This window comes from Gigantopelta aegis, chromosome 3, assembly GCF_016097555.1.
Source record: "Gigantopelta aegis isolate Gae_Host chromosome 3, Gae_host_genome, whole genome shotgun sequence".
NCBI lineage: Eukaryota > Metazoa > Mollusca > Gastropoda > Neomphalida > Peltospiridae > Gigantopelta > Gigantopelta aegis.
In genome coordinates this window covers 82,448,998-82,521,086 of record NC_054701.1, presented here as the reverse complement: position 1 = coordinate 82,521,086, position 72,089 = coordinate 82,448,998, and the positions used below count along the sequence as shown (strand labels likewise).

The window sequence follows — 72,089 nt, the reverse complement described above, 5'->3', positions numbered from 1 at the left end:
CGTGCTCACCCTGCACGAATCGTCAATGCTCACCTCCAGCAGCACAACCTCTATCGAATGCCATGGCCAGCAATGAGCCCAGACCTTTCCCCCATTGAACGCGTGAAAGACCGTCGACCACGTTAGTGGAACTTTGTCAGGCGCTGCAAGAGGAGTGGAACAGACTCCCTCAGATGGCCATTGGGAGACTTATACGCAGTATGCCTCGCCGACTGAATGAATGTCTGACACTTCGTGGCGGTATCACCCACTACTGATAAAAGAAAACCCGTAAACTTTCAGATTTTACTTCTGACCTCAATCGTCCTTCAAGATATTTTGTGGTCATAAAACCTACTGTAATACTGAACTACCGGTTGTAATGTTTGCCCAATTAATTCACTATTATTCCCCACAGCTAATATACCGTACAATTTTGGCAATAGATGTCTTTCACATTCCACTACGCATGTGCCGGTTGCGGGGTAACTCGAGGACGCAAACCGCGAATTCACGCGAGATCTCGCAAGAATAGACCTGTGGACAAGTTGGGGGGCATAGACAAAGGGAGGTCACGCAATAGGAATGTGAATATGTCCATGATTAATTATTCTATCGTAAGGTTCCCGAAAATTCTGTCGACATCCAACAAGACTTATTGGAGACATTTGTGAATTATTGCTTATCACGAAATAAAAAATATTTGGTTGTTAACGCCCGACAAACCATCGGTTCGGATTCGTACGCAATAAATATTAGATATGGGCTGAAATAATATTAATGTGTGCTCGCGTGTATATATGCAGATATTTATTGTATTTAACATGATTTAAATATTTATAAAGCATTATACAGATAAATACATTCAGGATTCTTGTCGGGATTTCTTTTCACCAAGTTATTAAAAGTTTTGTTCGGTATTTGGAATAAAATTAAATGATACATATAAAAGTTGAGCTATGGTATATAAAACATTAGAATCAAGCCCGTAGGAAGAATATCTGAAGTTGGGGGAGTCTAGATGGTGGTGGGGGGGGGGGGGGGGGGAGAGAGAGGGTAAAAGCCATATTTTAAACCGGGTTTATAAAAGTGGGGCTTTAGTCCCTCCCCCTCCGACTTCTTGGTTGCTACCGACCTCAGAATGGTCAGAAATGTAACTGTATTGCATATACAGCTATTTAAATTCGAAGCAAGATTATTTAACCTAAGAAAGATGTAAGTTTTATTTATAACAGATTAGACTAGCCGACAGCTTGATAATATAGCTACAAACTCAGGATGGTCTCTTTATTATAAACTCATGAGGGTTTATTATGCGCAGTCATAAGGTACTTCGTTTGAATGTTTGAAGCAAACATATTAAGTGCCATGTCAGGCCCGTAGCCGGGGGGGGGGGGGGGGGGGGGGGGGGGGGGGTCCCCCCACGCAGGATTGAGAGTTCCGCTTTAATGAAAAAATAAATCGGATTTTATATATAAAAGTCCTTGTCCCCAAATGACGTAGCAGTTATTTGTTTTAGTATAAAACTTATAAAACTTAAAATGTATTGTCTGCTAATAATAATAGATCATGATGTAATTAGATGAAGAAATATTTAACTTATTCTGGCTCCTGGAACTTGAATACAAACAGCTCCGACAAGCATGCCAGAGCAAGCTATTTTATAAACAGTTCTTCTTACAGCCCAGCATGTGACAAATTATGTGAAATCTCAAGTCAAGAATAATGTTATCTTGCAGTGAGTCCACGTGACGTACAGTAAACGTTCAATTTCGAAGCAGCTCTGAAACACCTAATTGGGTCTGTGTTGTTAATACTTTGAAAATGTATTGGAGGAAGGAAGTAATTGTAAACAATAACAAATTATCTCTGGATGGCAGACACTGGCAAGGGTCATGGGTGTTTCCAGCTGTGTGCACAATAACCTTATCCTACACTGAGATTATAAATCAGGCTCCCAGGCATTGTAGCAGGTTGCTAGAAGCACTTAACAACATTAGAAAAACAATTTGTCAAAGAAAGCAAAGCCTTAAAACCAATTATAACAGATATATTTGTTACACTAATTATTACATGAAATGTAAGCTATCATATCAGTTATAACAGATATATTTATTACACTAATTAAACACAAAATGTAAGCTATCAGAGTAAACTGCACCATATCTGTTAAGATACTGACTGAATTAATATTGTTAATTCAACAGTTAAGATAAGTTAATACGTTTAATGATTTTTAATACACAGTAATTTAACGAAACAAAATGAATACAGGGCCAGTAACTATATTCGGCATTTTTTCCTTTAAAGTTTTCATCCGTTGTAATGTGTCTACGTTTTGACATGTTCTAAAACAAATGTCCTTCAACGTAATGATTTAAACAGCAATTTAGAGAAAATAAAATAACAAATATATTTACAATTAACGTGTAATGATTCCTAGCAGAATGCGAATTTTCGTAGGTTTTACAAAAATGCACAAAAATCCATTTATTCTTAGTAATACACTGCAGGCGAAACGCAAATGGTCAACAGTCAAATTCACAAAATTAGATTTCATTGTTGATAATGTAAACATTTTGTAATAAAACATTTATCTGATAAAAACAATGTATCGATTTACTCAGGCAACACATATAACGTGTGGTACCTTGCATTTTATTTTACCAGCAAAAAGTAGGGTGTCACGTGGCATTTGCGACAAAATAAATGTGTTAATTAGAAACCCCCAATTTTGTAGAAAGTAAAGTTTGTATTTTTAAATTTTGTCAAACAAATGTCAACCTCAGGTGAACTGTAGATGCATTGCAATTGTACATTAAATGGAATTAATTTACTGAGATAGTTTTAACATGGTATGTGCACAAATATTTCACAAATTGCGTGCTAATTATTAGAGTGATTATAAAAGTGTTTTGGTCATGTTGGATTCTGGTTTTATGTTCTACCTGTAGTATTATTAGCACCAGTGTACAGTACACACAGGAGAAGGGCTGGTAGGTGTTTTACTATGGCTAATGAATTGTTAAAATTACCTATTCCATGTTCAGTGCATTGTTGTTGTTTTTTTAAATCCTCAAACTCTAGGCGTTTGGTGCTTGTGGATAGTTGTGCATCAAGTTTTAACTGTTATTTTTGTTCCCCTAAGAATTCAATATGGCGGAAGTGGGAAGGCGGATCTACAAAACAAAGCTGGCTATGACACAGCACAATTTGAAACGAATCCGGCAGGTGATATCTTGAAATCTGAGCTGGATTATTATCACATCTTAAGCCAGTGTCTTTCTGCAACGTTAATTTTCAATCCAGACCCCGGCAACCTGATCTGGAAGTTGTTTAAACCATAGTTATCACAATCTTTAATGTACCAGTCCTGGGCACTGGTTGAAGTAAGATAAAAGGCGATGGGTCCACTAAGGGCAATCAATCATATATCCCATCGCATCTACCTGTAACTGAACTATGCTGACATGGGTGATATACTGCATGCGTGTACAGGAATGAACTACTCTACTAGTCTTATCATATATAAATTGCAAATACATTGCGGTAAATGTAGATTAAAAATAAGACATTTTCAGGTATAGTTTCATGTTTTGATTGTCAATGTTTTGACAACATTTTAATTTGCTAATTGAATAAAGATTGTTGATTAAAATATTTAATAAATTGATGTTATAATAATGATAACAGTGAATGTCATTAAGTACAATAAGACCAGGTGTAAAAAATATCTAAATACAGTTTAATGCATTCGTCATCAGCATTGAGCTGGTGCGTGATTAAGTATAATGTTTGTCTACTGCGCTCGTAGAATGAGATACAATTACACACACACATTTTATTTAAATAGCAGTAACCACTTTGTTATAATGACCAGAGATCCCTCATCATTGGAACATCTGACATGTTACAATTATTCCAGTTAATGTAGTAATATCTAGATATGTTAGCCCAGAAAATATGAATGTGCATACATTTCAACTACTACAATGAACAATATTTATTATTAGTATGCATATTTATTTTATGTCATTTATATAAAGGGGTCGCTTCTTCTAACCAATTAGTTATAATATGAACTACCATGAACGGACTCCGATTTAAAGAAAAAATACTTGACCTTTATCTACTAATTCATGTTCAACTATATGTCAAATATTATATAATGTCTATAAAATATACAATGGCTAGAAAAGTGATGATGCCTTTGAAATAATATAAACTAATTTCCCTCTATGCTAAGTAAATTAAAATATTTTATTGCGTATTGTCATAAAACATTTTCATCTTTGGGCCGGCATCCTTTTTACAATAAACAATTCCCAGGCATTTTCATTTTAAATTGCAACTTAAATTTATTTTTTATATAATATTCAAATTGTCTACAAAATACAGACATAGCTAGACCATAATTTTTAACTAAGGTTGTTGCATATGGGAGCCATGTTTAAAAAAAAAAAGAAAGAAAGAAAGAAAGAAAGGAATTTTATATTTAATGACACACTCAACACAGCTACAGGTATGTGGTGTCAGACATGTAGATAATGACCACAAATATATTTTAGAGAGGAAACTATGGGAAACTATTTTTTTATTAGCACCAAGGGATCTTTAATATATGCATCATCCCACAGACAGGATAGTACATATCATGGTCTGTAACACCAGTTGTGAAGCACTCGCTGGAACGAGAAATAGTCCAATAATTCCACTAACAGGAATCGATCCTAGACTGACCGTACACCAGGCCAACACTTTATTACTGGGCTACGTCCTGCCCCCGGCAAATTAATTTAATTATATTATTTTTTCTCTAATACACATAGTAATTATTCAGACTAAAATAAGGGAAAACAACTTTCCTGTTCAACTAGTTTCTCTATGTCTCTGTTCAGTTAATATTTTCTCAACTGCGTGTTTCTTCTGTAGAACTAAATGAACTCTGCAATCACTTCTGATTAAACTATTTATATAACTGGCATTTATTCAGCAACTAGTTAACAACACCCACACATTCCAGATGTCTATCCACGACACACTTCCAGCCCCCCCCCCCCCCCCCCCCCGCCCCCATTGTCGGCAGTCCATCTCAGATTACCACCAACGGACCGGTCATTGTGATGCGTAAACAATTACTTCTAGCTACTTCTAGAACTCTATTTACTCATCACCAGATGCATTTTATCAAATTGAAAATGAACTTTTAACTATGTTAGCCGAATACGAAATAATTTGTTTAACTGGTGATTTTAATAGCCGTATTTCAATTGATGATTGTATATTCAATGATAAAGATGGTAAAGATACTGAACCACTTTCCGACGCATAAAAATTAGAAATACTTAACATTCCTCTTAAGAGAAAAAGTATGGACACAAAAAAGAATAATTATGGAAATTTACTTATAGATTTGTGTAAATTTAATAATCTGTACATTCTTAATGGTCGTGTCGGTGAAGATAAACATTTTGGTAAATTTACTTGTAAAAACTCTAGTGTTGTAGATTACTGTATTGGTACTAGTAGTTTATTAGGTCTGATTGACGACTTTTGTATACTAGAATTTTCAAAATTATTTTCTGATGTTCATTGCCCACTATCCATTAAGCTAAAGTCTCATCAGACTTTACAAACTGATAATGATACTGATAATGATGAGATACATATGTCTGATAAACCACAGAAGTGGGATAACAGCAAAATAGACGATTTTTGTGGCAATATTAAAATTGATACAGTGCATGAACTTTATGATCAGTTATGTAATACTGAGTTTAATACTATTACTGTTACATTTATCGATGGATTATTTGATAAACTCAGTAAATTATTGTTAACGGCTGCAAAAAATACATTTGGTGCTACAAAATCCAAACAGAAAAAATCAGGTAAACATACTAAATGTAAACCATGGTTCACAAAAGATTGTAAATCTGCTAGACAGAATTATCAGAAAGCTAAACGATTATATAAGAAATATGGTTCTGTTATTTTTAAAAATGAAGTAACAAAAACAGAATGTAAATATAAGAAAGTACTAGACAAAAGCTTACGGTCTTACAGAATTAGCATGAAGAATAAATTAAAAAGTTTAAGATCATCTAATCCAAAAGATTACTGGAAAATATTAAATTCTAATAAAAATACCAATGAGAACAAGAACAATATTGATATCAATACATTGTATGATTATTTTAAGAAACTGAATTCTAATGACGGTGTCAACGAAGAATGTAGACTTGATAATATTATGCCAAATATGGATTATACAAATAATGAACTTAACAGGCCTATCACAGGTGAAGAAATAAAATGTTGCATAATGAAAATGAAAAACAACAAATCATCTGGGAATGACCTGATCATCAATGAATACATCATTTCAACATGTGATATTTTGTTACCATTTTATGTTACATTGTTTAACATCATATTTGATACTGGAATAATTCCTACTGCTTGGCTGGAAGGAAATATAATCGCTATATATAAGCAAAAAGGTGATCAGCTTGATCCGAGAAATTATCGACCTATTACATTGCTAAGTTGTTTCGGAAAATTATTTACATCTGTAATTAATAATAGACTTACGGTATTCTCTGATCAGGTTGAATTACTACAAAAAAGTCAGTTTGGTTTCCGACAAGGTTACTCTACAAGTGATACTATTTTTGTATTATATACATTATTAGAATTACTAAAAGGAACAAAGAAAAATATGTACTGTGCTTTTATTGACTTTGAAAAAGCATTTGACTCTGTATGGCGTATTGGTTTATGGCAAAAATTATTAAGTTGTAATATTAATGGAAAATGTTTCAGAATAATATTTATTATGTATGACGGTATCAAATCTAGAATTGTACACAATGGCTGTAAATCTGAATATTTTCCATGTAATATTGGTGTACGACAAGGAGAAAATTTGTCACCTTTTTTATTTTCATTATATTTAAATGATTTAGAAACATTTTTAGCTACAAAAAATAGCAAAGGTATCGAATTAGTAACAAACCCACTTGAGAAAGATCTTAATGTATATATTAAGTTATTTGTGTTACTATATGCTGATGACACTGTACTACTAGCTGAAACAGCAGATGACCTACAACATCAACTAGATTGTTTTCAAGTATACTGTGAAACATGGAAACTTAAAGTTAATGCAGCCAAGACTAAAATTTTGATTTTTTCAAGAAGTAACTCAAAAACAAAAAAGAATAAATTTACATATAATAATAAAAACTTAGAAATCTTAACTGAAGTTAAATACCTTGGGCTTGTGTTGAGTAAATCTGGGTCATTCACAAATGCTAAGAAAAATCTAATCAATCGAGCCTCAAAGTCTATGTTTGCTGTATTACAAAAATGCAGACAGTTCAATTTGTCAATCGATTGTCAATTAGACCTGTTCGACAGGATTGTAAAACCTATATTATTATATGGATGTGAAATATGGGGCTTCAGTAATTTAGATATCATTGAACGATTACACCTCAAGTTCTGCAAATATATATTATGTGTTAATAAGTGGACACCAAGCTTTATGATTTATGGTGAATTAGGTAGATACCCACTGTCTATTAGTGTTAAAGTTAGAATGATTACATACTGGGCAAATGTTGTTAATAGTAGAAAATCTAAATTGTCTGGTATATTATACATGTTGGCATCATATAACCATAACGTTAATGCTATACCATGTACTTGGTTTTCCTTTATAAAACGTATATTAGATGAATGTGGTTTATGTAATATATATTCATGTACACAGGTGGATGTTTTGTGGTTAAAACATGCAGTTAAACGAATACTATGTGACCAGTACTTACAAAAATGGAATAGTGATAAATTTGACTCATCGAAAGGTATTAACTACAGAATGTTCAAGCATGAATTTAAATTAGAACATTATTTGTTAAAACTCTCAACAAAAAATGCTAGAATTCTTTGTAAATTTAGAACTGGAAATGTCAGACTTCCTATTGAAACCGGTAGATGGTTTAATATTGAGAGAGAAAACAGAATATGTCACTTGTGCAACACTGATGTTGGTGATGAGTTTTCACTATATTTTTAAATGTACGTCTTTATCTACTGATCGAAATGTGTATATACCTAGTTACTATACCAATAGAGCAAGTGCAATTACCTTTTACCAGTTATTTTCTACAACTAAAAAATCACTTTTGTGTAAACTATGTAAATATTTGCAAATTGTCATTGAGAGGGTCAGTCTTCCGGGTTAATATTACTTAAATAGTATGTCCATTACCACTACAGAAAACACTTTGTAACTTATTTTGTTTATATTTTCTCCATACTGCACTCGGTGCAGTTTATGAGAATAAAATTCTTGTCTTGTCTTGTCTTGTCTTGCCAGCGTTGTTATTTCTTTTTAAGCCAAAACACCCAGCCAGAGATAGTTTACATAAAACACCATTGCTGGATGTAAACACTTAGAGCGTGTCATTAGCGTGTTATGCACCTAGGATTCAATCTTCTCAGACAGTTTACAGCCCACAACAATCCAGTGTTGTGAGCTAACGTGTTATGTCTGTCAGCTATGGGTAATACTACAAAAGTCTAGAGAGACAGAATAAGGTAGTGCTGAAAACATGGTTTTGCCCTTTTGTAAAAATGGACATAAAAGATAATTGGTTTGGGTTCTGATGTATAAAAGCATAACTAAATGACTGATTTGAATGAGACATTGTGAAATGATAGTACACAGTCCCATGATGCTGACAAGGTGATTAACTCATTTTTGTATAATTCACCATATAATGGGTGCTGGCACTAACCCCTCGATATATATATATATATATATATATATATATATATATATATATATATATATATATATATATATATATACACACACACACATGTATATATATATATATGTGTGTGTGTGTGTGTGTGTGTGTGTGTAAATCTGGGGACCCCCCCCCCCCGTCTACGGCTCCGCGCCTTCGGCGCTCGCGTTTGATGAGTTCCGTTTACATGACCGCCCCCACCCCCCACCCCCCACCCCGCTTAGCGGCTAGTCATGCTGGCTACGGGCCTGAAGTTATATACAATATTCATAAGTTAGACCAAACATCAAATTAGGATCGTATCGGGTTGCATGGGTCTACCACTCTGGAAAAGTGCTGAAGTTATGTTATGTATAATCATATACGTTATAAAATCGTGTGATACTTGCATACCATATCGAGATATAGGACTTCTCCCTATGCTTGTAAATGTGTATCAAAGTACTGATGGTATCGCTAACGATCTCGACCAATGTTCTCAGGTACAAAATACAAAATAATAACCAAACACTATTGTACATACAGATATATGTTTACTTCAAACTGATCTTCATGTAAAGAAGAAGATGTCATCTTCTAAATTCTTCAAAACAAACAACGCAAACAGCATGTCAACTTTTACTTCCGCGTTTACATGACATTTTTGTGACGTCAAATTATGGCGCCATGCTAAGTTGTAGGTTTTCGCGTGTGACGGCTCATATATGTTTTAAAACTTCGTAAATATCAGATATTATTTCAAGTGAAGTTGTATGTATCTGATATAAATGATAGTGAAAATAAAATAAAATAAAATAATAAATAAAATAAGATAAATAAATAAGTAAATAAATAAATACATAAATAAATAATTTGTGGATAGACATGTAACATTGATTAGTAGTTGTACGACTGTCTCTTTTAATGAAACGATGAGGGGAAAATAGAGCTGTGATAAAGGTCTATGTAAGTTAGGGGTTTTGTTGGGGGGGTTTTTAGGGGGAAGGGGAGGCATATTTTATTAAATTTTAAATACTGATACATGTGGAGAATTAAACATCACTGGGAATCCGCGTGAATATTTAACTATAATTCTAATTTATTAAAAGTAACAAACACATTCCACTAAAGTTAATTTTATTGTATGGATCTTTTAATTTTGCATTGATACCCTTGCCAGGCGGCTCCAGAAACTTCGTCTAAGTTAATGTGTCACTGCTTTTGGTCTTAAACCATTCCGATGTAAACTTTAGTAGACCGTTTTTCGCAGCCATTTTAACATCTTATACGAAATATGTACGTTAGTCGCTAGAGATTCACAGCTCCTACAAAGCTACTCACGACGCTCATGACAACTGTCGATCACGCCCCCCCCCCCCCCCCCAATTTGTATATAGCTTCGATACCGTCCAATTCGGCAAGGGACGGTACTCTTCGCGCACATGCGCAATGGGAATGTGAAAGAGGTCTATTATAAATTCTTATTAGAAATCCCCTACTTTTTTGAAGAGTATATTAGCCATTGTTGCTGCTACCGGAACGCGCCGGAAATGGATAACGGTTAGGGGACGTAACTCTGCCTAATTTTTCTCGCTAATTTTTAATAGAAGCTATATATTCATTTCTCTTGGTAGATAAAGACGTACAATTAAAAATATAATGGAATTCATCACCAACATCAGTATTGCATAACTGACTAATTCTGTTTTCTCTCTCAATATTAAACTATCTACCCGTTTCTATAGGTAGTTTGATATCTCCAGTTCTAAATTTACATAATATTTCAGCATCTTGAACATTATGTAGTTAATACCTTTAGATGAGTCAAATTTATCACTGTTCCATTTGGTTACCTATTGATCACATAATATTCGTTTAACAGCATGTTTAACACCTGTGTACATGGATATATAAACCACATGCATCTATTATTACTATATGAATGTGGTTTATGTAACATATGTTCATGTACACACTGTATACCTTTTATACAAGATAACAATTTATATTTTTTACAATGAACAACATTTGCCCAAAATGTAATCATTCTTACCTTAACACTAATAGACAATGGATGTCTCCCTAATTCACCATAGACGATATAAACCTTGGTATATATTTGTAAAACTTGAGGTGTAGTCGTTCAATTATATCCAAATTACCAAAACCCCAGACGTCACATCCATATAATAATATAGGTTTTACAATCTTGTCGAGCAAGTCTAATTGGCAGTCAGCTGATAAATTAAAACATAGTTTAAAAGGCCATACCCTAGTTTTTAAACACTAAGACATATTTTTTACTATTATAGCCGTTTTTGATAACTCAAATCATACTTTACTTAGATTTTATGGTTTAGATTATCAATTTCCGTACATTGGAAGTGATTTTGGTCATCCTGGTGTTTTTAATATCACAAAATGCATTTCTCATAGTTTTAAAAACGCACATGCGTCTGAGAAATAACAGTTATAGAGTCGAGTTTTAGTCTATTTTAGAGGGTATTTTACCATTTCAAAGTCACAGACTCATGTTTCACTCAATTTTAACTTTATGCAAATGTGTTACAGGCTTGTAGATTAATTAAACTTAGTGTTAATTTTAACGGGCTGAAACTAGGGTATGTCCCTTTAACAACATGTAACGCGTGATTAGATGACCGGTTATGGCATTTATTATTCAGCTTACCGGTACTACCCAGAATAGGAGTTTCTGCTTCCTGGACCGACATCAGATTTATCCAAACGTGGAAATGCGTCATCGCCGTAACGACTCCACAAATTAATTTAGTCAGCTCATTGTGTATTTTGAATGTACTAATTTAATATATAAATAATAATCTGTATTCTTTGTATTCTGTAACAAAGGAGAATGGACGTGGGAGATTATAAGTATTGTATTTTTATTACAATGGCCGGATTATATTGTCTCTTGACATTGTGTAAAGTCAGAAACGTTTTTAAAAAGTCATAAAAGCTACATCATGTCCCAAAATACAAAAAAAAAGTTAACAGGTTTTTGGTTTTGTTTAACAAAACCACTAGAGCACATTGATTAATAATGATCGGCTATCGGATGTCAAACAATTAGTAACGACACCACTAGAGCACATTGATTAATAATCATCGGCTATCGGATGTCAAACAATTAGTAACGACACCACTAGAGCACATTGATTAATAATCATCGGCTATCGGATGTCAAACAATTAGTAACGACACCACTAGAGCACATTGATTAATAATCATCGGCTATCGGATGTCAAACAATTAGTAACGACACCACTAGAGCACATTGATTTATTAATCCTCGTATGTGGATTAAACAGTTGATAATTCTGAAACGTAGTGTTCAGAGAAAACCCGCTCCATCTTTCTTATTAGCAGTAAGGGTTCTTTTGTATGCACTTCCCAACACACAGAACAGCACCTATCACGGCCCTTGATATACCAGTAGTGGGGGGCACTGGTTGGAACGGGAAAAAGCTAAATCGGAGAATAAGTCCACCGAGGGCGTTTGATCGTTCGACACAAGCACGAAATGAACATCATGAACACTGTCCCGACGTAGATTCCCCTAACCCTCCCCTCCTCTTCCTCCCCCTTCCCCGATTCACAAAAATACTCATATTCACAAATGAGTATAAAACGAAAAATCAGAACTGTTTCTGTCTCATTTATATTGTGAAATTCAATTGTTTTGCATGTTTATACATATTAAAAAGAAAAAACCTTACTGATAATCGCATAATATACTTTATACTTTTCCTTAATTACGTTTTCCTGATCATCGAACTCGCCTCTTTGGGTTGTCTGTGTAGAATAAGGGCTAACTGGTTTTCAAAACAGCATATAAGTTGAATGTGTTACATAGTTAATTACCAAACCACACAAATAGCTTACTAAAAAATATTTCATCAAAAGTTTGCTTTCAATAGACGCTATATATTCCCACTGAAAAAGTCATGTGGTACTATTCGTTGAACCCGAACGAAGATGCGGAGTGTATGGTAGTTATTAATATTATTATGATATAATAGGTACACTCTTTATGTGTAATAGGTACATACTTGCCTTTTTCTCAGTAAAAAGGTTTTTAAAAAATCACATTACTTTTGGTATTTTTTACATTCCACATGACTGCATATGATTTGATTTTTAGATTCTTTACCAGATGTCGATTTAAGAATGTGCCATGCCCATGGTAATGGATATTTAATGTTATTTAATAATCTGTAATCTAGGCGTGGGTTGTAGTCTAGTGGTAGAGCGCTCACCAGAGGTGAGGTTATTGTAGTGTCGATCCCTCGGCGGCCCGTTTGGATTTTCCCGTTCTAACCAGTAATCAACGTCATAGGCGTACGAGCTTCCATTTTTGTAGGCGGCAGGCTGGTTTTTGCCAGAATTAAACGAAAATGCCCGAATCTGGATAACATATTATCATTGCTACCAAACAGCTATATAGGGTTGCAAACGAAACACTGCACATTTTTACATGGATTACAACTAATTGTGCTTCTAGAATGATGGAAATACATGGTAAAAAGGCCTCAGGTTGCCGATGATTAATTAATCAATGTGCTCCAGTGTGCACATGCCACGGCCTTTGATATACCACTCGTGGTGCACTGGCTGGAACGAGAAATAGCCCAGTGGGCCCATCGACGGGGAACGATCCCACACCGACCGCGCATCAAGCGAGCGCTTTACCGCTGGGCTACGTCCCGCCCCAATTTCTAATGACGTCACACTCATACAATTTGTATGGCGTTGTCTATCATTTTCGCTCGAATTTGAGGATTTGCTTACGCAGTAGGGGTGGGGGAGTCCCCCTCCCCTTCCCCCTCCCCTCGTACACTTATGATCAACATCTTGTATACCAAAGGCCGTGGTATGAGATTTTTGTCTGTAAACAAAGTGCATATGAAACTTCAGTGGAACGATCAAATTATGCGCCCACCCCTACCGAACTCCTTCTCAAAGGCTAATTAATGTAGGACCTATAGAGTTCTCATGGTATGGGTATGGGACATTTTTTGGCGCGCTTCCCTCAGACAACTGTTCAAGCACGCCTGTCATGGGCACAACCTCTGACTACCGCCGAAGAGTTCTGTCCAAGACAGGGAAGTTCTGTTCTCTTGTCTAGACAGGTTTTTGTTTTTTTAAATCATCGTTCGACGTCTTTGATATAATGTCAATCAATAATCCCCTTCACTAATACATTATGTGCAACCTCGTTGAAATCCAGGCCCGTGTTTATAAAACTTGTAAATTCTAAACTTCAGTATCCTAAGTTCCGAATAGCCACATGCTGATTGTATAGTGCTGTCATGACGTCTCCACACATTAGGGCCTTCATTCCGATTTCGAAAGTTTTATAGGCACGAGGTCAGATCTTACTGTGTTTGCTTTTCGTTATAAGATCTTACATTATCCAAAGAGGAGCGGGACGTAGCCCAGTGGTAAAGCGTTTGCTTGATGCGCGGTCGGTCTGGGGTCGATCCCCGTCGGTGGGCCCATTGGGCTATTTTTCGCTCCAGCCAGTGCACCACAACTGGTATATCAAAGGCCGTGGTATGTGTTAGCATGTCTGTGGGATGGTGCGTATAAAGGATCCCTTGCTGCAAATCGAAAAGAGTAGCCCATGAAGTGGCGACAGCGGGTTTCCTCTCTCAATATCTGTGTGGTCCTTAACCATATGTCCTACGTCATATAATCGAATGCAGGAGACCTTACTGCTGTAAAGGACCATTTAAATATTCACCAATCATAGGTTTTGTTTTATTAATTCATTCATTGATTGATTGATTCATTCTTTTATTCATTAATCCATTCATTCATTAAAAAAACTTTCTTTTTAATTTGTTATTGCAATAAGAATACGAGTATAATGACAAAATTATTACAAATATATATGACACGAGGGAATGTGAGCCAAAACTGCAACTGGAATGTATTAAATTAACTGTTCTCAACAAGTTTGTTTTCTCTTTCCATTTAATCATTTAATTTCTACTCCATGCGGTGTATTGTCATAGTAAGTGAATCTACAAATGTCAAGCGTAGCCTGCCCAGAGGCAATTAGATGCTTTTCATAGGAATACTTTCTTAATTGATACACAGTAGAGATGTCGGGACTGAATGGGTACTAGTATTCCTGAGGTTGTGAAGATCGGTTATTTGCCGCATCTTATAGCTGTTGTTAAATATCTCTTTTATATAATAGTAAACATTTACTGTGGTCGCTTAATACAGGTATTTTAGCGATTTGGGACCCGATTTGAGTGGCCGCTGGCCGCGTTAGACAGGTGACCGCTTATTACAGGTGCATTTACGTTATAAATCGTTTGGGAGGGGAAAAAGTGGCCGCTTAAGGCAGGTGACCGTTGATTACAGGTGGCCGCTAGGACAGGTTTGACTGTATATATATATATATATATATATATATATATATATATATATATATATATATATATCTAGACACACACACAGACAGACACTCACAGGCTGACACACACACACACACACACACACACACACACACACGCACACGCGCGCGCGCGCGCGCACGTACATACTATTTCTGTGTGTGTCCGTGGGGGCGTGTTTATCTTTTCTCACAGTATTGAACATTAGTCACAATTTAAACGGACATTCCTGAGTTTGCTGCATTGTAAGATGTTTCTGACTAATGAAATATTTCTACGATTAAACTTACATATTAAATATATTTTCTTGTTTAGAATATCAGTGTCTGTATATTCAGTGTGTTTCTGGTCGTCTTAATATTTGTAAGGAGCCGAAAATGGATTTTGTCTTCAAATAATTTCGTACGTACGAAAAAATTATATTTTTGGAAATAAAATAAAATTTAACCTAGTACAAATATTAGAACGATCAGAAACACGTTTAATATACAGCCACTGATATTTTATGCAGAAAAATATATTTGATATGTAATTACAATCGTTATAATGTGTTTGTTAGTCGAAAACATCTTAAAAAGTGCAGCAAACTCAGGAATGTCCCTTTAAGTTCAGAACTCCATCAACTGCATGGTCGTGTCATGGTGACTCAACAAAATATTGCCCGAAAATATACTAAACGACAGAGGTAACGTGAACGTAAAATGAATATATGTACATATACGTATACGTATACGTATACGTATACGTATACGTATACATGTACATGTATACGTACACATACACATACACATTGGGCCTACACATACATAATATATAATAACAAACTGTCAAACTGGGCATAAATACTTCACAAGACTGGTAATTTTAACAGACACAAAACCTAATGGGATTCAATTCAAACTGACTAATTTAAAATAAATTAAACAATTAGGACATATGTAGCGGGTTTCCTCTGATGACTACGTATCAGAAATTACTGTTTAAACTTGTTTAAACTGCCAACAGAATGGCTCATCTTAGCGATCGTGCAATGTATTTGAAACCACTAGACCAGTAAAACTATGCTGAATATGACCGAACCTAGAACAAATTGCTACAGAAGGTTTTTTTGTTTTAAACAGTTCCCTAGAGCCCCCTCTACATCATATTAAAAGTTACCCCAAAGTTATCCCCCCTAAGGGCCTTAATTTGCATAAATTCAAGATGGCCGCCATGTCAGAATTCAATGTACAGCAAACTTTTTTATGTGTGGTTTTAGGGCCTATAAATGTATGAACAACTATAGACACCTTAAAGGGAAGAGCCTTCCATTGATATTCAAGAAATTGTCCCTGGTCGAAGTGGCCGACAAACAGCATGGAAAACTGGACACTTTGTGGAAAGTATCATGGTCCCTTCGACCACGGTCCCCAGGCTGGAGTGGAATGATGCAGGCGTTGCGCAAGGGGGACCATCCAGGGAAGGCTAGTGTTCACTTCCTTCCTATGTTGGATCTTGACCCAACTGATATGGCATGCATTTATTCTACACTCCACTTCGTTGCTACTGAAAGCAAGCGTCAAGGCACAGTTTCAGTGGTCACATTCGACCAGCCTCTCTGGTGGAAATCTAGAACAATCATTCTGAATGAAGATGCAGCCAGCATTCTCAAGCCAATCATACTGATACTTGGGGGTTTTCACACCACAATGAGTTACCTTGGCAGTATCGGTCACATAATGCAAGGATCGGGCATGAAGGAAACGCTGGAGCTAGTTTATGCAGGCAATGCCGTGGAGCACATGTTAGCGGGAAAGGCATATGCAAGGGCTGTTAGAGGACACTTCCTAGTAGACGCTGCTTTAAATGCGATCCTCTTAACACGATGCTATGATGTACCAGTTTTTTCAGGAGGCCCTGAAATGCTGTGATGCTTTCCTGGCAGAGGAGATGACTGACGAAGTGGTTTGCCAGCAGGATGCATTTGACCGGATAAAGGAGAAAATGGAAGCAGAGAAAGAATGTTTGTCCGAGTTCCCAAAAGGAAGACTCTGGATCCAGTACATGGGGATAGTTGAGTTGTTGAAGACGTTTCTGAGATCTCAAAGGACGGGTGACTTTCAATTGTACCTGAGGTGTCTCCAGGACATGCATCCCTATCTTGCCTCATCTGGACATAACTTCTACGTGAAATCAGTGCAGATCCATTTTCAGGATATGCTGGAATTGAAAGAAACAAGCCCTGATGTCTACAACAAGTTCAGTTCTGGTCTTTTTGTCATTCGGCGCAGTGACCGCTTCTGGGCTGGGTTGCCAAGTGGTCTGGTCATCGAACAGGCTCTTATGCGGACAATCAAATCCACAGGGGGTTTGACAAGAGGCCGGGGTATGGAAGAGAAGCAGCGAACACGCTGGCTTCTTGCAATGCCCGCCTGTGCTGACATCAATGAATCAATGCAGGAACTTACAGGTGCAAGATACAGTACTAGTGATCAGCATAAGGACCTTTTTGTTGCGCGGAAGGAACGCGATCATAAAGACACTTACGAGATCTTCCAGTACCTCAATGACTACAACCCATTCGTGTCAGAAGAAGGAGCATTACAGAGCGTAGCCACTGGCGTGACTGCAAGTGCCTCGTGTAACCCACATGAAGCAAGGAAAGTCGGAGAAGCTATCTTGGACAAAATGGAGGGACAAAACGCATTGGATTTTGTCTTCAGAAGGAAGGACCAAATAGAAAGAATGGGACTGAAACAGCTGGTTGTGGATGGCGAAAAACTAAAAGTTGACCCTCAGCTTCTCTTTCAGAGGTTAATTCTAACTAATAACAGTGAGTATAGCATGGAGGGTCTATTGAAATATGAACTTTCTGCGCAACCAACAGCATTGTTTGATAAACACGGTCTTCTCCGCCCTGCAAACAAGCCACAACTGGCTGATGCGCTACCGTCCACTCCATCAAATGAAGGCCAGCAAACAAGTGACAGCAAACCAGTGTACAATGTCCTCGATGGAGGTTCTCTTTTACGGAGATTTCCCTGGAAAAGGGGTGAAACATTTGACTCCATAGCTTCTACGTACGTCAAGTATGTGAAAAAGTTTTCAAATCCAATTGTCGTTTTCGATGGATATGAAACGGACATCTCCACAAAATATGTGTCTCATCTCAGGCGATCAAAGGGTGCAGTTGGACCAAAGGTGTTCTTTACTGGCAGCATGGCGCTAAAGTCGAAAAAGGAACACTTTTTGGCAAACGACGAAAATAAGCAGAAATTCATCAATTTCCTGTCTGAAAAACTCCAAACCCAGGGTATCAAAACATTGCACTCCAAAGGTGATGCTGATCTTTTGATTGCATTAACTGAGGTGAAATGCGCAAAAAATGGTGCTACACATGTTATCGGAGAAGACACCGACCTTCTGGTGTTACTTTGTCACCATGCTGAAGAGGACATGGATGATTTGATATTTCGATCGGACAAAGCAGTGAAACCAGATAAAAACACTAAAATTAGAGAGTGGCAGATCAATGCTTTGCAAACTTCTATGGGTGAAAAGCTTTGCTACCTGTTACCCATCATCCATGCCATTGGGGGTTGTGACACAACTTCCAGATTGTACGGGATTGGCAAGGGACTACCACTTAAAAAGACAATGTCAAACTCTTCATTTGCAAAGCGGCTGGAGCAAATGTTGGATTGTTCCACTCGTGAGGAGCTGAAAAACTCAGGGGAGAAGGTCCTCGTGGAATTATACGGAGGCAAGAAGACAGAGTCCTTAGATTCACTATGGATAAGGAAGTTCAAGGACAAAGTAGTGAGGTGCGCTACCAGCGTAGAAATACAAAATCTTCCACCCTCACTGGATGCCGGACAGTACCATATCTATCGAGCCTTTTACCAGGCTAAATGTTGGATGTCGAAGGATGAGGAATGTACATTGAGGGCAGTAGACTGGGGATGGCAGAATCTGCAGGGCAAACTTCTACCTAGAACAATGGACTGTCAGCCTGCCCCTGACTATATTCTTAAGTTGATAAGGTGCCAGTGTAAAGGGGACTGCTCCACAAACAGATGTAGCTGTAGAAAGCAAGGCCTGAAATGCACAAATGCCTGTAGTGAATGTCGTGGTGATTACTGTTCTAATAGCACAGCTATAATTGACGTGACTGAGGATGACACGGACTTGTACCTAGGGGCTGAGACAAGTAGTGCAGCTGATTTATTGGACTAAGTAGGAAGTATTTGGTCCCAAAGAGTCTTCTAGGGCTAAAGAAACAGCAATCAAAACCAAATTCTACAGGGAATTACAATAACAAGGTACAAAATATCTATTTTCAGTAAAATCAGGGACTACGTCATGTCATGACGTAATACTACGTCATAGTGACGTCATATCATGACGGAAGTAGCCTTATTTGATAGATTGATATCACATTCCTATCTCTTGTTCATACATTTATGGGCCCTAAAACCACCCATAAAAAAGTTTGCTATACATTGAATTCTGACGTGGCGGCCATCTTGAATTTATGCAAATTAGGGCCCTTAGGCGGGTAACTTTGGGATAACTTTTGATATGATGTTCAGTGGGGTCCAATGAACCAGTCAAAGCAAAAAAACAACTTTACTGGACTACACGTAATCCGTTAGACTTGTGGTGTGTTCGTTCCACTGATCGATCAGAATCGAAAGCTGGCCTGGTGCTTATAAAACATTCAGAGTCTAGACTCGAGACACTAATAGAGTCTGAGACGTGAACGTTATGGCAACGCCATACAAATTGTATGAGTGTGACGTCATTAGATATTGTGGGCGGGACGTAGCCCAGCGGTAAAGCGCTCGCTTGGTGCGCGGTCGGTGTGGGATCGTTCCCCGTCGGTGGGCCCACTGGTCTATTTCTCGTTCCAGTTAGTGAACCACGAGTGGTATATCAAAGGTCGTGGTGTGTGCACACTGGAGCACATTGATTAATTAATCATCGGCTATTGGATGTCAAACATTTTGTAATTCTGACTCGTAGTCATCAGAGGAAACCCGCTACATTTTTCTTAATGCAGCAAGGGATCTTTTATATGCACTTTCCCACAGACACATACCACGGCCTTTGACCAGTTGTGGTTCGATCCTGCGATGCAAACACCTCGAGCGAGCACTCGTCCGACTACGCTAAATCTACTGACTCACACATAGCATGCAATTGAACCCTACTTTTTCAAGTAGCTTACAAATGTCCTTTTAACAGTGATGGAATGTGGAATGTTCGCTTAAGGCGAATTCTTAGTTCTAACCAATGACTAACACATTATATATATATATATATATATATATATATATATATATATATATATATATATATATATATATGCACTGTGTGTGCGTGTGCGTGTGTGTGTGTGTGTGTGTGTGTGTGTGTGTGCGTGTGTGTGTATACGTACAGACTATTTCTGTGTATATCCGTGGGGGCGTGTTTATCCTTTCTCAGTGTAGAACATTAGTCACAATTTAATCTTAGAACTCCATCAACTGCATGGTCGTGTCATGGTGACAACCAAATATTGCCCGGAAATATACTAAACGACAGAGGTAACGTGAACGTATAATGAATATATGTACATATATGTATACGTACACGCAAACGCATACGTATACGTATACATATATATTCATAATAAAATAATAAACTGTCAAACTGGGCCTAAATACTTCACAAGACTGATAATTTTAACAGACACAAAACCTAATGGAATTCAATTCAAACTGAATAATTTAAAATAAATTAAACAATTAGGACATATGTAGCGGGTTTCCTCTGATGACTACGTATCAGAATCACTGTTTAAACTTTTAAACTGCCAACAGAATGGCTCATCTTAGCGATCGTGCAATGTATTTGAAACCACGTAATCCGTTAGACTTGGGGGGTGTTCGTTCCACTGATCGATGGGTATGGGTAACTATATTTACGTGCCCCTATCCACGAAGGTTCAGGCACGCCCACTGCGGAATTAGCCTCTGACTTCGCCAGTGACTGACTCCGGAGCAGGTGGGGGGGGGGGGGGGGGGTAAGTTTGAAGTGGGCGGAATTTGGAAAAAAGCCATTTAGTAAGCGCGGACCGACTAGCAGACACTTCATAAACAAGAAGTAACACCGAGTGGGAGCCGTGTTCTGATTGGCTGAATTTCGATTCCTCGGTGAAGCCTGTTTTTTACCTAAGTCTACAAAGAGTACTGCATACCGATACATGTCTGGACTCTAAAATTTTAGCCAAAAATGGTTAAGACTGCTCGGCCGAAAAGTTTTAAGGTGATTTTGAGCAATTGAACGGGCGCCAAAACAACATGCGTTAGACTATTTATAAAAAAATAAACATAAAAATTTTGAACTGCATTCCAAAACATTTAAAGTCTAACTAGCCCAATGAAAGAGGTTGGTACTCACGGAGGTAAAGGTTGTTAGGAGGTTGGGGGCTACGGCGAGCCGATGAAGTCGGTGGCGTCCAGTAGTGGAAGATCCGCTATTATCACAATCGAAAGCTGGCCTGGTGCTTATAAAACATTCAGAGTCTAGACTCGAGACACTAATAGTGTCTGAGACGTGAATGTTATGGCAACGCCATACAAATTGTATGAGTGTGACGTCATTAGAGATCTTGCGCGGGACGAAGCCCAGCGGTAAAACGCTCGCTTGATGTGCGATCGGTGTGGGATCGTTCCCCTTCGGTGGGCCCATTGGGCTAATTCTCGTTCCAGCCACCGCATCACGACTGGTATATCAAAGACCCTGGTATATGCTGTCCTGTATGTGGGAAAGTGCATATAAAAGATCCCTTGCAGCATTAGGAAAGATGTAGTGGGTTTCCTCTGATTTACCAAATGTTTGACATCCATTAGCCGATGACTGATTAATCAATATGCTCTAGTGGTGTCATTAAGCAAAACAAACTTCTTCTTTTTTCATTAGAGATTGAGTCTGGTCAGTTTGGCTCTACCGATCTGATGATTGATTATAAAAATCCATAACTGATTATCGCAGAAAACGTTAATTCTAATTATTAGGGTATTCTTACCGTTTAGATGAAATGGTAGTATTATGTTGAGGTTTCTGTTTTGTTCCATGTGTATGTGAAAATAGACGTGTCATAGTAGTTGTTTTCATGTGTATAGCGTAAATAAAACAGAAGGAAGGTATGTTTTATTTAACAACGAACTCAACACATTCTTTCCACTGTAAGATGTTTCTGGCTAACTGAGTTTTGTTGGCGATGAAAATTACATATTAAATACATTTTCTTATCTAGAATATATCAAAGACCGTGGTATGTGCTATCCTGTCGGATGGTGCATACAATAGATCCCTTGCTACTAATGGGAAAATGTAGCGGGTTGCGTCTCTTAGACTATATGTCAACATTACCAAATGTTTGGCATCCAGTAGGCGATGATTAATAAATAAATGGGCTCTAGTGGAGTCACTAAACGAAGCAAACTTTAACTTTTAACTTTAACCCTGTCTTTCATGCATTACCGTGGAAGCGACATGTTCAAGCACGCTGTCCTGGGCACACACACCTCAGCTGTCTGGGCTGTCTGTTAGGACAGTGGGTTAGTTGTTAGTGGTTAGTGAGAGAGAAGAGAGTGTAGTGGTCTTACACCTACCCATTGAGTCATTAAAACTCGCCCTGGGTTGGAGCCGGTACCGGGCTGCGAACCCTGTACCTACCAGCCTATAGTCCAATGGCTTAAAGGGTCATTCCTGAGTTTGCTGCAATTTTAAAAATATTATCGACCAACAGAGACATTTTAACGATTGTAATTTGAATAAAATATCAGTGTCTGTATATTAAACGTGTTTCTGATCGTTTTACTATTTGTACTAGGCTAATTTTCATTTTATTTCCTAAAATATATTTTACAAATATTAAGACGCCCAGAAACACATTGAATATACAGACACTGATATTCTAAGCAAGAAAATATATTTAATATGTAAGTTTAATCGTAGAAATATTTTATTTTTCGGAAACATCTTACAATGCAGTAAACTCAGGAATGTCCCTTTAACCACCACGCCACCGAGACCGGTATTTTTCTTCATCTGCATGTGTTGGACAAATGCTAAGGACCACAGAGATAATAAGGGAGCAAACCTGCTGCTGTCACTGGGCTAGTCTCATTCATTAACAGCAAGGGATCTTTTAAATGCAGGATTATACATACCACGGCCTTTGATATACCATGTCCGATGACCCTATTTTTTAAACACTAAGGCATATTTGTCACTATTAGAGCCATTTATGATCACTGAAATCAAACATTACTTATATTTTATTGTTTAGATTATCCATTTCCGTACAACCAAAGTGTTTCTGGTCATCCTGGTGTTTCTAATACTACAAAATGCATGTTTCATTTTTTTTTTAAACGCACGTGCGTCTGAGAAGTAGTGGTTATGGAGCCGCGTTTTAGTCTATTTTTAAGGCTATTTCAATGTCACCGACTCTGTTGTATCCAAATTTGTTACAGCATTGTAAATTAACCAAACTTAGTGTCCATTTTTACGGGTTTAAACTATAGTCTAGGTGAAAATTATGCCATAGTGTTTAAAAACTAGGGTCTGTCCCTTTAACTACGACATCACCGAGACCGGTCCAATGGTTAGATAAACAGTTCAAAGTACTGAGGGCGTTTACATATTCGTCATCGTCCGACAAGGTTGCGTGTTTCTATTGCTAGTTTTCTCAAATATAAACACTACCAGTGACACAAGCTCATTAACACAGGAATGTAGGCACTAAATATAATCACTAAATCGACAAACACAATCTCACCAACATAGGAATGTTGACACTCACCCTTGGGCGTTATCCCCAATACACGCAACTGTGAAAACAACCGTTTTGATGTCCCGGTAATCTGTTTCACATTTCCCTTGAAATAATTCGTTTTTCCTTTCTTGTTTGTGCTTATGCAATGTAAATAGAGAATAATACATGAGTAGCCGTTAGATACCATTTATCTCACAACGAGTTGTTTTAAAATGTATCTAACGAGCGAAAGCGAGTTTGATACGTTTTTAAACAATGAGTTGTGAGATAAATGGTATCTAACGGACACGAATGTATTATTCTATTTCTTACATACCCAAAAATAACCCCAGGTTTTAAGCAAATTTTAACATCTTTTTCGACTAAAAATTATTTACAGCCGTTGCACTTGTAGGTGACTTGCGCGTCACAGACACAAAATTGCCAGGTTAACTATACGTCACAGTGTAATCGATTTTTACCATCCTTTTTTTTAAATTATTATTATTGGACGTATGGCATTGGTGACTTGGTCATCACCTAGGAGCAGCCAGTCGTATGTCTTGAAATTTTTAACACACGTACGTGTGCAAACAACTATGTGTTATAAAAAATAACGCATGTTGTTCTCACCAACGGGTGTGTAAGAATTAAGAATAATTACCTGACCGTGTTAATAAAAACAGTAAATAGTTATTGAGTGGTTATATTAAGGCCGCGATTCTACAACATCCGCACATTAGTCAGAAGAAGTCAGAAAAAACCCCAAAGAGAACAAATAAACAAAATAAAAAACAAAGACATATTCATGTATACAAAATAAAAATAAGTAATAATTAAAAACTTTGTCTTTTTTAATCCGGAAGTAAAATACTAGTATGCGGATAAATGTTACAGTCGTCCATAAAATGGTGGTAATTTTTTCCCTTTTTTCTCTCTCTCTCTGTTTTTTTAACGACACCACTAGAACACATTGATTTATTAATCATCGGTTATTGGGTGTCAAACATTTGGTAATTGGACTTCCCAGATTACTGGAATCTGGATTATCGAGATCTAAATATCACTGGAAGGGACGAGATGTTAAAGTATGTTCTGCTTAACGACACCACAAGAGCACATTGTTTTATTAATCATCGGCTATTCTGACATAGTCTTTAGAGGAAACCTGCTACATTTTCCCATTATCGCAAAGAGACAGGACGGCACATACCAGGGTTTTTGATATACCGGTCGCGTGGAGCACTGGTTAGGACGGAGGAAAATCTGAGAAAGCGTCCACTGAGAGGGATCGATCCTACGAACAAAGCACCTCAGACCAACAGTCTGCCCACTGGACTACATCCAACCTCTGGGACGAGATGTAGATATAAAGAGTAGAGTGCTCGCTTCAGGTGCTAAGGTATGTAGGGTCGGTCACCGTTGATTGACTCCACCCTGTATCTCTTTCAGTCTTCTCGTTCTAGTCACTGCGTCACGAGCGCTACATTAAAAGTAGCTCGTGAGTCTTCTAGCCCTCCCCTGTTTATATGTTGTCGGAGAGAAAGACCAAGGGCGGACCCAGGAAACAATTTACGGAGGGGACCAATAGCAAAAGGGCACATGGAGCAACACCCTGAAAAAGGCACTTCAATGAAAATTGTAAATAATTCTTAAACAAAGGGGCATTTTAATTTTTTAGGGGAGGGACATGTCCTCCTGATCCCCTCCCTGTGATCCGCAGGGAAGGGCTAGAGGACACTCGAGCTACATTAAAAGACGTAGTATGTATTCTCCTTTTTTAGGGGGAAAGTGTATGTTTTTACCTTCAAGTCACTAACCCTAGTTACAGGGATACGTAGGACCACTGTTTAATATTATATACAATCATGTACCTCACTGATATGAAAAGGAAAGGAATGTTTCTTTATGTCGTCCCAGGTACTCAGTACTTCGTTCACACTGTTAAATGAAGGGAGATAACTCTGCAACATCAATGCACAAAAAGCTTACAAGATTTATTAGTAATACAGTATAGATGTGCGCGTATGTGTGCCGAAACGTTCGCGTGCGCGCATGTTAAGGTTCCATCGGACCAAGTCAATTTCTATTGCCGATAATGTTAACATTTACTAATAAAACTGATATAAGAAGCGTGTCAACATAGATTTAATTAATGGGTTTTTTTATAAGCAACCGTCATTTTTGCTGAAAATCGCAGTTCCATTTTCGGGGGGGGGGGGGGGGGGGGGGTACCCTTTACTAATTTCAACCTCATGTATACTGAATAACAACTGTATGACAAATAAAAGTGTATGTATTTATTGCCAGTGGATGGTAGTATTTGCACAAATAAGCAATGTCACATATTACTACCAATCAAAGGCGCAGCTGTTTTAACTCCGTAAATATTTGAACCTCGAACTTTGACACGGAACTCTCATTTGGTACCATGCGACCTTAAAGGGACTGTCGTGAGTTTACTTTCACAATAAACTGTTCTCGACTAATAGAACCTGTTAACAACTAGAATGTCACGTTAAACATTTTTTATTTAGAACATCACAGGGCCTGATTCACAAAGGTCTCAAGATTAGGCTCTGCTAGACAACAAAGCATCCTCTCTGCAAGTCGTTTAGCATTGCACTGCGAGAGTTTAGTGAATTAGGCTCCTGGAGTTCTGTAAATGAAAAGTGGTTGTGGTGGTTCTATAGTGTTGCAGTAGCCAAAACTAAACGGGATTTTATCTCTAAATAATTTCGTACGCACAGAAAATTATACATTAGGAAGTAAAATGAAATTTGAACTATAACAAACTACCAGAAACACACTGAATATACACATAAAGATTTTTAAACAAGAAAAACATCTTCAATATGTAATATGTAAGTCGTCAAAAAGGATATATTAGTCGTAAACACACTACAATGATGTTGAGTGCGTCGTTAAATAAAACATTTCCTTTCTTCCTTCCATTACAATGATAGAAAACCCTGGACAATCTCTTTAAGGTGTGTGTGTGTGTGTGTGTGTGTGTGTGTGTGTGTGTGTGTTTTCTCATCTATATTAATTAATTTTGTATAGGCCTACTGAGAAAAAACGTACCCTATTCTATGGGTAGTGTAAATATTCTCTATTATGTCTTTTGTAGTTAACTCGCATATTACTTACAACGTCTTGTTTAAATGTTGAAACTATCGTCTCAGTTTTGAGAAGTACATGGGAAACAGAAACAAATACGTACCCCTGGAACGAGGGTTAGGGATCGGAAGATACAAATAATTGCAACAACGACACTGCTAACACTTTTTTAAAGTTTTATTTATACCAACAACAAGATGTAACATATAAATATAAAACAATATAATCATAGTGTTATCAGTAAATAAATTTAAAATTTAAAATCCACTTACATGTTCATTATATTATAACTTTAAAACCAAATTATACTATTTTTAAGAATAACATATATATATATATCGTAGATACATATAATTATATACCTAAAAATAATTATATGTATATATTTAAACAATGTAATTACACCATGATTACATTGCTATGTTGTATCACAACCATATATGTATTATATTTAAATATTAAAACTCACTAGAGATAGGGGTGGGGGAGGGGGTGGAGGTACACTGTCTACGAGTCGTGTTATTAGGCAACTGGCAAATAAATATAAGGGAAAGGGGCGGGACGTAGCCCAATGATAAACCGCTCGCCAAATGCGCGATCGGTCTAGGATCGATTCCCATCGGTGGGCCCATTGGGCTATTTCTCGCTCTAGCCAGTGCAGCAACACTGGTATATTAAAGGCCATGGTATGTGTTATCCTGTCTTTGGGATGGTGCATATAAAAGATCCCTTGCTACTGATGGAAAAATGTAGCGGGTTTCTGCTCTAAAACTGAATGTCAAAATTGTCATATGTTTGACATCCAATAGCCGATGATTAATACATCAATGTGCTCTAGTCGTGTCGTTAAACAAACTATAATATAAGTGGTTGTGGGGGGGGGGGGGTAAAGAGGTATGATTGGAGGGGCATGATCGCCATGTCTCCCTCCTGGCTACGCCTGTGTTGTGGGGGAGGGTAGAGTATGATGGATACGGGCGGGTTTACCCTAAAACACTGGTACATTAAACAAATGTCGCTAGGATCGTGTATATATAGGAAGTGTCGCTGCCAAATGATGAAGACTAGCCTTTGGGTGGCAGCAGAGTTCATCTCTCAGAATCTATAAATCAAGTGACATAAATGAACTATCCGACACACAAAAGCCACTGGTTACAAGAAAGTTTGATTTCCATTTTAAAAAATCAGTAACACAGTCGCAGATGATCTGTACTGGGTCGGTGACGGATCGGGGAAATTAAAACCTGCTCAACTTTGCAGATCTGTCGCAGGTCAGAGCTTCTGCATCGGTATGCGTCCATGACAGATTTTATAGCAACCAGACTTTAGGTGGTGTGATGTTAAATACACAGTCCTCTTCTTTTCACACACACAGATGATTAATCCGTATGCTGAAGTAACGTTAGTTTATTCCCGTGCATATACAGTAGAATCTCATTGGGTTGAACTCGGAACGGTCGTAACGCAACGCCCGAACTTGAGTTACACTTAAATACGAGGTCGAACTACCCGATGAGTCAAACACTTTCTCGTGCACCGACAGGGTTCGAACCAACGGGATTTAACTATATTCCATATGTATGTCCATCACGCTGTTCTGGGGAAATATACCCGAGCTATCTGCGTTGTCCGTGTACAGCAGGCTCACCGAGATCGCAGCCGCTGTAGTGATATCACTACCCCAGTGACCTATAGGTCAGGTCATAGGATTTAACATTCACATGCAGAACAGGCTGTTGTAGCACACGCATGTCATGGGCGCAGGTGTCGGCTCTCGACGGCTCCTCCATCCAGGACAGGAGTGAGCGATACACAGTCAATTCTTTATTAATTTTGAGCGTTGAGCTAGTCTAACCCACGGCACAAACATACTAACAAGTACCTCTTAACAATGCCAGAAGTAACCACTGAACACTGACCGAAGTGGTGAGACTAAGCCCACAGCTAAAAGCTGATGGGAAATGGCAGGTGTGTGGCACGTATAGCCACAAGAGACGAGCACCTGTCGGGATGGAAAGACAAGGACGGGGATGTGTAGCACATGCCTGTCAATAGCGAAAGAAGTTGAAAGCTAGGAGGAGCTTCCAGATCGGGTAGAAATGAGATGGAATTCAAAGGAGAGAAAAGAAATGGGTCAGTGAGAAACAACAGCAGAATTTGTTTTTGAGCGTTTAGAGCTTATCCCCCGTTACTTGTATACGGACCGCGCATTCAGTTTAGTTTATGTTCTTGCTTATATTCAATTAAGGTTCAAGCACCAGGAACGACCCCCCCCCCCCACCCCCACCCCCAACACATACACTGCTGAGGCTAAACTATTTTTTTCTTCACAGTACGATATTAGGCTATTTATATTGGTGTCCAGTTGAAAATATAGTCAAAAGGGCCCACTAGGTTCATATTTGACCCCCTCCCAGGTCCAGACCATATTAGGCCTCTGAGCACGTTGTCCTGAGCGAACACCTCAGCTATCTTTTTGTCAAGTACCCTTTTTGAGCTGCACACATCCCCCCCCCCCCCCCCCAAAAAAAAAAAACCCCAAAAAAAACAACAATCCCGATCCGCTACTGTTAACGTTTCTTTCCTTGCCAATGGCGGTTGCCATGGTATCAGCAACACGTGCTCCACTCATGATAAATCATTCCAGCGGCTTGTCACGTGGTTATACATATCATTTAGAACTCGATGACGTAATTGCCGTCCACTATACAGATCATTTGTGCCGGTCCCGACACACGAACACGGGTACCTTGGCGTGGTGTATCACGTACTGACTAACACTGCCTAAAATAGTTCTTCGGAGTTTTCCGTGACCTCTCGTCCCCGTTACAATACAGTCGGCATCTTCATCCTCGGCTAGTTTGCAGATGGCGTCACCCGGGCTTCCGGTCAGTCGCACAACGCGACCGATTACCTGAACAAATACACGAGTTTTAGTTTATACAGTTATCATAGCTATCAAAAGAAAAAATGTATTTAATACGTAATTTTAGTCCTAAAGTTAGTCGGAAACTTCTTATAATGACCGCAAATTCACGAATGTCCGTAAGTAATAGCATCAAAAAACTCTCCTACCCACCCCCACCCCACCACTGCCGTCGCCTATGAAATCAGGGTTTCAGCACCAATGTTTCTTTACTACAATAATCGACATCATTTCCCATAGGCAATGTCGTTTTTTATTCCAAATTTTGGACTGTAAATTCCCAATCTGAAAGTAAATATCCCTTTTGTTTATTACTATATACAGATATATTTTGAAAACACTCCTTCCCTCACCCATAACATTTCATAACGCAAAATAGATATATTAATTATTATTTTGAATAAATACAAGTACTTAGCTTAATAAGATGTTTTGGAAATAAATTCCATTTTTTATTTTTTGTAAAACAACGCCAAAAGTCCCAACGTCAACGCCAAGGGCGTCAAGTCAAATTTTAGAAATAAAACCCTGGAAATCCGATCATTTCCTTTCAATAATGGACACATTTATCTTGACGTCCAGGATATGTGGCTAAACAAACACTATAAAGGGACTCGCGTTATATGGCGCATATCATTATTCATTTTATTGGTGTACTTTAGGAGGGGAATTTTCTCCTGAAAAATAATGAGATTAGATATATGTTATTTTTAGAACTGAAAAGTTGCAAGGACATTCCCCTATACCTAACAGGCGTGGATCCAGATTTTGTTGCGTTCCGGTTATAATCAGATGTACTTAGTAGATAAAACCACAGCTTGAAGTTGCCAACATATTTTACTACGTCGTCAAATAGTTGTATATGTATAACGGAACTGTTTCTCTATCCCCCAGCCCTCCACCAACACCCCCTTCAAATTACATTTTCTTTTAAATACGTAAATAGTTTTACCATTTTTGGTAGTCTCTTTTTAAATAGTTTTAGTCTCTTATCATTCCTTAGCAGTGGCTTGTGTCCTTGTGTGCATTGTATTCTTTTTATTGTTGTTGTTTTGTTTTTGTTTTCACTAAGCGAGACGCAAATAAAGAATTTGTAAGATTTTAACGATCGTGTTAGATATGTTTTTTTTATCAGTATTGAGCAATATACTATAGTTGTAGTGAGATATCCATGTGTTTCATTTCTTCTCGTTTTTTATTTAAACGTTTTTAGTCGAGGGTGTACGTTTGATGTAAAGCACTCGTCACTTCAGCTAACATCTCTTCCTTTGGGTGTCCTCAGTTTTAACTGTCACACCAGTTGTTTTGGGTTTCCATAAAACTCTCATTTATTTCAAAATAGTTTTAAGTTGACATGAAATGCATATCTTTTTACTTTTAAAAGTAATTTAAAAAAAATTAAATATCCAATATCGAGAAATTACACACACACAAGCAAACACACAATCGCGCGCGCATACACACACACACACAAAACATAACAAATATACACATAGCACACCACATGCACACACAAACAACAGACACAACGAACATACACACAACATAACACATACACACAACACATGCACACACACAACATAACACAAACACACACACACAACATAAAACACACACAACACATGCACACATACAACATAACACATACACGCACAGCATATGCACACATAACACACATACAACACATGCACACACACAAACATACACAACACACACACAGCACACACACACACACACAGCATAACACATACACACACAACATAACATACACACAACACATGCACACATGTGCACACACACACACACATCAAATACACACCACACCACATACACACCACACACACACTACCCACCACACACACACACACACCACACACCCACCACACCCACAGCACACATATACATACATACATCCACCACACACACACACAACATAAAACACACACAACACATGCACACATACAACATAACACATACACACACACAGTACAACACAACACATTCACACATAACACACATACAACACATGCACACACGCAATAAACATACACAACACACACACACATACACACACAACACATGCACACACACACAACAAATAACACACCACATACAACACACCACATACATATCACACACACAACACACACTACACACACAACATACACACAGCACACATATACATACATACACCCACCACACACACACACAACACGCAACCAACACACACACACACACACACAGAGGCACACACACACCTACACACACGCGCGCGCGCACGCATACACAAGTTCAAGGACGTCTGGCTTGGACATATTCTACGAATTTCTCGGCGTGTGTAAAATAACATATGCACACACAGACTTACACACAGACTTACACACACACACACACACACACGCGCGCGCGCGCGCGCTTGTGTGCGCATGTGTGAGTTTTGTAAACGTACCCCTGATTGGTCGAGCGTGGCTTGTAATGACTGCAACACAGCCTGGACTTCCTCTTCCTCTTTCCGGAGTTTCTCGGAAACGGCGTTTGTGTCTCCCGTCATGAAGGCTGGAATTAAAAGGAAAAAACCCCTGAATAGATGTCGATTTCACATTGTAGAGAGTTGAAGATTGTGTTTAAACAATACACACACATTAAATATTAGGCACAGGGGATTCGATGATGCTAAAGAAATCCATTTGCTTTTCTTTACCTTTTATTTTTTTTATTTTTTTATTTTGCTGTCCTCTGCTATAAAAAAGAGCCGTACAATTTATTAGAACATTACAAATGATGACCTCTTTTCAAAGGTCCTCGTTGAGGCCAGTTAATTATACACACAAATCCACAAAACAATCTTCTGTACAATTGATTTAGTTCGAATTCAAAACTTGATGGTAAAGGTACTTCAGATAATATAGAAACAAGAATAACAGACACGGCGGAAGCAAGTAGACACTGGGGGAGGGGGTCACACAGATAGAGGGCGCAAAGTGTCCGAGCTTCTAGGTGGTTCGCAGGTATGCCCCCCCCCCCCCCCGTATTATTGTTTTAGTCAGAATTATTGGGGGTTAGAGCCCCTCCATCCCCCCTGCTCCGCCGTGCCTGTATTAGAAGCTACCAAGTAATGATAATCGCAGACATACACTGGTGGCACCCAAGTCTGCGCACCTAAGAATTTGTGTTATATTTTAAAGTTTTTATTTTAAAATATGTTTGTGTACGTCCACGACCGCGAATTTGTAAAAATTAGAATTTAAATATTCATCCATCGCAATAAACAAGGGACGTAAGTAGAGAGCGGCAGGGGTTTTAAAAAGGGTGCCCGTTTAGATTAGAAGTGACCTTGTTGTCTGGTTGAAAAAGACCCTATTGCTGTGCCCTGATTCCCCTTTCTACTGCCACCCTACTTGTTTTCAGGTTAGGAGATTCAGAATGTTCTAAACATGTTTGAAATCGTTATGTTTAGGAACCGTGACACTAACAATATAAATTGGCTGACATCATGCACCAAAGCGTCGATATTATTTACCGAACTATAAATAGACAAATTTTGAGGAAAAAACAGCAACAAAACCCCCCACCGTTTTGCCAAAAGGAAACAAACCCCGTGATGTTCTTAATCATCAAATTTACCTGCAATATTATCTTTGTGTTGTAGCTGTGGCTAAAAATAATAATAGTGAGGCTTTTTGTTCGTTTTTGTTGTGGGGGTTTTTAATGTTGTTGTTGTTTGGGTTCTTTTTAGATATGACGCGTCCGGTTTGTATTTATTATTAATATCACGTCATGCATCTAGGACTACGCATGCTAACTGCCAATAGAACCAAGCGAGTGGAAAACCACTACAGTTATTAGTTTCAGTACAGGTTCGTGTTTCACATTATACTGCTGGGAAATATAATAAACAATCAAAACCCAGTCAAATGTACCAGCCTTTATTGGTGCAAGATGAAAAATCAATATATATATATATTTGTGTGCGTGCGTGTGTTTGCGCGTGCGTGTGTGTGTGTGTGTGTGTGAGTATGAGTGTGTGTATGTGTGTGTATTTGTGTATACGCATGTGTGTGTGTGTGTGTGTGTGTGTTTGTGTGGTAGTCTGTGAATGTATGTGTACTAGTGTATGTCAGTGTGTGCGTATATGTCTTGTGTGCGTGTGTATGACATATAGTGTATGTATAAATGTGTATATGCAAGTATACTTAAACGTTTCAATAGCCACATTTCAATACACCCCTAGGACAATTGTTGAGCACTGTAAGACTGCACAAACATTAACAAATCTACACATACCCGACTACTCGTGTTATTATTTACTTGCATTCACCCAAAGGTATGTACTTTGAGCAAGACATGTTCATGTTGTCATATCTCGAGGAGAGATGCATGTGTGTGGTAGAGCGCTCGTTGAGGAGCGATGGGTAGAAGGATCGATCGCCCTAGGTTGACTCGAGGGTTTTGTCATCCGAATTAGTACTACACGACTAGTATACTAGTATATTGTTAAGTCTATCAGAAAGAGCACATCTAGGCGCGTGCCTATAAAACTTTCAAAGTCCAGACTCAATCTCTAATGACGTCACACACGTTATGACACTAAAATCTCAGATTCAGGGTCCCGTTCCACAAAGCGATCTTAGACCTGAGATCATTTTAAGCACATAACTACCTTATGCATATACGATGATCTTAGCGCATAGTTTCATCTCTCTCTCTCTCTCTCTCTCTCGCCCTCTCTCTCTCTCTCTCTCTCTCTCTCTCTCTCTCTCTCTCCTCTCCCCCATCTCTCTCTCTCCCCTCCCTCCAACAAACTCTCTCCTTCTCCTCCTCCCTCCCCTCTCTCTCTCTCTCCCCTCTCCTCTCTCTCTCTCTCTCTCTCTCTCTCTCTCTCTCTCTCTCTCTCTCTCTCTCTCTCTCTCTCTGCTAATAATGGAAAAATCTAGCGGGTTTCCTCTCTAAGACTATATGTCAAAAATTACCAAATGTTTGACATCCAATAGCCAATTAATAAATCAATGTGCTCTACTGGTATCCAAAAAGAGGGTCTCAGCTTGGCAAATATATATATATATATATATATATATATATATATATATATATATATATATATATATATATATTATATATATATGACATTTCGACATTGCTGGGTGCGAGTATATTAATATATTATCATAAATACGGAATTGTAAATAACTCTTGAAATACCTTATCAGTGTGTATAAATCTTTGACCTCACCAAACAATGTTGTTAATACCGAGAGATATCAAAAGCAGTGCTTAAATGGCCGACCCTGGCTTACGTTTTATATTAATATGATGCATTTGAGTCCTGTCAAATAAAGCCGGGTAAGATTATTATTAAAATGCAGGTTATTTGGACATGCTAAGCTTTAGAAGTCTAATTACACGTATGCAGTGGTAACATACGGTTTTGACACTAGGTTTAGAATAAGAGAGGAAACCCGCTACCGCCACAAGTAAAGGCTATATGTGGAAGTACATGTAGTTATAATACAACACTGTCATGTTAAAATTCTAGAATGGTTTGGTGTGTTGCGAGTACTGGACGCACTTAATGTACCAACATTTGTTCTGTCGTTACTTGTTGTAGCAGCTTAATATAGTCTGGTTTGGGAAATAGTTCCTCATAACAATATACTATTACACTATTCTGAAATGCATTTTTGAAATATATATTTCATGATTACACGATGACCCATTGGTTTGTAGTTACTTGTTATAGGTAGTGCTAACTGTGTAAGTGGTATACTGTCACGTGTATAATACCAACACGAGGCGGTGCTCTGGTATGAGGCTGGCTAGCTGATTTAAAAAAAACACATTACTCGGTAGTTGTCAAGGGAGAGAACTCCTTAAAACTAGTAGTCGATATCGGCCTCGGTGGCGCAGTGGTTAAGCCATCGGACTACAGGCTGGTAGATACAGGGTTCGCAGCCCAAAACCGGCTGCAACCCAGAGCGTGTTCTTAATGATTCAGAGAGTACTAGGTGTAAGGCCACTACACCCTCTTCTCTCTCACTAACCACTAACCAAACTAACAATTAACCCACTGTCCTGGACAGACAGCCCAGATAGCTGAGGTCTGTGCCCAGGACAGCGTGCTTGAACTTTAATTGGATATAAGCACGAAAATAAGTTGAAATGAAATGAAATGGGTGTATTTTTCACAGAATATATTCTGAAATAGAAATTGTAATGAACTGCATGAAGTAATTAATGGCGATGTGTAGAGTTGAGAAAACCAAAAACCGTCCCAAAACTCAAAACGGTATCTGGCAAACTCAAAACCGTGTTGAGCAAACTCAAAACCGTGTTCAACAAACTCAAAACCTAAGAAATTTTTTAAAGTACTGTTCTATTGGGATATATTTTGTGCAGACACGAATATAATATATGTAAATGGTTTTCTAAACGTGTCGCACAAACGTGCGTGTTGTGATGAGAAAAATCTATTAGCTTAAATGACTTGTGCTAGCTGAATGTGAAACGTCAAAGACTGTATCTCGAGGGATGAGAAGCTATTTACTGTCAGTAATCCTCCAATCGATGTTTGTTGAATATATCTCGTCTAGACCACGGTGGCCACGACAGGTGGCAATGAGGTAAATTTAAACATATTGATGACATGAATAACTGATGTTCTGTAATACATTTTAAAATAGTTTTTGTTGCAGTGATGATGACCAAGTTTGGGTTTGTTATGTGAATTATGTGAATAAGAATAATGGAAGGAAATAAAAAGGAATATTTGTTTTACGACACCTCAACACATTTGAAACTTGGTTCACACACACACACACACACAGAGAGAGAGAGAGAGAGAGAGAGAGAGAGAGAGAGAGAGAGAGAGAGAGAGAGAGAGAGAGAGAGAGAGAGAGAGAGAGAGAGAGAGAGAGAGAGAGAGAGAGAGAGAGAGAGAGAGAGAGATAGAGATAGAGAGAGAGAGAGAGAGAGATACAATACTTCAAAAGTACTGTGATACTCCGATGAGATCGTTACGGTAAACGTACGTGATACAATACTTCAAAAGTACTGTAGTACTCCGGGGAGATCGTTACTGTAAACGTACGTGATAAAATACTTCAAATGTACTGTGGTACTCCTGGGAGATAGTTACGGTAAACGGACGTGATACAATACTTCAAAAGGAATGTGGTACTCTGAGGAGATCGTTACGGTAAACGTACGTGATACACTACTTCGAGAATACTGCGGTACTCCGGAGATATTGTTATGGTACACATACGTGATGCAATACTTTGAAAGTACTGTGGCACTCCGGAGAGATCATTACGGTAAATGTACGTGATACAATACACCAATCAAGAGTACCGTGGTACTCCGGGGAGATCGTTACGGTACGCGTACGTGATACAATATTTCAAGAGTACTGTGGCAGTCCGGGAAAATCGTTACGGTACACGTACGTGAAACAATACGCCAGTCAAGAGTACTACTGAGACACACCTGGGACTTGATCACGGTACACGTACGTGATATATCGGTCGGGAAGTCCTGAATAAAAAGGCCCGCCATCACTAAATGTTTGTTCTCACACACACGAACTCAAAACTCACGTCCAAATACGTGTCCGAATTCAGGGCAGTAGGCAAGGATCGGCTCGTATTCGTCATTAGTCGTGTGTAGATTTTTTACATACCCTGAAATACAGAGATATTACATATTGTTATTATTATTATTATGAGATAGTGGATTCTTTACATACCCTGAAATACAGAAATATTACATATTATTATTATGAGATAGTGGATTCTTTACATACCCTGAAATACAGAAATATTTCATATTATTATTATGACATAGGATTATAACCGGCCTGGGCGTATCCGAAACGTTTAAAGGGCGTGTGTGCTGAAGGTAAAGTTAAATACACATCTATTTTCTTATCCATTTCATCACACAAATAACAATCGTTACTATTTCTTCTTTTTTTCTTTTTTCTTTTGTTGTTGTTGTTTTGGGTTTGTTTGGAATTGTTTGTTGTATTCTTAGGTGATGGTGGTGGGTTGCTCTCTCTCTCTCTCTCTCTCTCTCTCTCTCTCTCTCTCTCTCTCTCTCTCTCTCTCTCTCTCTCTCTCTCTCTCTCTCTCTCTGTGTGTGTGTGAGTGTGTGTGTTAATTTATTTATTTTTATTTTGTTGTTGAGAATCGTCACACTGGCTGTACGCTGTGTATTACAGTAGGATGATGAATAGTCTTGGTCCTCTGTCATTAGTGTTTAGCCTCGGTGATCAACGTCGTCCTGGGTAGCCGAGACAGGTGATCAATCGCAGAGCCTATTATCGGCCGCACCGCATGAGGTCCAACAAACTGTAGGCCTTTTTACAGATACATGTATCGAGTGAAGCACAATTCTACTGTGGTTTTGTAAAGCTGCAGTAAACTGCACACACCGGGTGTACAGCATTGATCCAGTACAGAAATGGCAAACGCACAGTTGCATATTCGTGAACAATTGCTATGTAAATTATTGATAGAGGCATTAAATGTAACGGAAAACCCGGTTTCTGACAGACAACACGCAAAGGCACTTTAAATAAACTATAAATATAAATATAAAACTTTATTGCATAGAAACATGACAAATATGGGACACAATCCTTTACAGTGCTCATGCGTATGTGTGCGTCCATGCATGTATGTTTAGTCTATGCGTTTGCGCTCCCTCTGTCACAGTGTGTATGTATAGGGTGTACTATACCAAATAAAATCCCATAGGCGACCATGTTAACGTTTGTGTTTAAAAACACTATATGCAATATATCAACCAAATTATGACCCATAAATATCAGTACTACAACCCCTACCTCAAAGAATTAACTAAAGAAAATAGTACCTTTCATGGCTCATGTTCGGTATAACCAGATGTGTTTACAACACCCCTAGTTTCGAACAAAATTTGAGTACTTTTTTACAGGTACCCTATACATGTTTCAAGCACAAAGCTATTTGACACAGTGGTACTAGATGAAACGAAATTGCAAATTATTTTTTTCCCAGATAAAACGTTTTTTCACAACAAACACTGCCACATTTATCACCAATGGCCGGAAGTTATTTGGTTTAGTACTATCTAGAGGGAGTTGCACACCAGAAAGAAAAGAAAAAACATTTTAGTTTAGAAGGATCCTTGTGTACCTAAAAAAAACAAAAAACCGTAGTACTGTGCCTTTATTTACTTATTTACGTTTTACTTTTTTTTTTTACAAGATTTAGTACTTCTAAGAAACGACTGTATCATTAGTATTGTGTGTGTATTAATCTAGCATTGAAAGATATACGTGTTCATCCGCAAAACAACATGTATTTATGTACATAATAATTATGTCGAACAGAAAAATAAATCATTACAAATATAAAGCAAAGACCAATTGTTCCATTGTAAATATATCATCAAATACAAGCAGTGATATTAATGATGTTATTTACATTCTCTAAATGGAATATTAAACGCAGTTATCTTTTTTGGATCGGTGTAAATTACTTTTATATCTACACTAGATATAGATGGGGTGTGGTGATCTTATACTAGGGTTTACTGAAAAAAGTATGCCCGCCGTTTAGATATCTAGTCCTCATTAGCCGAGGCTTTATACACGGCCGCCGTATATATAGCCACATCTGTGTTAAGTATTAAAGATGACGGCGTACATTGATGTTGTTTATATGGAATTAATCTTTGTGCGCAATATGTAGCACAATGTGTAGCACAATGTGTCTAGTAGTCGACTGGACCTGAATGCAAAATGATCCTTCCTTTCGATGTGCAGCATCCGGTATGTACAAAGAAGGCAGTCGACAGTGCAGATTACGAGGAGAGAAGTGATCAGAACGATTGGAAGCTGTTAGCAAGGCCTTTCGGAATTATATGATAGATACGTAAACCCTATATCTTCTGTCTACTGTAATGTAATGGGTCGTTTTCCATGTGTGGGCGCGGAACGCGAAAAGTGATATGACGATATGACAACCATCCGCTCTCCGGTCACGTCAAAAACATCGAAAATGACACTATGACTTTTGAAACAAAGTCAAAGTTTGTTTTATTTAACGGTACCACTAGAAAACATTAAGTAATTAATCATCGGCTTCTGGATTTCAGACAAATTGGTAATCCGCTACATTTTTCTTAATTTAGCTAGGACCTTTTATATGCACTTCCCACAGACAGGAACGTACATACCACGGCCTTTATCCAGTGCTGATGCACTGACTGGAACGAGAGAAAAATACCAATCAGTTGAATGGATCCACCGAGGTGGTTCGATCCTGCGACGAAAGCACCCCGAGCGAGCTCTCAACCGACTAAGCTAAATCGACTTACAAAACAATGCTATTAAAGCGTTTCATCCATCCTTGATAACATAACTTGAATCTGAAAACCCTGGCTGACTTCAGATCGACAGAACAGGTGAACGCTCGGTCGATTGGATATTTGTGTTTCCGTTGCTGAACGCAGGTCAGGCCCATATGAAACGTTAAATTCAAAGGGCTTTTTGTTTAATGACAGCACTAGAGCACATTGATTTATTAATCATCGCATTGCCCATATGAATGACGACTGTAGAAGACCCTTATACGCATTTAACATTTATCTAGCCGTTAAATTGGAAACGTTGGTACAGGAGTTATTCGGCTTTAAGTTGATCCGGTCATCATGCATAATTTTGAGGAGATTTTTTTTTCTATGGGCCCTTGTGTCTACTCATCGACCAACCAATTTTACACATTAGGCACATCACGGCAGTTGGAAGAAAAAACATTTTAAAAGATGCTATATTTAGTCGGTGCCATCACTAATGCATCTTGATCTCTCTATATTATATATGCATGGATGAATTTTATCAATTGATTTGAAACGTTTTCTTTTAACTCCAAGACGATTTATCTTGCCACGCAATCCGCCGAATTGCGAGTTACGTCAGACATGACATTTAGCTTGGAACCAACATTAGAAAGCACGAAAACTGATGATAAAGCTACGGGAAAAAACCCCGTGTTAATTGCAAATTGGAGTCATTCTGACATGGATTTACTCTTGGTGGGCTTTAGAACTGCTCTGTTGCTGAATAATTCGTCTGTTGTGAGCAGTAATTGGCTGTACTGTTTCCCAACTTGGGAGTAATTATAATTAACGAAAGCCGCAACAACAGATTGTATATACATACGGGTCGATATTTGCAAACAAAAACCGTCAGAACATCCAGTGTTATATCACACGTTCTGTACATGACAAACAATGGAAATAAAATTAATGTTTGTTTAGCAATAGTTCAGTGCATACTCAACCTCCCACCTCCCCTTTTGTGTTTCTTGAACAGAATTCTGGCGAAATCGAAGGTTGTGTCCATGGCAGGCGTATTTGTTAAGTTATTTGATGGAAGAATAGGAAACAGTACCTACATCCACAACCATACCTCACCACCACCCACACCCACACCTATAGTCATAGCTCGTGACATTTTAAACTACAGTTTAAATACAAAAGCTCCCCCACCCCTTTCCATCCCAATTAGTTTCCAATGACCAATATATCAAACTTATGCGCTTCCCTGTTTGTGTTGAACCAGATATAGAACTTTTCTTGTTGCTATTCTACAGGCAACAGGAGTAACCATTCGATAATGTTAATAGTCTTGTAGTTCATATTGGTTAATAAAAATACCTGCTTGCTTGCTTTATCAGAGGTTAATAGGAGTCTAGAATATAGATATTCATACAATTTTGTTCTCTAGGGTATGTGCCACCAAATCAAATCATATGAACGACAATAGTAACATATGTGGCTAAAATTCATACATACAGCGTTATCAATCGACAAAAACACCACAGATATAAACACTACCACCCCTCATCATTAAAGTGAATCAGAAATGTTTTGTATATGCTCATTTCAGACATAACGGATAGCACTTATGATTACTCTATTTCTGCAAAACTATTTGTCATGCTATTTTTAGTTTTAAGCTCAATGGTAGTTGGTACATTTACACTAGTTCAAATTAAATTACAGGAATTTACAGAAACAACATTTTATCACAGTAAACACTGTCACATTGATCACCAATGGCAGGACTGGTAGCCTCAACTGTGGGATGAAAAGTTACACCTCGAAAATTACTATTTAATAGCGATGGGAATCGGTTGGAGTTTCACCACCGATCATCGGTTATAACCGGTCTGCACTAGCCAATCAACTTTCGATTACACAATCGGTTTGAATGATACGAACATAAGGATTTGAATGCTGAGCACCGTGTACCTGTTGTAGTGTTCACTTTTCTTTATGTACCCAGGGAATCAAACACCAACCCCAGCATGTGTACATCAATTCAATAATCTAAACTGGAGGAAAAACTACAGGTAACATTTAGCCACACAATCGATTATGAATTTTTATAATCGATCATCAAATCGGTGGAGAGAAACCGATCAATTTTCGATTAGTATCGGCCATTGGAATATCGCTACTCGTTTATATACTCTTCAAAAGAAGAAACGCAAAACCACATTGTCGTAACATTTGGAGAATTGATTTAATTATTGAATGGCGAGTCCGATAATTACCAAATGTTGCAGGATTGTTCACAATTCACTCTAGTCCATTGTGAGTAAGTGATAGGACACACCACCAAGGTCAAGGTCATCTGGAGTCAATACCGGGTGTGGCCTCCGCGTGTGTTGACAACTGCCTGGCACCGCCTGCCCATTGAAGCAACCAGAGTACGGATGACGTCCCGGGGGATGGTGGCCCACTCGGCCTGCAAGGCTGCTGCCAGCTCGGGCAGGGTCTGGGGCTGTGGTTGTCGCTGTCGGAGGCGTCGGTCCAACTCGTCCCATAGATGCTCAATTGGGTTCAAATCCGGTGATATCGATGGCCAAGGAAGGACATTAATGTTGTTGTTCTGTAGGAAAGCCGTTGTGAGACGTGCTGTGTGAGGCCTGGCGTTGTCATGTTGGAACACTGCGTTGGCGTTGGCCATAACTGGAACGATGTGTGGCCGGAGGATCTGGTCAATGTAGCCCTGTGCATTCAGGTTGCCCTGCACGTGGACCAGGTCAGTTCTGCCAGTGTGTGAGATGGCTGCCCACACCATGACACTACCCCCGCCGAATCTGTCCACTTCCTGCACGCAGTTTGCCGCAAAACGTTCAACACGACGCCTATACACGCGACATCTTCCATCATGACGTCGGAGCAGAAATCGGGACTCGTCACTGAACCACACCTGTCTCCATCGCAGTTGAGGCCATTGTCGATGAATCTGGCACCACTGCAGTCGGAGTCGACGGTGTTGTGGTGTTAAGATGACACCTCGAACTGGACGTCGTCTGGCACGAATTCCTACCTCACGTAGGCGGTTCCGTACGGTCTGGTCGGATATCCTGCGCAAACCTGGTATTGCTGCGGCTGTGGAGGTGGCAGTAGTCAATCGTTCCCGAAGGTGGCGTACCCGGATGTAGCGGTCCTGCCCGGGGGTAGTGACCCGTGGTCGACCGGATCTAGGGAGGTCACGTGTTGATCCATGTTGCTGGTAACGGTCCCACAGTCTGGAGATGGTGCTTGGGGACACATGGAATGCCCTGGCAACGGCCGTTCTGGATTCGCCTGCGTCTAGTCGGCCGATGGCATTGTTTCTCTGCGGTTCACTGAGACGTGGCATGTCCTGCATTGTCAACTGTCGGCCAGATACAGAGGCCAGGCAAGCGAACACCCTGCACTTTTATACTGTCGGTGTTCATGTTGCACGTGCAGACAACGCACGTGCAGTGGTGACATGGTTTGCACGTGGCTGCGTTTTTGCGAATATTCACATTTTGGAACTTTATTGTACAGTAGCTGCGTTTTATCGAATGTAACCGTGGGAATGTGTTTGGGACATGCAATGACCTTATATTCACAAAGCATGAACCGGTAGGAAACATAAAATCGGAGTTATAACCCATTTGTACCCTTTTGCGTTTCTTTTTTTGAAGAGTATATTATATACTCTCTTCGATAGACAAAAATAACAATACTACTCTTGACGTACTATATAGTTGCATAGCACTGGCCGGAATGAGTAAGTCACTTAACAGATTCACTCGTGGAGGTAGATCCTACGTACTTATAGATATTCCATCCAATTCATTATGCCATTTCTGAACCTACACTTTATACGGCTCCATCATGGGAAAATAACATTCATTTCGCTAATGAATTATTGCTAATGCTGAATCTAAAGGACCTGCACTGCAGCCCGGATTGAATAATGGGCAAATAACAACGTCCGGGCCTTAATGGCTGCCAGAGGCACGCGATTCAAGAATTAGGATGTAGCTGCTATACGAGAAAAACAATGCCACTGACATCATAATACGTTAGGATGTGACAACTGAGTAAAAATCTGCTTATACCATGGTGACGTTTCCGGTAAACATAGCCGTATACGTAAACGGACCTTTCCAAAGAGCGCAAACTCCCGTCTACGCATTAAAACGAAGTGCGCCAACGGGAAATGTAACGGTTATCTGGCAGGCTTTCTCCGGAAGCCTGTTGGAAATATCGGAAATGACAGGCAAAGCTAAAAGCCATTAGTTTCCACTCCCGTTAATTTCTCGCCTGTAACTTAATCTCTCTTGAGGTCTACGGAAGAATACTGCTTGTTAATGATTGTTTCCCATCACTAAAATAACTGCATTCCAGTCGATTGGATTTAAAGTATTTGAAAACAATAATCGTAATATACGATACTCGAAATAATTAAATTCGACATAATAAGGTGAAAGCACGTGCAACCTGGCAAGTTCTTGCTCATCTTAAGGTGAAACCACACGATTCCAGTGTATCATATGAGAATAACCACGATACTTAACAACTGTGTAGCAAAGTGATAGAATCGTAATGTTTGTATTGTCGATCGGCTATTCTCGTACGAGATACTCGTATCGTGTGGCGTCGCCTTTAGTGTGATTTGAACTTTGGTATGTTCCGGAGGTCGAATGCCCGCTAGACTGATTTTTCTTTTTTGCGCTGAATGTTAAGTTGAAAGTGAAAAAGTAAAGTTTGTTTTATTTAACGACGCCACTAGAGCACATTGATTTTTTATCTTATCATCGGCTACTGGACGTCAAACAATGTTTATGTCATATGGTCATTCTGACACTGTTCTTTAGAGGAAACCCGCTGTCGCCACATAGGCTACTCTTTTAAGACAGGCAGCAATGGATCTTTTATTTGCGCTTCCCACAGGCAGGATAGCACAAACCATGGCCTTTGTTGAACCAGTTATGGATCACTGGTCGGCGCAAGTGGTTTACACCTACCCATTGAGCCTGTAGACCGATGGCCTAACCACGACGCCACCGAGGCCTGTGAACGTTAGATGAATGTGATGTGATAGAAGACGATGGTACCAGTCAAATCGTTCGCGAGTACTCAGCCTTCTGAACACGCGCTACTGGTAGGTGTGTAATGAGGATAACAAAAAGCTTAGTGGTCCATTTACTCCCCTGCCACCTTAATGGTTGTAAAAGCAGCCAGTGCAAATATGTCAATCATTTTACTTTTGGAAGTATCATTATAAGTCCGTTTCAACCACATAGTGGGGTTACGTAAAAAAACCCCACCCAAAACCCCCAAACAAACAAACAACAACAGAAAATAAACAAAGAAATAAACACGGTTTTCATTGTCTAGATTTGCTACATTTTCACCAGCTAAAAGATAAGATGTTTTACATAACCTAACAGTGGAAAAGACGTGTGTATATTAATCAGTGTGTCCTGAGAGCTTGACACTGAAGGAACGTGGGGAGTGAGCATGTTCATTATAAGGCTATACAACGCAGCTAGCAACACTGTTATGATTTTATTCCTTCACTTTGCATGTATCGACCCGGAAGCCGTATTAAACCTTGACCCTATGCCGATTGTAATTCGCTCTCTGGGTTACTACGGACAAAACAAGTCGATTTCCATCGAGTCTGCTCCGAGATTGTCAAAATCTAATATGAACACATCATTCTGTAACAAATTCATACATATAGATATAGTTGGATCAAGCAAAAACGCCAACGTCAACGCCAACGGAGAATACTAGAAAAACAGAGCTTTTGATACTCTGGGTAAACAAGAAGCCATTCAACCAATAATAATATGCTGTTTAAACCACGTGTATAGGTAACCATAGGCGTCAAACGAGGGAGGGGTCACGGGAAGCACTGCCACTAACTCTGAGGATTATGCACCCTCATCACACAAGCATTTTGAGAGTACTGCTAAAGCAATACATGTTCCCTACCGAGCCCAACAATTTTTCGTATCTCCTAAATTCAAGGGCCATACCTCTGTGTAAAATGGATAAATCATCATGAAAGTTAAACTTGATCTGTAACAGTATGTGATAAAGCTATGTAAAACATTGCATCTCAATATCTTCAGGCATTGCAAAACAAAAGTCCGGAAAACTAATTGTCATATCTCCTAAGTTCAAGGGCCATAACTCTGTCAAAAATGGGTAAATTGCCATTAAAGTCAAACTTGATCTGTAGCAGTACATGATAAAGATATACACTAAATTAAGGCCTTCTGGAAAAACTAAACATTTGGAAAACTCTACGTGGGACAGACGGACACACAGACGGACGGACACACGGACAGACGGACACACGGACGGACGGACGTAGAAACAGAAGGATGGAGATGAAACCTATAGTACACTCCGGTTGTATCGGTAGGGGACTAAAAAGCGAATTAATATATAACTGCACGCACCACCACATTTTGCTGAAATCCGACGTCAACTATGGTAAGGAGCGGGTATTCATATGGACAGAGATATGTGGAGAAATATATAGAACACCAAAAGAATCACAAATCTGGATTATCGTTAGTTTATAATTAGGCTTTGTTTGTTGTTATTTTACACCTCCGTTGGTGAGAACGCCATTCATTATGTATGGTAACACATATCAATAACAGACGTTAGACACGTTTTAAACAGCTCGTTATAACGACAACCCGGGTAGTATTCTCTAAACAAACGCTCAATTCTTCGAAATGATAAACTGAATCTCAATATGTGTTAATCCGTTAGCATGTCCAAACAACCTGCATTTTAATAACAATCTTATTCGACTTTATTTGACAGGACTCAAATGCATCGTATTAATATAAAACGTAAGCCAGGGTCGGCCATTTAAACACTGTCTTTGATATCTCTCAGGTGCGGGACGTAGCCCAGTGGTAAAAAGCTCGCTTGATGCGCGGTCGGTCTGGGATCGATCCCAATCGGTGGTCACATTGGGCTATTTCTCGTTCCAGCCAGTCCACCACGACTGCCATTCCAAACGCCGTGTAAGGTACTACCCTGTCTGTTGGATGGTGTATATAAAATTTCCCTTGCTGCTAATCGGAAAGAGTAGCCCATGAAGTGACGACAGCGGGTTTCCTCTCTCATTATATGTGTGGTCCTTAACCACATGTCTGACGCCATATAACCGTAAATAAAATGTGTTGAGTGCGTCGTTAAATAAAACGTTTGCTTCCTTCCTTGTCTCTAAGACTATATATCAAAATTACCAAATGTTTGACATCTAATAGCCGATTATTAATAAATCAATGTGCTCTAGTAGTGTCGTTAAAAAAGATTTTTTTTAACTTTATGTTATATAATATAGCACCATCGGCCTTTGTTGTTTTGGAATAACTAAAATATTGAAATATGTATAACAATGTGAAGCTCAGAAAATGGCCCCGTGCTTATAAAACTTTAGACACAAATCTCCAATGACGTCACACGCATACAATCTGCATGGCGTTGTCATGGCATTAAAGTCTCAGACTATTTTCAAATTTTATAAGCACGGGGCCAGTTTCTGAGCTTCACATTGTTATACACATTTCAATATTGTTTGAAAATCTTCCATGAAATCAGAATGACAGTGGCTAATAAATGGAAGACCCAAGTGGCTCGTGTGCAATACTGTTTACTTTGCACTCATGAATTTTCATGTCGTCCTAAGCTTGCCAAACGCACCCGAAGACACTCAAGAAGACGTTTTGGGAAATTACCACCACATCGATTTACTCATGAGTGCAAGATAAAACAGTATTGCGTCACAGGTTGATATATATCTTATAAATCATTTACAAACTCCTCAAATGACATTTTGTTTTTTAAACCGATTTTAAAGATCAAATGTCCGTATGTATGTTTTATTAAAAATGCAATGCTGAACTTCGAAAAGAGGAAATATTTGTTTTGTATAACGACAAAAGATTACGCTTTTCCATTAGTAGCAAGGAGTATTTTATATGTACCATCCCACAGGCAGGACAGCACATACCATGGCCTTTGGTCGTGGTGCATGGGCTGGAATGAGAAATAGCCCAATGAGCCCACCGACGAAGATCGATCGCAGACCGACCGCTTAAAAAGAAGCATGTAATATTATAAGAGGATCGAAAGTCGTGGTATTGACAGGGACTAAAGTAACATTGTTAAATTAACTTGTTATTCGTTTGTGTTATTTGATGACCTCTTTCAAACTGAACATAAGATAAAGGAGAGAAATGGAAGTCATATTAATCTTCACCTTTAGTTGACTAGCCTGGCTGTTGGAGTTATTTTGACCAAATGTTTGTTTTGTTTAACGACACCGCTAGATCACAATGGTTAATCATTGGCTATTGGAGGTCAAACATTTGTTAATTTTTGACTCATAGTCTTAGAGGAAACCCGCTACATTTACCCCCATTAACAGCAATGTATCTTTTACATGCACTGTCTCACAGTGAGGCCTTTGATATACCAGTCGTGGTTCAATGTTTGGGACGGGAAAACACCAATCAGAGAATGGGTCCACTGGGGCGGTTCGATGCTAGGAGGCAAGCACCTCACGATTACTATCGCGATGCTTTCAACTAGCACTAGAAGCAGTAGGTTATTCAGTTTTGGCTTTTTAAGAATATTTGAGCTGAAACAGCTAGCCATAATTATCTCGTAACATGCCATATCTAACAGCGCTGTTTTGACAAGTGGCTTATTACTTTGGTTTTTCAATAACATCGTCTCTTTGACTTATGGGCCTGTGGCACGAGACTGACCTAACGGGCCAATTTTCAAAGTTTGGGTTCTCTCAGTGTCTGACGCATCAGACGTAGGGAATCGAACAGAAAAGAAAGGAATATTCATTGAACGACATCTCAGCACATTTTAAACTGTGGCTATCTTGGGCCAGTTGTTGAAACCTTAGCTTAACCTGAGATTAACTGACATATAACCGAGGGCTGAATAAAAGTACAGTTTGTTTTGTTTAACGACACCACTAGAACACATTGATTTATTAATCAACACATTTTATTTACGGTTATATGGCGTCGGACATATGGTGAAGGACCACAAAGATATTGAGGGAGGAAACCCTCTGTCGCCACTTCATGGGCTACTCTTTTCGATTAGCAGCAAGGGATCTTTTATATGCACCATCACATAGACAGGAAAGCACATATCACGACTTTTGATGTACCAGTCGTGGTGCACTGGCTGAAGCGAGAAATAGCCCAATGAGCCCACCGACGGGGATAGATCCCAAACCGATCGCGCGCTTTACTGCTGGGCTACGTCTCCCCCCCCCCCCCCCCCCCCCCCCCCCGATATTGGATATCAAAACATTTGGTAATTTTGACATAATACAGCTTTCCATTAGTAGCAAGGGGTTGTGTATATGCAACATCCCACAGACAGGTTAACAAATACCACGGCTTTTGATATACCAGACGTGGTGCATTGGCTGGAACGGGACATAGCCCAATGGGCCAACCGATGAGGATCGATCCCAGACCGACCGCGCATCAAGCAAGCGCTTTACCACTGAGCTATGTTCCGCCCCTAAAAATAGTATTAAACTGAAAACAATGTAAAATTGAGATTTTAAACAACCAAACTAAAATTTATTTTGTATTTGTACAAAAAGTAAAACATTTTAACAAACCCAGGGTTAATTTAATCATGTTTTGAACAACTGGGCCCTCGTGTCTAATAAGTAACATATGGTTACTTAGACACTTGGTCGAAAGAAAACAACACTTGCCGCCAAACTAGCTATTCCTTTCGAAAAGCAACCAGGAATCTTGTATAGGCCTATGCACTTTCCCATAGGCAGAACAGTGGATACCAACATATTGGACATACCAGTCGTGGATCACTGGTTGTAACGAGCAAACAATAGCTGAATCCATCGAGTACAATCGAACGTACGATCCATCGCGTCACAGGAAAGCGCTCTACCCCTGAGCTACATCCTGCTTTCGGAACCAGGAATATATGATGGTGTGAAATTAGTCAATTAGAAAATGGTGTCAACCGTTCAGTGGACTTTTCGCTCTATGCAGATGTGTCAATGGCGTCTTCTACTTAATCGATCTTAGAATTAGGTTTTAGCGCCAACTCCATCTGATCTGGTTTTAGGTAGCCTACCATTCGTCAAATCAGTACCAGAGAAAAGCAAATGCCGTCTTTTTTCATCCAAATTAAAATCTATATTCTATAATATGTTATTACTTGTTTTTATAGTTCAGTAAAAACATATACTAGTATAAAAGTATCTTTTAAATTGTTTACTGTGCTTACAAAAAGCATTAGTTTAATTGTTATTAAGAGTGTAGTTGTGTGTGTATTTCGCATCAGTTCAAATGGTGTCCTCCCATAAGACAGACGTCCCATAACGCAGACGCGTTAAAACAACACAAGACCCATTACTAATTACCTGCCGTTTACCTTGAATAATACATGTAGTAAATAATGGAATAGTCGGATACAATTAAATACAAAACACATAACAAAATTATATAAAATTAGATTTATTTATACACATACATATACCCGGGATACACATTTTAACATGTCTCACGATTCAATTTTCTGTCTATTCCACAATTTATACTAATTTTAACAGATGTCCAACGGCATCCAAGAACTGAATGGGCGTTTTCTGTTCAAGGGTTAGTTGCGCCTTCAATCTCACGATTCTATTTTCATTCTGCTTATACACTCTCTTTCTTGGTGGTGGGGCAGCTCCAAAGTTTATCTGTCTCAATTTAGCACGTTCGGAGGTCTCTATTCCTTTGATTAATTCTACAAATCGGTATATGTTTGGATGATGAACTTGGATTGAATGAAATCCCTCCAGATTATTATTTGTTCTTGGGCCAGTGGTCAGATGATGGTTCCATACAATCAAAGGGAATCTGGAGTCATCGTCTACCCATGTTAAAACAACATAATCATTAAATGCCTCCGCCTGTGGAACATCAGGTCCTTCATTCATGGCTTCTAACCATGCATCCTGTACTTGTGCAATGGGCAAAAGTGGTAGTCTAGCAGCCCTCCGAATCCATGTCTGTACAGCTGGATCTTCTTTGTACAAAACAGCAAGACCCAGTTCTTGAGTTTAATTGCATTTACCAGATTACAATTAAGCTCTCGCTGTTGTTTGCATGAAATCAGCTCATTAATTAAGACTGCTGTTGCACTGCAGCATAGCTTGCTGAGCAGATTGGAGCAATACCATTAACGCAGTCAGGGGTGTACAGGATACATTACATAACCCAATAAAGAGTTTTGTCTATCAAATGGCATGTCTGCCTTATGGGACGTCTGTCTTATGGGAGTGAACCGTTCAAATGATACGGACGGGATCTAGCTCAGTCGGTAGATATCCATTTTCTAGTTGTTTTTTTCCTGTCCCAACCAGTGCACCACGACTTTTATATTAAAGGCCGTGGTATGTGCTGTCCTGCCTGTGAGTAAGTACAGGTCATTTGCTGTTAATGGAAAAATGTAGCGGGTCTCCTCTAACACTATGAGTAAAATAAATTACGAAATGTTTGACATCCAATAGTTGACGATAAAGAAACCAATGCGCTCGTGTGGCGTCATTAAACAAAACAAACTCTAACATTTTAACTTTAATAAACGATAGTAGTTAGGCGCAAATTCTATTTTTAAAAATATGAGAAATGCATTTTGTGATATTAAAAACACCGGGGTGAGCAAAAACACTTCGAATGTACGGAAATGAATAATCTAAACAATAAAATGTAAGTAAAGTATTATTTCATGTTATTAAAAACGGCTCTAATAGTAAAAAAAAAAAATGCTTTAGTGTTTAAAAACTAGAGTATGTCCCTTTAAAACATGAAATATACTTAACATTTAAAAACAAGATTAGAACTCGAATCAATAAACCGCTACTTTTCAGACGCACGTGTGTTTTTAAAAATATGAAGAAAAAAAAGGATTTTTTTTTAGTATTAGAAACACCATGATGATCAGAAACACTTCGGATGTACGGAAATGAATAATCGAAATAATAAAATGTAAGTAATGTCTGATTTCAGTGATCATAAACGCTTCTGATAGCGAAACAAATGCTGTAGTATTTAAAAACTAGGGTATGTCCCTTTAAATCATCGTATACGCATACGTATAACGGACAAATGTCAATGACGCCATATATTAGTATAGGATGGACAGGCGAGACCGGCCTCGGTGGTGTCGTGGTTAAGCCATTGGACACACGGCTGGTAGGTAGAGGGTTCGCAGCCCGGTACCGGCTCACACCCAGAGCGAGTTCTAACGACTCAATGGGTAGGTGTAAGACCACTACACTCTCTTCTCTGTCACGAACCACTAACTACTAACAACTAACCCACTGTCCTGGACAGACAGCCCAGAGAGCTGAGGTGTGTGTGTCCAGGACAGCGTGTTTGAACCTTAATTGGATATAAGCACGAAAATAAGTTGAAATGAAAGGAGAGGCATTACTGCAGCTTTAAAAGGGTGCACCAGCCGGTCTGTCAGTTTTCAGTAAATTGACTATCAAACCGTTGCCTGGTAGGTTAATTAGGTCAATTAAGATAGTACGGTGTTTGGGAGAGGCACACCCACCCAGAACTCCCCTGTGAATTTATTACTTAAATGTCAGCTTGCTTAGCTTGCCTTTGGCCAATCATTGACCTAATCGATATACTAATTCGGAATAAACCCAAGCGCCAAACTCACAAGATCGTTTAAATGCGGGCTAAAATTCACTTGTAGTTTAGTAATTCGATTTTAAAATGGTCAGTCAGCAACAAATTTGATATGCCCTCTCACTGGAGAATGAAACATCGGTAATTTCTCAAAGGTTAAATGTTACAAAATTAGATGATGATGTTGGGTGTGCTGTAGAGCTCGACGTATAGTATAGTATAGTATAGTATAGTATAGTATAGTATAGTATAGTATAGTATAGTTTATTAGCTTTAAGCCTTACGGCTCATAGGCATATACATAACGTAACAATGACTTATTTCAATGTGTTTGTGCGTGTATCTGTGAGTGATGCGGTGTGTGTGTGTATGTGTGTGTGTGTTGTTTGGTGTGTGTGTGCGTGTGCGTGTGTATGTGTGTGTGTGTCTGTGTGTGTATGTATGCGTGTGTATGCACACGCGTGTGTGTGCGTTATTATGTCTGTGTGTGCATGCGCGCGTGCGTGTGTGTGGAAAGTATTCATTGATGCCTTGAACAATTTGTTAGAGAGCTGCGTGTTACCTCCATAATAATCACTTTACTTCAGTGTAACAGCTAAATACAAGGATATTAAAGGCATACTGTCACAGATTTAAGAACCGTATTTCTCTAAAAATGGATAATAAATGAAAATTACATTAATATTTGGAAACCAAATTAATCTAGCTATCGCATCACCTTAACTGAACCACGATGGAGTGAAATCCATGTCAACCCTGTTGACAATAATAGTTTTTGAATTATAGACCATTGCCATAATTCAATTATTTTTACGAAATATCATTAAAAGTGGAATATGGTGGCTACGTAGATGACCGAATAAAGTACATTTAGGGACAAATCAAATTTATATATATTTAGGTAATACTTTGTTAGGCTATTTAATAGGTCAGTAGCCTGTGACAATATGCCTTTAAACTCTGTTAGGCTATTTAATAGGTCAGTAGTCTGTGACAATATGCCTTTAAACTTTGTTAGGCTATTTAATAAGTTAGTAGTCTGTGACAATATGCCTTTAAACTTTGTTAGGCTATTTAATAGGTAAGTAGCCTGTGACGATATGCCTTTAAACTTTGTTAGGCTATTTAATAGGTCCGTAGTCTGTGACAATATGCATTTAAACCTATTTCGTTATTCTTTTGACTGAACTGAACCTTTATTTCTCTCAGGCCGTAATCCACGTCATATGAAGAACAATCTATAATACAACAATTCATACATTTTAACAAGATGACAGAGTACTATTCACATAATTGTGCATACATAAAACGATTAGCATCAATAGCACGCATCTGTAATGAGCAGAGGGATTATACGTTCAGGATGTGGGTCAATGTATGTAATGTAGGTAACCGCAAATAAAACAGAACCGGTTTCTTCTGCGACATCGGCTTTTAAAACGGCATTCCCGGAAACAATTTCGTGTATATTTAGGAATTAGATTAGATAATACAGTTTAATTGTCTTACTGGGGCGTGCTAATCTTTATCTTGGCTTTTATCTTAAATCATCCACAGATACAAATAAAATATTGCTGGCCACATCGAAACTTTGAGAGCGGGTAGCGTCTGACCTACTTTTATGTACACGGTATTCTAAAACATGGCGACGAAACGTATTACATTATATATACGATTCACAAATCATTTTATGTTGTGCATTAGTAAACGGTTAAATGGTATTCATATTAGGATGATTACGACAAAAATACTATAATGACCGACTGATGATGATGATGGTAACTAGTTTAACGTGCCCATATACCACTAGGGTTTCGAACACGCCCATCCTGAGTCCGACCTCCGATAAGATCGGTGGGCTGACTCGGGATGGAGGGGTAGAGTTGAAAATGAATGACTGAACTGAACTGAACTGAACTGAACTGAACTGAACTTTATTTACTCTCAGGCCGTAAACCACGGCATATCAGGTCAGGTCAGAGAGTTTAACGTGCACATTCAGAGCAAGCTGTTGTAGCGCACGCCTGTCCTGGGCGCAGGTGTCGGCATAAGTCGGTTCCTCCGTCCAGGACAGGAAAGGGGTGGGGAGAGTGAAGGAGGGACCACCTGCACTGTCAGGTGCAAGGGAGCATCTGCAGTACGACCGTGATTGGTAACAGGCATATGAGGTACATAATACATTTATACAAGATTCTGACAAGATTGCAAACGTATAAAATATATATTCATCATTCATATACATTTAAATATAATTAAAAACGTATTAGTGAAAAGGGGACCATGCTATCTTTAACTTGTGATGTTTTACAACAAACAAGTTACTGATGTGTTCTGTGTGTGTAGGAAATTAAAAAAGGCGCGAACCGGTTATCTCGGTAGACCCATTTGGCCCAGATAATGATGTTTTAGTTTTCTATTCTGAACATGTACTTGTCAAGTGGTTGTCTGTTGATAAAATAGTTACAAGAAAAACTGTAACGGCTGTTCCTAATTCACTCTCTCAGAATACGTCTTATCAGGCACGGTAATGGTTGATAGCTGTTCACTTAAAGTGGACAATCTAATCCAATTTTAGCATAAAAAGTCATGATTTACTTTAGGCGCATGTGCAGATGAGGGGAGGGGGGTGAGGGCTCGGCAGCGGGTTTCATCCAACTTCTCTCGACCAAGCGTCAAAAGAACCATGTGTTATATTAGGCACAAACTACCAACTGCCTTCAGAAAGTTGGCCAACTTTCTCCTGTCACGACTTCTACGACTATCCAGATGCCAGTTTGAACCCTTTTACAACTCGATTTTCGTCGTATAACCCATTAGTTGTTAATATGAGCGCACTCGTCTTGAGTCGGGAGTTGGAGACATTACAACGCAACCGTCGAGTTGGCCAACTTTCTGTTGGCAATTGGTAGTCTGACACTAGCATTATACACCAAATAGCCGTAGTTTGCAGTGTGCTGAGGTGTCGTTAAATACACATTCCTTTCCTTTTATTACTGTAATTATCTGCGTGATCTCTACGGCTCAGATAGCTCATATTAATTAAAGGAGATCGTGACCAGGGCCCAGTAACATAAAGCACTCGTAACACTTACGTGTGGTGTACGTCTGACGTAAGTGTTACGAGTGCTTTGTGTTATGGGGCCCTGGCCACTCGAAGAATGCCACTTTCAGACCTAAATATTAAGTACAACCTGAACCTTAACTGAATTAGCCATCACTAACACGACTCGGAGGACTGAAAATCTGCATAACCTAACCGGCCTTGGTGGCGCAGTGGTTAAGCCATCGGACTACAGGCTGGTAGGTACAGGGTTTGCAGCCCGATACCGGCTCTCACCCAGAGCGAGTTCTTAAAGGTTCAATGGGTAGGTGAAAGGCCACTACACCCTCTTTTCTCTCACTAACCACTAGCCACCTAAAAACTAACCCACGGTTCTGGACAGATAGTTGAGATGTGTGTCCAGGACAGCGTGCTTGGACCTTAATTGGATATAAGCACGAAAATACGTTGAAATGAAATGAAAATGCATAACCTATTTGCGGGTTACGCAATAAGAAATTCAAGTGACCCATTTCCTTTTAAAGGTTTTGCGTAACCTGTTATGTCCATGTAAATGATGTCCTAAATTGCTTAAATTTGCACGAACGAAAAATAGGTTGCGCAAAATTAGATAAGCGTGAGAAATGCGCGAACGAAACTATCGTTCTTGCAATTTTCAGAGGTCTTGAGTAAACGTTTATGTGTAGACTATGACATCAAATGTTCAGTCTCGAGTCATTTAGAATAATTATATTGTCTAAATTAAATTTAATTTCTATAAACCCTTTGCACAAAACACTACAATTTTGAAGAAAAGGAAGAAAAACAGAGAATATTGTTTTCAACTGGTATTAGAATGCGTATATATAGCAGTAGTTTTGAACCGTAGGTTTATTAGATGCCCAGTAGGTACGTTAAAGTTGAAATGCTAATTGTATGTAAAATGTTTCAAGAAGCTAAAGGTATACTGGGCATAATATATACATACATATATATATATATATATATATATATATATATATATATATATATATATATATATATATATATATATATATATATATATATATATATATATATATATATACAGTGGATACTAAGAACGACTGTTTGCTGGAGCTGGACGGATTAAATAAGATTATTTTCAACCTAAATTGTTTTGTTCTTTTTAACTGAATTTTTTTTTTTTAATGATTGAAAAACAAAAACAAACATTGGAATTTGCCAACTGAAATGAAAGTTGCTTTTTTTTCATGTGTGGTCCAGTATCATTGTTATAATAAAACTGGATGTATATATAGCCCATTCTATGTTTAGTGACAGAGATGGGGGTGTCCACTGCCGTTGTATTTATAGAATTCATCTTTTTTACGCATTATTTAATACGATATGTGTATGGCAGTCGACTAGACCTGATTGCAAAAACATTCTTGCTAAGTGCGGCATTGGGTAGCACAAAGAAGGCTGTCTGAAGTGCAGATGAAAAGAGAAGATACTATCAGAACGATCGGAAACTGTTAAAACGACCTTGAGTATTGTATTATAGTTACGTCATTAAGCTGACATGATACATTTTTTTCGTCTGATAGTAATATATCATACTGTTGACAACGAATTGCACAAAGCTAATATTCTTTGACTTGACCATCGATCGGCACGTCTGCATCTCTACACTTCGGATGTACACTCGATACAGCTTCATAATACTGGTCTACTTCAGCAAAGAAAATATAAATAGTTCGGCAGTTCGTCAGCGCAAAGTGCTCTATGAAAACTGGACTTTTGTACTGTTTATTTATTTATTTATATTCCCTAACGATATACCAGAAGATAGGTGGCAACAAAATGGCTGTGCACTTTCCTTTTATCGAAAGTGGAGAGTTTGTTTCTGTGTTGACATTTTCATGGGTGACCAGTGAAGGAATGTTTTAAAAACATTCCAACAGGTCGTAAACAGAAAAGGGCTGTCCCAGTAATGTTTTATAGAATGGAAGGCTTTCCGGTTTTTCAAATAGACATCACAAACACACACGTAGGGACGCCAGGTGGTGGTTGTTACAAAACCATTACAATTGTTTTAATAAAACCAGAGCCCCTCCTCTCATGAATAAGCCTGTTTGTGTGCTAACCTTAATAATAACACCGGTAACCTTGTACTTGCAAACATCTATATCCTATAGACCTATATTTGATAACGCTAATATATAACCCACAACATAAGGTCGACTTGTCAATAAAAACAACAACCTGTATACTTACACTCGAACGCTTTTTGGGAATATTCGCTCCCGTCCATCGCTATGACAACCCGCTTAGGGGTAACCGTGTGCACGTTGTTGGCCATGCTGTCTGTCAATCGACTGTTCGTGGGGTGCCCTGCGACCGCGTGCAGTGGGCGGTGTTACGTAGCCGACAACTCCAACACGGTAACGTCTGGCGGGAACTACCGATGAGCCACGACCTGCGACCTCGCACGACTCCGTGAGTGTGGTGCAGAGCTCTGGCGCCGGCAGGTGATAGCGTACAGTCACAACACTAGTGGGTTACTAGATCTCATTGACATAGCGAGTGTAGTGGAATTCGCCCATCAGTAAACCGTTACAAAGACGTAAACACGATCCCCCTTGCTGATACTAGTATGTATATAATTTGATATTTGTGACCTTCTCCATGTTAACATGGGCTGTTACACGAGGTGCAGGCCCGTACGCAGGGGGGTGGGTGGGGGTCGGGAGGGGGGGGGGGGTGCGACGGGTGTGTACGCACCCCCCCCCCCAATTAAATTGATATATATATATATATATATATATATATATATATATATATGCCTATACATCACACAAATATGGTTTTCACACATCACACAAATATGGTTTTCACACATCACACAAATATGGTTTTCACACATCACACAAATATGGTTTTCACACATCATTAAAATCGTATTCGGAAAAACACCATGAAATGGTCTATTTATTATATACATATTTCCTAATTTTTGACAATATCTTTCGCTCTTTGGTAATATCTTTCACTTATCCTATCGAAAACACGTAACGTCATGATATATTTCGTCCTATGGAACTTTGCCAGAAAATTTACTTTACCATAGACTTTTAAAAAGAAATTTGATTAAAATTTATCATTATTAACATTTATTTAACAATACTGCGGTGCAAATATACCTGACAAAGCGATCCTTTAAAAACTCCCACAAAAACAAAACGAGTCGAACGCCGTTAAATTCTTATACTTAAACTCGATGACACTACATTGTGTAATCATTATTTAGCTTCGTATTCAGTTTGTTTTATATATTTTATCGTAATTGCACTTCGTATCCCGTTTTTATATGTACAGTTGTTTAAATTACATTTTTTATTTTTCAAATACGATCAGATGCATTGGTAATCATCAAATTTAAATACGAAGAACCGAGACAAAGGGAGATCATTTAATCGTGCACTTTTACAAAAAAGTAAATACGACTTCTATATTTTCACTGTAGCTAAAATACAGTGAAAATATGACTTTTCACCGGATATGACTTTTATGGTTTCCGTAGATCTATATATTTCATTGCTATGTATATAATAAATATGCATATATATATATATATATATATATATATATATATATATATATATATATATATATATATATATATATGTATGCCTATATGTATATGTGTGTGTGTGTGTGTGTGTGTGTGTGTGTGTGTGTGTGTGTGTGTGTATGTGTGTGATTTCTGGAATATCTTTACTTATTGCGATTTAGTCTGAAAGAAATTTGAGTCTTAGCCCACGGCCGTTGTTGGTCACATCACGAGTAATTCGCACCCACCCATTAAAAATCCTGCGTACGGACCTGAGGTGTACACATGTTTTGAACGACACGTAGCAAAATAATGAAGATAACACTTGGAGAAAATCTTTACAGGTAATGACGTTTCAGCCAGGTGGGGATTTAACCAGATGGTGAAACAGCTGCAGTCCTATCTCCTAGGTCTGACAAGTTGGCTGTGTAATGATAATTCAGCCAGGCTGTGAAGTATTAGCCAGATAATAAGTCAGCCAGGTTATGATGAGTCAGCCATGTTGTGGAATACCAGGCAGGTTATGAAATATCAGCCAGGTAATGTCGAGTCAGCCAGGTTGTGAAATATCAGCCAGGTAATGGCATTTCAGCCAGGTAATGTCGAGTCACCCAGGTAATGTCGAATCAGCCAGGTAATGTTGAGTCAGCCAGGTTGTTAAATATCAGCCAGGTAATGTCGAGTCAGCCAGGTAATGTCGAGTCAGCCAGGTAATGTCGAGTCAGGTAATGTCGAGTCAGCCAGGTTGTTAAATATCAGCCAGGTAATGGCAGTTCAGCCAGGTAATGACCAGTCAGCCAGGTTGTGAAATATCAGCCAGGTAATGTCGAGTCAGCCAGGTTGTGAAATATCAGCCAGGTAATGGCGAGTCAGCCAGTTTGTGAAATATCAGCCAGGTAATGGCAGTTCAGCCAGGTTGTTAAATATCAGCCAGATAATGACCAGTCAGCCAGGTTGTGGAATATCAGCCAGGTAATGACGAGTCAGCAAGGTTGTGAAATATCAGCCAGGTTGTGAAATATTAACCAGGTAATGACCAGTCAGTCCCGTAATGACCAGTAAGCCAGGTAATGATCAGTCAGCCAGGTAATGATGTCAGCCAAATAATGACATGTCAGCCAGGTAATGACCAGTCAGCCAGGTACTGACTAGTCAGCCAGGTAATGACAAGTAAGCCAGGTTGTGAATTATCAGCCAGGTAATGACCAGTCTGTGAATTATCAGCCAGGTAATGACCAGTCAGCCAGGTAATGACCAGTCAGCCAGGTAATGACATGTCAGCCATGCAAGTAATCCAGCTAAGTTATGACAACCAGTTATACATGTAGAATCGTTAAGCACAGTCAAACAAACACACACGCAGTGAGATTTCGGCTATAATTATAAAACATAATGTCAGAAAAACCAATCGGAGCAAACTTGTATGTAGAACCGTCACGAGTTGGATACATGTACTGGAATTCCAAACAAGCTATTTCAGGAACCGTCCTAAGACTGGATTTTCTTGCTTGATATATCAGACTTAAAGCTGACGGCAATAAGAGGAACACCGTTCAATAAGGCGCAAATTGACAAATACCACAGCGCTGCATATATGTTAGCCTGCCTATAGAATTAGAACATAACGCCATAATGATTCATCCACAAACAACCGGATAGTGGTTGCAGGTCAAACCCGCCAATTTGTGGAACCAAGCAACCAGGGTCGTGTCTAGCGAGGGTGAGGCGAGGGGGGGGGGGGTGTAGTTGTCTTCTCCCCACTCTTCTAGCCAAAAACAAATATGAAAAAGAACCCTTTTTTAGTTGAGCTATTCCCTTTTTGACTAGCCGAAGATGATCCTAAATTACGGTTCCCTGTTTTCTGTTTTAATCTCCACCACCACCACTACCAGCAGCACCACCCTCAGCTATTTTAGGCTCGATATAGCTTTGGCAGCACTTATTCATCAGACTGACTTCCTTCGCGCCGACGTGCTGCGACCCTGAAGGTTAAATTGAGTTCGAGGCTCGTCAATATGCCTCAAATTAGTTACAGTAAATTACAGACCTCTTTGTCATTCAAATGGGCTCAACTGTTCTGTGCCTCCCAGGCTCATAGATACTGTGTGCACGCCATAATGGGTTTTCTGCGGTTCATATTTGTCCAGAAAGTGGTACAGCATGTACATGATAATCTATAATATAATACGCGTCTCCTCATTTGAGTTGTACTCCCGACAGCCTACTTTGTACTTACACATAGATCTTCTTTTTTTCCCGTTGAGTTTCAGTCGACTGTCGTATACACATCGTGCTATATATTGCGTACAATGATGAATTCCATAAATACAACCGTAATGGAAGCCGCCATTTTTGTCACTTAACACAAAAGTGGTTATATACACGGCGGTCTTGTGTATAGCATCGGCTAATGAGGACTGTCAGATTTAGGATGAGAACTCCCAATGTACGGCCACCGTACCGTATTTAAACGTTTCCGTGCTAAGCACGGGTTACATCCAATGTAACATAATATGCAGACGTCATCATAATCATCATGATCATCATCATCATTTGTTTGCTGACTTGAGGTATAAACAGCTATTGGCAGAAATATGCACATTCATGTCTTATTTGGTTTTGTATTGTATATAAAATATAGTACTTATATTACGTACTAATTACTGCTAGTACAATACTGTCTGGACAACGCTCATTCAAAAAGCTTAGTTATGTTCTAGTAATAATCAAAAGTAGCATTTGGTGTGAAATATGAATATGCAATGTTGTGCCATGTTATGTAATGCTATGCTATGCTATGCTGTTTCATACCATATCATGCTATGCTAAGATATGCTATGCTGTTTCATGCCATATCGTGCTATGCTAAGATATGCTATGCTATGCTATGCTATGCTATGCTGTTTCATGCCATATCATGCTATGCTAAGATATGCTATGCTATGCTATATTATACCATGCTCTGCTGTTCTATGCCGTGCTATGTCATCCTATGTTATGCTATGCTATGCCATACTCTGCTGTTCTATGCTGTTCTATGCCATGTTATGTTATGTCATGTTGTGTTATGTTATGCTATGCTATGCCATGCCATGTCATACTCTGCTGTTTTATGCTGTTTTATGCTATGCTATGCTATGCTATGCTATGCCATACCATGCCATGTCATACTCTGCAGTTCTATGCTGTTTTATGCCATGCTATGTTATGCTATGTTATGTTACGTTATATTATATTATGCCATGTCATGCCATACTGTGCTGTTCTATGCTGTTCTATGCCATGTTATGCCATGCTATGTTATGTTATGTTATGCTATGATATGCCATACCATGCCATGCCATGCCATGCCATGCCATGCCACGCCATGCCATGCCATACTTTCTGTTCTATGATGTTATATGCCATGCTATGCCAATCTATGCTATGCTCTGCTATGCTCTGCTCTGCTCTGCTCTGCTATGCTATGCTATGCTCTGCTCTGCTCTGCTCTGCTATGCTATGCCATGCCATACTCTTCTGTTCTATGCTGTTCTATGCCATGCTATGTCATGCTATGCAATGTTATGCTACGCTATGCAATGCAATGCCATGACATGCCATGCCACGCTATGCTAATGTTACAATGTAGTGAAATGTAGACTGGACAAGTTTACCGTAGTGCTGCCTATCATTTTCCCACAGACAGGTGACATCATGATCTTCGATATATCAGTCGTGGAGCACTGGGTGGAAATGGGGGAGACATAAATGAATTTAACCATCGATGGACGATGAGCTACACCGCATCGCTCCTTAGATGAGTGTTCTGTCGTTGCGGCCTACCCCCAACTACCCACACTGGACAACTCAAATCGCTGTGATTTAGACTGTACGTTCAGTACTAAGTCACACAATGAAAGCACGTCTTAAATGATGTTGCGGTTTACAAATCTCGGCGTCGTGGGGATTAACTTGCTATCTTCCTTGCTGCAGGTCGATACACGTCGATACAGTATCGATCCGGAACATAATGCGGGATGTGCTATGGTCATGGAAATTCCTTTGTGTAGCATGCATACTAGCACATTGTCTTATTTCACTGTTCGGGCGGGACGTCGCCCAGTGGTTAAGCGCTCGCTTTATGCGCGGTCGGTTTGGGATCGATCCCCATCAGTGGGCCCATTGGGCTATTTCTCGTTCCAGCAAGTGCACCACGATTGGTATATCAAAGGCCGTGGTATGTGTTATCCTGTCTGTGAAATGGTGCATATAAAAGATTCCTTGCTACTAATGGAAATTTTTTAGCGGGTTTCCTCTCTAATTAAGACTATATGTAACTAATTGTAACTATGAATTATTTATTGAACAATGGACCCCCTGGCTTGACCTTTTTAATTAAAGTATTTATAATAAATATCAATAAGTGAATTTTATATATATATATATATATATATATATATATATATATATATATATATATATATATATATATGTTACAGTCAATGTGTAAAACCAGGCAATCTGTAGAATGCCTGAAAATTTCAGGCAATCTGTAAAGTAACTGATTCACTCAGGCAATCTGTATATTGCCTAAATATTTCAGGCAATATACACATTGCCTGACTTTTCAAGGTAATTTCTAGACACATTGCCTGAAATGAAAGATCCACCATTCATTGACAACAATTGTTATAAAGGTAAACACGACTAGTGACAAAATGCAATATTATTTAATTCGCTACGGATTTGAGATAATAAAGACATTAAAACAAGTAAAAATCTAAACCAAACACATAATTGATAATTAATCACAAGATGCACATCATTAAAAAAAATTGAATATTTTTGCTACAGATTTGAGATAAATACATTAAAACATACATCATATACATCATTAAAACAATTTGAATATTTTTGCTACGGATTTGAGATAAATACATTAAAACATACATGAATATGTTTGCTATAGATTTGAGATAAATACATTAAAACATACATAGATGCAAATCATTAAAACGATTTGAATATTTTTGCTACGGATTTGAGATAAATGCATTAAAACATACATCACATACATCATTAAAACATTTACAAACTAGCACTTCTACACATTTATTTATTTAGACAGGTCAGACTGCAGTGGCATCTGCTATTGCACTTTACACCTACCTTGTAGCACTTGCAGCGGTTTCATGAGCATCGTTTGCCACTAATAGCACAATTACATTTTGCGTAGCCCTGACCTCCACCCAATGACTCGTCTTTCACTGCATGTCTGAGTCCCACCTCAGTGTCGGTACACATGTCACTTAAAGTATATAACTTTTGGTTACATAAATCAAACTAGTTCCTGCTGTATCATCCTTTAAGTAGTCCTGCGTGAACTGCAGTACAAGTCATTTTGATCTCGATCAACAATCACACCCATGATGTTACGAGGATCCTCTTTACCACGGTCTACCAAAGGGATAGGAATGGTCACGTTGTCTCCTGGGTTCAAAGTATATAATTAATAGATTAAGACAAGTTAATATCAAAAGTTATCATGAATGCATGTTCAACGGGCTTCTAATCCACTGGGAAAAAAATCTATTTTAAGGTAATTAACCGTTACGATTATTCTTTCAAAGTATAGAATTAACAGATTAAGACAGTGTGAGATTAAAAGCAATATTTTGAATCTTAATTACTTTGATGTCAAGCTTTTCGTCAAGACAAGACAAGACAAGACAAGAATTTTATTCTCATAAACTGCACCGAGTGCAGTATGGAGAAAATATAAACAAAATAAGTTACAAAGTGTTTTCTGTAGTGGTAATGGACATAATATTTAAGTAATATTAACCCGGAAGACTGACCCTCTCAATGACAATTTGCAAATATTTACATAGTTTACACAAAAGTGATTTTTTAGTTGTAGAAAATAACTGGTAAAAAGTAATTGCACTTGCTCTATTGGTATAGTAACTAGGTATATACACATTTCGATCAGTAGATAAAGACGTACATTTAAAAATATAGTGAAACTCATCACCAACATCAGTGTTGCACAAGTGACATATTCTGTTTTCTCTCTCAATATTAAACCATCTACCGGTTTCAATAGGAAGTCTGACATTTCCAGTTCTAAATTTACAAAGAATTCTAGCATTTTTTGTTGAGAGTTTCAACAAATAATTTTCTAATTTAAATTCATGCTTGAACATTCTGTAGTCAAATTTATCACTATTCCATTTTTGTAAGTACTGATCACATAGTATTCGTTTAACTGCATGTTTTAACCACAAAACATCCACCTGTGTACATGAATATATATTACATAAACCACATTCATCTAATATACGTTTTATAAAGGATAACCAAGTACATGGTATAGCATTAACGTTATGGTTATATGATGCCAACATGTATAATATACCAGACAATTTAGATTTTCTACTATTAACAACATTTGCCCAGTATGTAATCATTCTAACTTTAACACTAATAGACAGTGGGTATCTACCTAATTCACCATAAATCATAAAGCTTGGTGTCGACTTATTAACACATAATATATATTTGCAGAACTTGAGGTGTAATCGTTCAATGATATCTAAATTACTGAAGCCCCATATTTCACATCCATATAATAATATAGGTTTTACAATCCTGTCGAACAGGTCTAATTGACAATCGATTGATAAATTGAACTGTCTGCATTTTTGTAATACAGCAAACATAGACTTTGAGGCTCGATTGACTAGATCAGTGTTTTGTTTTTGGAGAATGTCTTTGTGGAGATTTTTATTTGAAATAAATTACATAATTTTAACTAATATTGCATTTTGTCACTAGGTGTGTTTACCTTTACAACAATTGCTGTCAATGAATGGTGGATCTTTCATTTCAGGCAATGTGTCTAGAAATTACCTTGAAAAGTCAGGCAATGTGTATATTGCCTGAAATATTTAGGCAATATACAGATTGCCTGAGTGAATCAGTTACTTTACAGATTGCCTGAAATTTTCAGGCATTCTACAGATTGCCTGGTTTTACACATTGACTGTAACATATATATATATATATATATATATATATATATATATATAAACACAGCTTGCTTGGAAATACAGATACAGTACAAATTATATTCCTTTTAGCTAGATTCGTCCATTCCTCTTTCCTTTTCCTTTTAATCCTTACTCCTTTTGCTTTCTTTCCTTCTTCTTTTCCTCATTTTCATGTTGAACTCGGAGCATTTAACTTCACATATTATAGATTTGAAGCAAAAATTTGAATTTTCTTCATAAATGTTATCTTCATAGTCCTACCTTTTATCTGGGATTACTTATAAACACAAATAACACTGAATTAGCCAAACCATTACACTAGTCTACGCTGCTATTGTTCGCTGCCAAAGGACTTGGGTTTTTAACATTCCAAACAGTGCTCCACGACTGGTATGTACTAACTTGCCCATTGGAAAATGTATTATACCATATAATATTTTTAAAACTTCACACAATCCTATTGAAATCTGATATTATCATCTACTCAATGTAACAGCTGTTTTGCTGATTTTCGGTTAATGTATCAGGTTTTCTCTTTCATGAATATTAAAGGTCGTGATGAGGTAGGTATTATTGGTAGGAACTTGTTTAACGTGCTTACATCCAATTAACACACAAACACGCACCTTGTGGCTACAGACTGTGACACAGCCAGAGTGTGTACCCAAAACGAGAAGGGTGTCGTGTCATGAGGTGTCCTGCAGATTAAAGGTGTCCAGATGTAATGTTACTGTCATTGTATGTCTGAAATTTAAATAAAATTTCAATTTCAGTTTAATTTATTTCCGTGCCTTATGTCAAATTAAGATCCAATCACTTTGTTCTGGGCACACCTATTAGCTATCTAGGGTGCCTGTTCAGGACAGTGGGTTAATGTTATTTGTTAGTGGTTAATAAGATACCTGCCTCGGTTGTGTCCGTGGTTAAGTCATCGGACGTAAAGCTGATAGGTACTGGGTTCGCAACCCGGTAACGGCTCCCAGCCAGAGCGAGTTTTAAAATACTCAGTGCCTAGGTGTAAGACCACTACACCAACTTCTCTCTCACTAACCACTAATTGCTAACCACTAACCTAGATAGCTACGGTGTGTGTGTGTGTGAACCTTACTTGGATATAAGTACGAAAATAAGTTGAAATGAATGAATTAAATGGATGGTTATTGAGAGAGAATGGCGGGTGAAGTGGCCGTACACCCTGGGTGGGAACCAGTACTTTTAACAGCTACTTTTCTCACGAAGCAAAATATCAAGTTGTATTTGTTAGATGTGCTTTGTGTTTAATTTGAGGGCTGGATTAGCGACAATGCTCCGGTCCGAGGTGCGACAGGTCAGAGGACAATCACACTGAAATCATATCTTACCGCTTACTTGGTCTGGTCTCAGCTTGAAGATCTAACAAAGATCAACGGCAACGTTATCAAGATTTCACTGATCAAAACACTGCTGGCACAAACTTGCCAGAAACTTAAAACAAATCGATTTATTAATGATGATGATGATGATGATAACGATGATGGTGATGATGATGATGGTGATAACAATGATGATAATGATGATGGTGGTGATGATGATAACGATAATGATGATGGTGATAACAATGATGATGATGATGGTGATGATGATGATAACAATAATGATGATGATGATGATACTGATGATGATGATGACGATAACAATAATGATGGTGATGATTGTAACGATAATGATTGTAATGATGGTGGTGGAGGTGGCAGTGGTGGTGGTGGTGGTGGTAGTGATAATAATAATAATAAACAGTTAAAATATGTAATATTGATAATATATTTCTAGTATTCAATAAACACGTACCTTGAGAATACTCAACTAAACAAGATACGAGCAAATAATGTTTATCATGCGCTAGTAAATCGATGTTGGTATCCTTGAGGGAAAATAACAAGATATTTTCCCGCATATTTTTGCCCATATGGGTAATAAAATTAATTAAACTGCTTGTTAAGAAATCACGAGAATCGTGATATCTATTTCCTCCCGACCTCTGTAATTATATTTCAGTTTATTTCACACCCATCACCGATTTATTGATCTCAGCGCTATTTGTCTATTTCCTTTTGTAAATTAGCTTTATTATTCGCCGTTATTATCCTAGTTAATGCTAATGTTGCTATTGATGGGATCGAGTTGGCAAGCGTGAATGCTCAATTGTTAAACGATGAGTAAATGTGTCATTAAATTTCGCATACTACATCTACCGCAATATTGATATTTAGGTATATATATATTGACACACGCAATTTGGTTTTAATGTGACACTAACAAAAATATATAATGTATATCTATGAATGTACTACAATAACATGCTAAGATGTATTCCTGCATGTCAACATGAGTTTCTGAGTTTACAACGAGGATCTTTTCATGCAATTAACACAAAATCTGAAAACTAAAAATTTGGTGTAAAACTGAAAATGTGTGCAATATGTTCGCAATACTTTTTATGTGTACTTTGTTTATCTACGTTAAGAAAGAATAATAACTCAACACGGGATTGTCGATTAGGCCACATAAGTGACATGTAATAAAACTAAGACCTAACATAATAATACTAAGACAAAAACAATAGATATAACAATTTAGATATGATTGTTACACAACAATGCAGACATGATTGCTGCGAAATTAACGCTGTTTGTTTGTTTACAAACATACCCCAACACTTGTTTCAAGACGTACTGTAATATAATTAACATGCGCAGACTTGCGTGCCGCCCGGACTAATGCGACATGAGTGTAGTACTTATAGCCAGTGAAACACTCTAACTTCTCTCGAACTCATCAATATATTTAAATGTCGAAATAAGTCAGACCCCAAACAGTCTGACCCCAGTATTACTCTAGGAGAACTGGGTGTCGTGAGGTGATGCCGTGGCATCATTTTCATCAAACAACCATGTTTATCTCGACCTACCATTATCGCGAGAATTTTTCTATTTTTTATTCGGTCCCATCAAACGTCGAGATAACAACATTTGACAGGTTTTGGTCAAGACTGGCGAACTGATTCCATGTTTTGATCGGTTGAAGATGTTGGGTCACAAACGAAATCGACCAGTCGTTTTGAAAGGCAGATATCTTAATTAAGAGTCCGACAGATGACTGACACACACGTGACATATCTCGGCTGCTGATGACAGTCAAGCCGATATTGTGGAGATGTCTGGCGGGATTCCAGGATTGTCGTCTGTTACTAAGAGACCCCAGTATTAGCGTCCCGGGTTACATCGTCCATCTGGGAATAAAGCCGCCAAACGGAACAACAGCATTAACATTAATATCTATGCATGAGGAGTTCTGCTGCCCGAAAATTATTTATTACACATTAAAGTCTCCGGCAGTGATCGATTCATTTATTTCCGTGATGATTGTCGGAAGCCATAATCAATGTGTTGCTTTGTTTGGTGGATGATGTTCACTTTCAGTAGCTCTTCAACCACCAGGCGCGTGAAGTGTCGTAACGTGGTCGTTTTGTATAGATGAAACTGACCTCGAAATCCCTAACTGATAAGCATTATAGAGCATGGGAAAGAAAACGAAAGGAATGTTTGTTTAACACGACCTCAGCACATTTTAAACTACGGTTATTTGGAAGGAAGGAAGAAATGTAATATTTAACGAGGCATTATATATATATATATATGTATTTTTTGACAGGTTGAACAGTAACCTCAAGCTAATAGAGGCATCTGGGACTACAGTTTACTCTTTTTGCAATTTGTTTAAAGTTGTGCCATATATCGCGAGTGATTTTCAACTGGTATATCAAAAGTCGTGGTATGTCTGTATTGTCTGTGAAAAATAAAATGTAGATAGAAAGACACATTGCTGCTAATTAGAAGGGGTAACCAATGACATATGCGCCCATTTTTAAAGACACAGTTCTTAGTTTTTCAGTGATATAGGCTATTTAACGACTAAACTTACATACTGAAATGCTTCTCTTTTTTTTCGAATATCTGTGTCTGTGTATACAATGCATTTCTGGTCGCCTTCTGTGGGCTACGTAGAAGCGCAATTTAGATAGATAGATAACTACTTTAACGTGCTCATATACCACTACGACCTCTCATAACATCGGTGGCATGACTCGGGATGGGGGGGGGGGGGGGGGGGGCAGAGAGTTGAAAAAGGGCAGAATTTTGAAAATAGCAATTAGTAAAAAAGTTAATAGAATTAAAAAAAAAAAAAAATTAAATAAAAAGTTACAAGCCAAAAAAAAAAAATTACTGCTCGGCCGAATATTTGTATAATTTGGAACATTTTAGGACAATCCAAAAATAAATAAGAGAAAGAAGAGAGGATCGGACTATTTAATAATATTAAAAAAGAACGCAATTTCGACATACAATTTCGAACGAAGGTCTAAAAGTTTAAAGTCCGATCTATATGTCCACGTTAAGGCCGTTTGGGTGAACAGCTTATAGGGACGAGATGGGTTGCATCCCGTCAAGAAAACCCCTAGATTGAAAATCCGCGTCGAGCTCCAGACTGGGAATGGCGCAATTTAGATTTATCTCCCAATAATTTTGATGTAGGAAGTATAATATATTAAATATGATAAATCTATCCAGATGAGAAAACACAGACATAAAATGTCCCAATGTTTCTCAACAGCCTTCTCCATAGTAATATACATTACAAAGTAAAATTAGTTTTGAGCTACTAAACACAAATACGATAATCAGAAACACACTGTATATAGAGACACGGGTATTGTTAACAAGAAATTATATTTTTTAAATTATTTTTGTTGTTCTTGTTTTTGTTGTTGTTGGACTTGTTTATTTGTTTGGTTTGGGGTTTTTTTGTTTTTGGGGGGGTTGGATGGGTTTGTGGGTTTTTTGTGGGTTTTTGTGTGTGTTTTTTTTTTTTTTGGGGGGGGGGGGGGGGTTTTTTTTTTTTGTGTGGGTTTTTTTTGTTGTTGTTGGTAGAATCATCTTACAATGGTAATAAACTCTTGACAGTCTCATTAAGATGTCCTGCATGTTCAGCACAGCGTGATATAAGTAAGAAAACAATAAAAATTTGCATCAAACAACTGAAGCTAAAACAGCTAGATTCTCCAACGTAAAACATTAAGAAAAAGTTTGGTAGGCAGCGATTGCGCAGAATATATAATATATATGTGTGTGTGTGTGTATGTATATATATATATATGATATAATATATATATATATATATATATATATATATATTACGACAGAACAAAGATACCGCACAAGTGAGAACAGAAAACCATAATCCCAGAACGTATTGTATTCATAGACAAAAAAAGAATGAGAAATATATTC

General features: G+C 38.4%; 1 protein-coding gene across 1 annotated transcript; it reads right to left on the bottom strand.

The window, feature by feature from the left end:
• Positions 1-27,882: 27,882 nt before the first annotated feature.
• On the bottom strand, positions 27,883-58,621 carry LOC121369171 (universal stress protein Sll1388-like). The gene is made up of 4 exons (XM_041494074.1): positions 58,393-58,621; positions 37,635-37,718; positions 32,492-32,598; positions 27,883-30,030 (listed from the first exon to the last, which is right to left on the bottom strand). The coding sequence occupies exons 1-4, from the start codon at positions 58,475-58,477 to the stop codon at positions 29,830-29,832; spliced, it is 477 nt and encodes a 158-aa protein (XP_041350008.1). The 5' UTR covers positions 58,478-58,621; the 3' UTR covers positions 27,883-29,829.
• Positions 58,622-72,089: the final 13,468 nt, after the last annotated feature.

Excerpts from the sequence above, each read along its gene's own strand:
- LOC121369171 (XM_041494074.1), bottom strand. The coding sequence starts at position 58,477 with ATGGCCAACAACGTGCACACGGTTACCCCTAAGCGGGTTGTCATAGCG. Across the intron at positions 37,719-58,392 it reads TTCCCAAAAAGCGTTCGAGT|GGTATGTAAAAAATCTACAC; the intron begins GTAAGTATACAG and ends TCTGTATTTCAG. Across the intron at positions 32,599-37,634 it reads ATTCGGACACGTATTTGGAC|CCTTCATGACGGGAGACACA; the intron begins GTGAGTTTTGAG and ends TTTTAATTCCAG.